General features: G+C 40.4%; 1 protein-coding gene and 1 long non-coding RNA gene across 2 annotated transcripts; both read right to left on the bottom strand.

Annotated features, from left to right (window-relative positions):
- Positions 1-31,601: 31,601 nt before the first annotated feature.
- Positions 31,602-57,715, bottom strand: LOC131248701 (protein CURVATURE THYLAKOID 1B, chloroplastic-like). Its single transcript, XM_058249102.1, has 6 exons — positions 57,497-57,715; positions 53,544-53,668; positions 51,852-51,938; positions 51,117-51,179; positions 33,111-33,148; positions 31,602-31,907 (listed from the first exon to the last, which is right to left on the bottom strand). The coding sequence occupies exons 1-6, from the start codon at positions 57,660-57,662 to the stop codon at positions 31,850-31,852; spliced, it is 537 nt and encodes a 178-aa protein (XP_058105085.1). The 5' UTR covers positions 57,663-57,715; the 3' UTR covers positions 31,602-31,849.
- Positions 33,510-51,110, bottom strand: LOC131248702 (uncharacterized). Its single transcript, XR_009172354.1, has 3 exons — positions 49,373-51,110; positions 36,328-38,244; positions 33,510-36,092 (listed from the first exon to the last, which is right to left on the bottom strand). It is a non-coding gene; the product is annotated as an uncharacterized LOC131248702 (long non-coding RNA).
- Positions 57,716-72,089: the final 14,374 nt, after the last annotated feature.

Genomic DNA, 72,089 nt, shown 5'->3' with positions numbered 1-72,089 from the left:
GTCCATGGAGGATGGCCCCATCATGGAATGATCATGAGATTCAAGGTGGGTCATCGGCCACATCTAGGGTCCAAAGTGAGATCCATACCATCGATCTGTAGGCCTCACTTGGCCCATCATCAAAATAAGAAATCTAGACCTATAGAAATACCCACCTTTGATCTCCTCTTCCTTCTTCCACCTATAGCCTCTAGAGCTCCAAGGGAATGATTTCAATGGTTGAGATGATCTTTGGATGGTGGAGATGGGAGGTAGGAAGGTGGGCCACACTAGCTTCTCCATAGAACCCATGAACGTTGGACTCTCATGGAGTTGCTTGAAATGGAGAGAGAGAATGAGAGAGAGAGGGGTGATGGGAGAGAAGTGATGGGAGAGAGGGATGGTGAGTGATGGATGGATGTACTTGTGTAAGGGAGATAGTTGACTTTGGAGTACTTGTGTAAGAGAGAGGATGGTTGCTTGTACTTGACATGTAAAGTGATGGATGTGTACTTGATTGAGGGGATATATTGTAGAGATTCTCTTGAGATTGCAAACGCGCAGCGTTTTCTCAAACTGAACACGGTCCTACATCACCTGGCCCGGGTATCGCCTCGATGTGGGAGACGCGGCGTCGGAACTGTAGTGACGGTGCGGTCGCAATGATATAAGTCTCGGGTTGAGTCGACTTAGGTTAACAGAACTCGGCTTAGGATCGCGCGCAAACATCGGATAAAGGTCGAAGGTTGCCGGACTTCGATCGGGAGGACCGCGGGAACTTACGGAATGGTACGGACTAAGATACGGGTCTTATAATTAAAGCTCAAAAGAATGATCAATGGAGAATTAGAATTTGGAAGACATTAATTAAAATTTTAAGTGCCAAATATCCAAGAAAACCAAGTACAAAAGATAGAGAAAAGACTAAAAAAAATTACACAGTCCATCAACAGAAATAATAGACTGTTCGATCTCACCTGAGGTTGGTTCGGTACGACCGAATGTGCCCAGAATAGTTTAAAAAGAAACAATGATTTTTATATGTAATTCAGCTTGATACTTAGGTCCAACCAAAGCTAGGTTCGATGCCATCGAAAGTGGATTTGGTGCGGCCTAAGAGAAAAAAAACTTCAAAAAAATATTGAAGAAATTTCGCTACAACCGAGCGACCTAGTAAGTACGACCAAAGTGATGTTCGATGTGACCAAAGGCTATCATTGGTGGAACTAAAGTGTAATAAAAGTTCACAAATTTAAGTTGGTTTCAAGTCAGTGTAGTTTTCTCTATTTAAATGGGTGTTTTAGGCTCTATAAAGTATGAATTAGGACTTAGGTAAAAGACCTAGGGATGACGGAGCTTCCACGAAGTCGTCATTCTTCTTTAATCCTTTAATTCTAATTTATCTTTTTAGTTTTTTTCTAAGATATTATCCATGCTAGGTTAATCTCTTAGCTAAGGCTAAGGGATGAAACTTGTAGTTTAATTATAGGATTTAGTTTATTTGATTCAATAACATTGGTTTGAATAATGATAGTAGATTGAAATATATTTGGATTCACTTTAAAGTCTTTGAGTTATTTATTTTTTAGATTTATTATGCACTACAGGTATAATGAATGCTTTGATTTAACAATTGTTTAGCTTACATTAGAGAATGATTCAATCTGTATAATTGATTGATCTATTGTCACCTAAGGGTGCTTTAAACACTTTTGATTCCCTTCAATTGAAATTTGAGTGCTTCATGAAAGAATTGTTCAACATAATTCATACTTTTATTGGTGTTTATTATTGATTTAATAAAATTATCTTTAGATTGGATAGAATAGGATTTCGATTCCAATTGAGTTATACATTGAATTGGTGAATGAGATATTGCGATTGCTATAAGTGGATTCCTATATCCTTAGTATTTTATTTATTGTTTTAAAACTCTTTTCTACTTCCTTGGATTAAAAATCCAGACCAACCATTAGCTTTAAATTAGTTTTAAGTCATGTTCCCCATTCCTTGAGGATTCAACCTCGGTTTTATCAAGTTATTACTACATCGCAGTCCTGTACTTGGAGTTGTCAACCCTTGGGTTTGATCAGGTTTTTGGCGCTATTGTCGTGGAGTGGTGTGAACACAATTAGGTTTATATCTTCTAAATTGATTTACGTTTTAGGTTAGATTTTTCTATTTTTTTTATTTTCTCTAACCTAAGGTTCTTAAGTCTTCTAATTTTGAAAATTTTCTTGGGTTTGTACTATTTCAAATTTTCTAACATTACTAACATGGGCTGCTTGTCTTTATTTGTAGGATCTTCAAGTCTAGTTCTTCTTACTGATAACATCCTTCCTTACTTCATTTACTAATTAATGTAAGACTTAGGACTTAAAGTTAGAATTAGGGTTTCGTGTGGTTCATGCCCAAGTAGGTAAGGAACCATACATTGAGACTTTTGAGTGAATGAGGTTTGGTCGACGAGATTGCAATTTATCAATGAGTTAGAAAACACCTAAATACTTCTAAAACATCATATGAAAATATGGTCAAAACTAAACAACATGTTGACGAGAATCTCCTGCGTAACATACCACCGATTAGGACGATGCATGACAAGAATGAGGTACACCAAGTTCCACTGGTTTGGATCTTATGTGATTATTTACAAACGGCGAGAACAAGTACACCTTCTTGCATTATTTTCCCAACCGATGCAGGAAACGTTGACTTAAAACCAGTGGTGATTCAATTACTTCCTAAATTCCTGGACTTGATTCAAAAAGTCCATACTTGCACATAAAAGAATTCTAAGAGATTGTCGCAATCATACACTTTAACAATGTCCCTCCTTACGTGATTAGACTAAATCTATTTCTATTATCTCTTAAGGAAAAGAGCAAAGCATGAATTCACTCCTTAAGGCTGAGATCTATTGGCACATAGGCTGAGATGACTCGGGAGTTTCTTAAAAAGTTCTTCCCATCTTATAAAACCAACACTCTCAGGTGTGACATCATGAACTTCTCCAAAAAATGTGATGGAACTTTTTTCCAGTGTTGAGAATAGTTCAAGGACTCACTTTTCGCTTACTCACACCATGGCTATGAGATTTGGGGGGTGATTAGATTTTTTTTATGAAGGACTGAGCTTAAACATGCGCCAATTCGTAGAGATGATGTGTAACAACGAATTTATGAGCAAGGATCCAAAAAATGCTTGGGATTACCTTGACATGCTAGCTGAAAATGCCTAATCATGGGACACATCCAACCAAGCTAGTAATCCTTAGGCAATGCCAAAATAGAGAAGAGTACATGTACTAAAAGAGGATGATGATATTAATGGAAAGTTGGTAGATCTCACAAGGAAGATTGAGGCCATAGAACTAAGGAAAGAAGCAATCCAACCCATTGAGGTCATTGAAACTATGTGTGGTATTTGTGAGAGCGATGTTCACCTAACTAAAGATTGTCCTATAATCCTCACTTTTCAGGGAGTGTTGCATGCTCAAGTGAATATTATGAATGTGTATCAATGCCCTTTAGTGCACCAAATTTTATCACGTACACTCTTGAATCGCAGAATCATCCAAATTTCAGTTGGAAGCACAGACTGACTGCGAATGCACCCAATAATCCCAAGGGCCACCTACTGGACTCCCACTAAAGAGAACCCTTGAGGATACGTTGAATGCATTCATGCAAAGGCAAATGCAAGCCATAAATGAACTTAAAACTTTGGTTGCAAGAATTAAGAAACTGCCAAGTGTTAGGGAGAAAATGACCTTTCTAGCCCAACCTCAGCCTAACCCGAAGTGACAATTTAAGATAAGTGATCTCAATTCTTCAACCCAACATGTTAAATCCATCACCACCCTGATAAGTGACAAATAAATTAATAAGGAGATTCCCAAGAAAGTTGAGAAATCTAAAGATTCAAATGATGATAGTGAATCTAGCTATGGTCCACATGACAAAGAGCTAGAGCATGAGCCTAAGCCCATGGCACCGTTTCCCCAATGTCTTGCCTCATCAAAATGGCCAAGTGAAAATCAAAACATTTTATAGGTTTTTCAACAAGTCAAGATCAACATCCCATTGTTGATGCAATTAGATAGTTCTCATCTAATCCACGTTCTTAAAGAATTTATGTGCGGTAAAGCGTAAGTTGAACGTATATAAGAAAGCCTTCTTGACGGAACAAGTGAGTGCAATCACTAATCAAAATACTCCCGTAAAATACAAGGATCCTAAAAGTCATACGATCTCATTTATAATAGGAAACTTCCGGGTTAATAAAGCACTTCTAGATCTTGGAGCAAGTATTAATATGATATCATACTTGGTATACAAGTAATTGAGCCTTGGTGAGTTGAAACCCACCAAGATAATGTTATAATTGGCTGACCACTTGATTAAAATACAAAGATGGTGGAGGATGCGTTGGTTTAAGTTCATAGGTTCTACTATCCGCTAGACTTCATTGTCTTGTATACATTCTAGGTCGACGATTCCCGGCTACTGCTAATGCTATAATCAATTACTAGAATGGGATCGTGAAAATATCCTTTAGGAATATGACCTTAAAGCTGAATGTGTCTAATTTGCAGAAGTCATAAGAGGATAAGGATGTGATCCATGAAGTGAATTTAATTGATACATTTGAGGATAATGAACCTCTTCCAACCGAATTTCCCAAACCTCTTAAAGTATGCTTTCATACTTTGCAGATTCAAGCAATCATATGATTAGAAACATAGTGAATGCCTTCATGGATTGTACCCCGATGTCTGACACTGACCAGGAAGAAAAGTGTTCTAAAAAGCTTCATTCCACCTATTCTAAATATTTACCATTAAGGGTGGAGATGGAATCTGAACTAAAGTCTGAAACTTTGAATTTTATGGAGACTATGCTAGTTAAGAACTTTACTGAAATTCAACTATTTGCAATCTCTTATTCACCATGGTCCACTAATATTGAAAATTTTTCTACCATGGATGAATTATATATTCTTTGGACAACTCACGATAAAAGGAAAAGAAAATTTTTAATGAGAGGTTCACAAATTTTTCTTAACGATCATGTTCTAGGACATCCAAACTTACTATAAAGTAGGTTTATGGATGATCTTATTGAAAATTCTACTGAGAAAGTTATCGAGATACTTACTAAAGCAAGAACTGTTGCCTTTGGATGATTGATAGTTTACGATTAGGAGTTTATTTACTTTTTTAGGACTTGTTTGATTTATTAGTTTAGTTTAGTTGCTGAAACACCAATTAATAGAAAGTTTGCACTAGCTTATTGTCTGCCACCTTTCAGGTACTTTTCATCTACTCCTATTTATTTTTGTTGCTCTGAATATTACTCTTATTTCATATATTTATACATTGAGGACAATATATAATTTAGGTTAGGGGTATGTTTCCTTTTAAAATTTTTTAATTGTGCTGAATTTTTTATTTTTTGAGTAAAATTTTCTGAGAATTTAAGTAATTTTAAAGATAATCCAAGTATTAAAATGATAAAACATTAATGTTGAGAATTTTTGAAACCTGGATTTTAGTTATTTGATAGATTCCAAAGTTGTGTTCGAAGTTTATAATTTTTTTAATTAGAAGTTTTAAAACATTGATTAAGCAATGTAATTCACATGTCACATCTAGCTTACACATTAAAGTTTTAGTTTATTGTTAACTTGATGATTATTGAGAGTGATAAGAACCAAACCTGAGGAACTTGTCCATCATGATCAATGAAAAGTGAAAAAAAGAAAAGAAAAAGAAAAAGTAATTCCTAGATAAAAAAATAGTTGTCATTGAGAATGACTACCTATTGAAATTCCATGAAATAAGAAAAAATGATGTTTGAATGAACATAAAAAAAAAGGTTTGAAAATAGTGTGAAAGCAGTCAATGAAAAAATAAAAATAAAAATAGATGAATAAAGTGTTAAACTGTAAGGCAAATTTTGGTTTAGGTTATCCTGAATACTTTTTTTAAGTATTAATGTTATCATGAAAGTAGAGAGTTAAATATTTAATCGTGTCAAGTCTAGTTTTTACTATGCACCCATGGAACTCAATGTTTAGAATTTTTGTAATTATAGTATTAAGGCTTTGAACTTGATTAAGATATTTTCCGAAGTACTAGAGGTTAGGTGGAAGTATGCTCTCCATTAATGAATTTTGAATTTCTATAATTTGGATTATTTTTAGAATTTCTTAAGTCTGTAGGAAATTATTCATTTGGTTTTGAAATATCTTTCACATATTTTGCTTGGGACTAGTAAAATGCTTTTTTTTTATATATATATATATATATATATATATATATATATATATATATATATATATATATGGGGGGTTTAAAGGTTCTAAATATCGCATATTTATCTCCTCAACTGTATTAGCTTTTCTAATCTTTAAGTGCTTATTTGATCTAATTATATATTTTCTACATGCAAGTAGATTTTGGATTTAAAGATGAATACATGCTTAAAATGATAGATTAAAGGTCAAAAGAATGATCAATGAAAAATTGGATATTTGAAAAAAATTAATGAAGATTTCAAGCGTCAAAGATCCAAGAAAACCAAGTACAAAGGATAGAAAAGATTGAAAAAATCACATAGTCCATCGACAGAAATAATAGACCTTTCGGTCCCACCCGAGGTTAGCTCAATCTGATCGAATGTGCCTAGAACAGTCCATCAAGAAACTATGATTTTTAGATGTAATTTGGTTTGACACTTAGGTCTGACCGAAGCTGGGTTTGGTGTTACATGAGGGAGACAAAGACTTCAAAAGAATATTGAAGAAATTCAGCTACAATCGAGAGATCTAGTCAGCGCGACCGAAGTGATGTTTGGTGTGGCCGAAGGCTACCATTAGTGTGACTAAAGCGTAATAAAAGTGCAAAAATTGAAGTTGGTTCCAAGCCGATGCGAGTTTTTCTTATTTAAAGGGGTGTTTTAGGCTTTTCAAAGTATGAATTAGGGCTTGGAAAAAGACTTAGGGGTGGCAGAGCTTCCACAAAGCTGTCATTCTTCTTCAATCCTTTAATTGTAGTTTATCTTTTTAATTTTTTTCTAGTTTTTTCTTTCTAAGATGTTATCCATGCCAGGTTAATCTTTTAGATAAGGCTAAGGGATGAAGCTTGTAGTTTAATTTTAGTATTACCTTATTTGATTCAATAACATTAGTTTGAATGATGATAGTAGATTAAAATATATTTAGATTTACTTTAAAGTCTTTTGAGTTGTTTATTTCTAAATTTGTTGTGCACTACGAGTACAATGAATGCTTTGATTTAACAATTGTTTAGGCTGAATTAGAGAATTATTCAATCTGTATAATTGATTGATCTATTGTCGCCTGAGGGTGCTTTAAATGCTTTTGATTCATTGCGATTGAGATCCAAGTGCTTTATGAGAGAATCGTTCAACCGAATTCATACTGTTATTAGTATTTATGATTGGTTTAACAAAATTATCTTCCAATTGGATATAATAGGATTTTGATTCCAATCGATTTATACATTGAATCAGTGAATGAGATATTGTGATTACTATGAGTGGATTCTTGGATCCTTAGTCTTTTATTTATTATTTAAAACTCTTTTCTACTTCACTAGATTAAAAATCTAGACTAATCATTAGCTTTAGATTAGTTTTAAGTCATGTTCCCCATTCCTTTAGGATTCGACCTCGGTCTTACCAAGTTATTACTATATCGTAGCCTTGCACATGGGGTTGTCAACCATTGGGTTTGATCAACTTATGACGACTTCTCATTGCGTAACATGGACTGTGACATGCTAGGTATAAACAAATACAAAAGTATATTTTAATTGTAAGTAAATCTTCATTTTTCTTTTTATAAAGGAGGATATTTAAGTCAAACAACTATTAAACGATGACTTTAATTAGTTTACTAAAGCCATCGCATCGACATATTTTTTCAGCTCGGTGGTAAAAAAATAATTCATTTCCTCAGGATTCTCGTAAGTATAAATAGGGAACGAAGTAATTAGAAAGGTTTGCTAGAATCCCTCTCTTTCATGGATATGGATTGTGTCTCACCCCTGCCTTTCTTTAGCCACGAATGGGCAGATCTATACGCCCCCCCCTTGATGTATTTATTTATCCACACTGTCAATTCCTTTTCTCAGATCATTTTAAGATGTGAGCCTAAAAAATGAGGCAAATCCAATGTTCAAGTGGGACACACCAAATAATAAACTTTGGTTGCATTAAATGCAAGAGTCATCTGTGGTGTGGTCCACTTGACTGTTGGATTTGCCTTGGGCTCATACCTTAAAATGATCTGACAAAAGGAATGGACAATGTGGATAAACGGATACATCATGGTGCTCCCCTCCTCATATGCTCGTTCGTGGCCGGAGGCAAGTGGGGTAGGACTCAATCCGCGTCCCTCTTTCATTATCTCTTTCATGACTCGTTTAAGAATAAACAATTCATAGAGTGGTTGGAGTATAACGGGAGTAATTGTAACAAATTTAGGTATTTTGAGTTACAAATGTGTGGTCGGGGCATATATTGTGTTTTCCAACTTGTGCTTCTTAACGGCTATCTAGCATTGGGTGTATTGGGATCTAGAAATAGTCTATGATGAACGTCCCAAAAAAAAAACCTCTTCGGATTTGCCCATGATCTTTGAAATTCATTTATTTCTCTTAGGGGTGGCTTGAAATTAGCTAGAATAGCTTATATCTTATTAACTAATAGTGAGAAAATGAAATCATGATAAGTACCAATACTTATTACGGGCATAAAGATGCATATCGAAACAAATAGTTCTCATGGTACAAAATCCAAAAAATTAGAGTTTGGAACATTAAATAGCTTGTATCCATAAAATAACTTACGTAACATATATAATAAATAAATAGGAGTTAATATCATTCCAATTACCATTACAAAAGTAATTAGTATTTTTGGCATTGAAAGATATTTCTGGCCAGTAATTATTCTTTAAAAAGAAATTACTAATTCTACAATAAAACTATCCATTTATGGTAATTTAAAAGACGTCATCGAGAAGCTATTCAATATGGTAAATATTTTTGACAATGGAATAGCTATTACTTCCATTTCGTGGAGATAAATAAGATGTATCCTATTGTAACTTATTTCTACCAAGAAAAAAAGTGCATTACCAATGGGAGATTACTTGTAAAATGACTTCATTAAGTCCTGTATCACTTATGGAATCAATTCCTATAATTGTGAAACCTATATGAGATATGGAGGAATAGGTTATTCTCCTTTTTAAATTGTTTTGATCAAAAGAAGTTGAAGTTGCATGGATTATTTGAATTGTTCTTACTATGATCAATCAAGTGGTCAATTCATTTTTTTTTATATCATTTTAGGGCATGAGCTAAAAAATAAAGCAAATTCAAATCTCAAGTGAAACATGTAATTTACATGTTAGATGACAAATAAACATTACATTGGGCTCTAGGAAGTTTTTAATGGTGTGCGTTCAATGAACACTGTTTTCAGGTGTGTGGTCCACCCGAGATTCCTTGAATTTTGTGTCCATGCCCTAAAATGAGCTGGAAAAATGGATGGTTAACCTTGATAAGACACATACATCATGGTGAGGTCTATAGATCTTTTCTAGTATTGACCATCATCGAGTTAAGTACTGGAGGGGTCATTACTATGGGGAACGAATTGGCTACTCTCCCCCACAAGCCCAGTGGCTGGTAGTCGGTGCTCTGTGGGCCCCACCATGATGTATGTGTTTCATCCATGCCGTTCATCCATTTTTACAGATCATTTTATGGCTTAATCCCAAAATTGAGAGGGATATGAATCTCAGGTGGACCACACCATAGGAAAACAATAGTGATTGGATATTTATCATTAAAATCCTCCTAAGGTCCACTGTAATGTTTATTTGACATCCAATACGTTGATTAGGTCATACAGACCTAGATGAAGGGAAAAAACAAATATCAGCTTGATCCAAAACTTTTATGGCCCTCAAAAAGTTTTTAATGGTCCGCGTTCATTCGACACTGTTTCCTGTAATTTGGTCCACTTGATAGTGGTATATATCTCATTTTTGGTCTCATTTCCTAAAATGATCTAGAAAAATAGATGGATGGCATGGATGAAACACATACATCATGGAGGGGCCCACAGAGCACCGAACACCAGCCATTGGCTAGTGGCGGGGGAGTAGCTAATCTGTTTCCCTACGGAGGCCGGGTCTAAAAAATACGTAAAGAGTGTGGTCCACTTGATGGAGGTTGCCATATTAGCAAGTGTGTTGATGGGCATCATCATAACCGTTTGATTAATCCCAGTGAAATTGGATCTCTAACCATTTCCCTTTTTTGCTATGAATCAATCAAACATCCAATGACGGTTATCGTTCTTAGAGTTGGGCATGTCTGACCCGATCCGGTGGATCCAACCCGATCTGACTTGATCCAAATTGAACTGACGGCCTGGATCGGTGCAGATTGAGTTGGGCCATTCAGATCCGAATGTTTTTCAGATCGAGTTTGGATCGTGGTCAATCTGGACTGAATCGATCTGAATGGATCCGGACCAATCCGATCTGACCTGATCTGGAGCGGATAAACCACATGCATTCACAAGGATGATGATATCATAGTCATACTATCATTTTCAGTAAGAGAGAGAGAGCTTTCATGAGAGAGAGAGAGAGAGATGTGTGGTGGCCCACTCGTCCATTATTTATTAGCCGTCCATCAGTAATTTAGGTTGCTTCCAGATGGGACAAGGGAGATCGTTGACAAAAGCCTGCTTGGCTCATTCTCCCAACAACTCTCAAATCACTACCATTTCTTTACATTTCATGTCCTTACATGGGTACAAAATCTTTAGAAAATCTATGTGATACTCTGCTAGAGATGTAATGGTTCATACTCCTGCAATTCTAACTTCCACACACCCGCACGCAAATGAATTACAACCGTTCAATTCATGGGACTGACTATAGATAGATTGCCCCCCCAAATTCTTACAGATTAAAAATATTATTTTGTTATTTTTTTTAATTTTAACCATCCATTAGATGTTCATCGATCGTCAAGGAAGTATGCTTGTTCGGTGTTATTTTCTGTTTATATAAAATGGGGGCAGAATTGGACGATTTAATGTATGCCATGTGGGCAATTGTGAGTACGTGGCTATGAACCACGTGGCATGCTTCATTGCTCTTTTATAAAGGAGAAAAAGGAAAAAGCTAGATTGGATGTGTTGTGCGAAGACAGGTACTGACGCTCCTCAAGCTCCGAGTTGTACGAACGGTTCAAAGGAGATCAAAGTTATATGGGCCCCATAGTGATGTATTTATTATATCTACACCATTCATTTATTTTTAGAGATCATTGTAGAGCATTATCCAAAAAATGAATAATATCCAAAGATCATCTGGACCACACCACAAATAGAAGCAGAGATAATGATTTTCACCGTTAAACAATTCGTGTGGTCCACTTGATAGTTAGATCTTTCTTATTTTTTATCTCAAGCCTTAAGACGATCTTGCCAAATGAATGGACGGTTTGGATATAACACATACCCCATGATCAGACCCACAGAACTTGCTAACGTCAATACAGCAAAGTGCACGTCAAGTGTCAACACAGCTACGCCTACGTGCCTCGGGCTTCGAGTTGTACGAACAACTCAAATGAGATCAAAATTACATGGGCCCCACAATGATGTATTTATTATATCCATACCGTTTATCCATTTTTCTGATCATTTTAGAGCATTTGAAAAAAAAATCACATCTAAAGCTCAAATGGACCACACCGAAAATAGCAGCGAGGATATCCAAACCTTGCCCAATCCGATCCGACTTAGTTTTCCTGACTGAGTTGGAATCGGATCGGAGCAGGCCATGTACAGTTTGGATCGGTTTGAGTCAGGTGACCCGGACTCGGTCCCGGATCGGATCAAGTTCGGGTCAGGCCGTTGAGATTTCGGATCGGATCGAGTTGGATCCAATCCGATCCGACTCGGTCCGATGCCCAGCTCTAATCGTTTTGTCCATTTTCTGCATTCATGGTGGGATTTGTGTATATAGTCTGGGTTAGTATAAACATAATATCATTAGCCTTTTGGAAGATATATATATATATATATATATATATATATATATATATATATATATATATATATATATATATATATATATATATATATATATATATTCTCCTAAAATACATACTATCGTTATGGTTCCAGGCCAACCATAGTTGTGGACATGTTTTTGTTCTCAATTTAAGTCACGTGTGGTACAGGTGTTCCATGTCAAGGCCGTCTATTTCATGGGCCCACTTCAGAGAAACCATAATCCAAAAATTACTCAGGTCATTTGATGTCACGCCCCAGACTCGGTAACCGGACTCACAAGGAACCCGATAGCTGGTTCTGGCTGCAACAACCTCCGTAGTACCCCATTCTCGGCTCCTGAGGCAGGTTCTGATCCTAGGATCCTACAAGGAGGATTTCCATAATAGTATAAACATTTTCAATATGAGCATACCCAAGATCACAACAAGTATATCTGAGAATAACAAAGGCTCACATCACAAAATCCACTAAGAATTTGAACTTTTACAAGTTTTCATAAGGTACAGAAGGACATACATAAGATAATGGAAGAAGGAAAGAAAAGTTTGCAACACCGAGGTCCTCAAGCTCAACTCTAATCCAAGCTCTGCCGCTATGACGCCTGCCTAGGATCTCCTGCACGGATCAATCGTGCATAAGCTTATAAAAGCTTAGAGGGTGGTAAAAGTGTGTGACAATGGTGCGCAGAAGAGTAATAGGAGGTACAGGAAGGGAAACATGCCCAATGACAATATCACTAGCCTTACTAAGGCTTATCTGGAATATGATGCAATGAGTACTGGGCGCCTCACCAAGGTGATGCATAAGGGGGCTTATTCAGCCAATGTAAATGCAATGCGAAGTGATGCCAGTGCTCATATCTGAATCCATATATCAAGTACATTTTCCAATCATAAGGAAATCATCGGGGTCTATTACACTGATGGATGACTGCCACTCTACAGACCCCTCATAGTCAAACGATCGTAAGAGACCTTACTACCCGCCTGTGGACAACCAATCATGAGCAAGGTCTGACGGTAGCAGACCCATTTACGAGCTGGTCAAACTCATCCTAGTAATGCCTTCTTACATCTGGCGAGTAAGGCCACACCCCTACTCAACCGACTACACGACAGTGGGAGTCATGGCATAACGGTATAAGGCCCTCGTGCGCTCATAGTTTCCACTCGATCACGGCATTGGGGTAGATCATTGGTACCATAAAAGTTTTAGAAATTTCACCCATAAGCATCCTATGCACCCGGTATGCTCAAGTAATATTTTCGGTGTCCACACATACGGCCATCCATGAACGTCCCTGTGGAGGTAAGGCCCTGGTGAAGCAAGGGCGGTATCATCATGAAATACGATGTCAATGTATGAGTCACACATACAGATCATGCACAAGCTTCAGGCACTCAATGTGCATAAGGGGAGAAACTTCATCCCTCTATGACCACTACACAATGCAATCAATTCACACAGATAATACATATGGGTCACAATGATGTAAGTGCGCTACTTGTAGAATATATTCCTCATTCCCAAGGAGGGACAAGGTCTAGATACATAAACAGGTACTCTAAGGAGAAATGAAGTCCTCTAGTGGGGGCCCAATACTTTGGGATGACCCACAAGTTAAGAGAGTCATAAAGCCTCAATGAGGAAACAGTCCTAATAAGGTCCAAGGTGGGCCTTCAACCACCTATGAGGACCCTATGGGCCTACCTTAGGGCCATCAAGGAGGACATCCAACCTCAACTGGGTCTCAAAAGGTAGCCTGATATGCATATAAAGTAAAGTCCAAGGCCCAAGCAATCCATGACTTGGTGGGCTATACACTAAGCCCAATACTTAGGTATCATGGTGGGCCCTTAAATAAGGTTTGGGCCCAACCATAAAGGTCATGAGTCCACTCATTGTGGTGGGCCTAATGACAGCCCATTATTTCAAACATATGAGTAATCCTTACATTTAAAACAAGTAAGTTGGGCCTCACATCTCGGCCCAAGCATAGATTTATTTTAATGGGCAAACAAGGACCTAACTACTTGAGTATTTGACCCATAAAACCCATCACAATAATGTGCTATTTATAAGCTCAAGGGCCAGGGGTTCATCAAGAAAATTTTAAGTCAATGGGCCTAAGAAACCCAACATGCAAATATGAATATTATTCCAATAAAATTCCAATTGAAGTGGGCCTTAAGTATGCACTAATTAAGCCCAAAATCTAATTAAAAATAGGACAAGATACGTATAACAATATCCCCAAATTTGGTGGACCATGCTGCCCAAAACATCCATTTATGGGCAGCAACCATGGGCCTACTGCTGAAATTCCAGCCCACCCACAATTTGGCATTGCTGGAAATTCAAAAATTAATTAAATTATATGTTTATTTTAGTTTCTGGTGACCCATACATGTCATAGGGGGGGTCCACCAGATGAAGGGAGTGGATTTAACACATAAATCAGATGGGTCATGCTGCTGGACTGGACGTCCAGTAGCAGCCCAATGGGCTGAGCGTCCCATGTGTAGGCAGCCTTATGGGCCTGGGTAATTGGCCCAAAACTCACCCGAATGGACCCAAAAAATGGAAACTACAAAGGGAGGTGGCTATGTCCCACATGGACCAAGATTGGGTGGAAGGTGGGACAACAAAACTCATCAAGGTGGGCCCATAAGGTGGCCTGGACGGCCAGCCAAGGCTGGACGTCCTAGCCTAGACATCCCAGCCTGGTGGGCCACTCCAGGCCGTACCCCCGTCGGTACAAGAGCCCGATGGCCTTGAAAATTTGTAGGGTGGTCCACACCTTTACAAAATTTTGTAATTTGTGGATAACTAAAAGTATTTTAATTAATTTAAATAAAACAGTCTGTCCATAAAATCTGTCTGACCTGGATGTCCCAACGTGGTGGGCCGGTCCAGCCCTTGTCACAGTGTGCACAGGGGTTCGTTGCCCCAAAAATTGGTAGGTGGGTCCTACCATGGGTGGGCCACCTCTCTGTAATTTTTTATAATTTTTGGATACTCAAAAGTATTTTAATTAAATTCAGAATTACAACCTATCCAGAGTGAAATGTTGTTGTCCTTGCATTATTTGTCCAATAAAGTGGGCCCAAACTTCACCTAGGAGGGGGGAAATAGATGGTTTGCATTTTTTCCATAAAACACAGCAAGGTGGGGTCCACAAAAGTGGCCCACCACTTAGAAAATCATGCTAGAAATTATGTTTTCCCACCAATTCATAAGGCTAGATGATCTAGCAAGGTGGACCGCCCACCCCCTTTTGGGCCTCATTTTTGGGTGCCTTCGCATGGACATTCTGAGGTGTGTTCTGCCACACTTTAAGGTGGGGTCTACACCGTAGAAAATCTTAAAAGAAAATAGGGAGAAAAGCCTTGCAAACAGGCCTAAAATAATGCCCAAAATCATACATCCAATGGGTCTGAAATTTGGAAAACAACATATGCTGTCCATTTTCAGCCCATAGAAAAAAATACCCAAGGGGATTAATGCTCAAATAATACAAGTGGGATCCACCTAGATAGACCATAAAAATTTTAGACCCATTCTGTGAGGCCCGTATCCTAGCCCGTACTATTTCGTAGGCTTCCACGGTCCTCCCGGTCGAATTTCGGCAACTCGCAATCTGTAATAAGCAGTTGCGTGCGACCCTGAGTTATATCCCATATTCTAGAGTTGGCTCAACCCAAGACTTATACCCTAGCGACCGCGCCGTCGCCGTGGTTCCGATGCCGCGTATTAGGCGCTGAGGTGATACCCAGACCAAGAGATGTGGGCCAGCGTTCAGTTCGAGGAAAACGCCGCATGTTGTGAATTTTGAGAGAATCTCTATGACATGTCCCATCAATCACATCTCATGTCAAGTACACATCACCCCATCCCCAAGTACAACCACCCCTCCCCCAAAGTCAACTCTCTCTTATAACCAAGTACACCCATCCATCACTCACCATCCCTCTCTCTCATCACTTCTCTCCCATCACCTCTCTCTCTCTCATTCTCTCTCTCATTCTCCAAGCTCCATAAGAGCAACCCACGTCCAAGATCCATGGGAGAGAGCTAGTGTGACCCACCTTCCTACCACCTGATCCCACCATCGTAAACCCATCTCAACCGTTGAAATTGTCCTTTTGGAGCTCTATCATGCATTGACTGAAGAAGGAAGAAGAGATCAAAGATGGGTGTTTCTATAGGCCTAGATTTCATATTTTGACGATGGGCCAAGTGAGGCCTACCGATTGATGGTACGGATCCCACTTTGGACCCTAGGTGTGGCCGATGGCCTACCATGATTCACATGATCATTTCATGATGGGGCCATTCTCTATGGACCCCATCATTAGTTTAATTTTCTTATATGATTAAGGGTCATCTAAGCCTTCTTTTTTTGGTGGAGAAGGGATCTTCACCGTTGATTTTTATCGGTGGGCCCACATGTAATGAGATCCACTTGATGTATGTTGTAAAGCATGGAAGGGAGGGCCCATAGTGCCGGGGCCCTCCATCGCTCGTCTCTCTCTCTCTCTCTCTCTTCCCTTGTTGATGGCCCCCATGATGTATGTAACTTATCCATGTCGTCCACCTTCGTGGGACCCAATTGATGGACGTGTTGGATCTACACCGTCTAGGCCATGTGGGCCCTACCTTAATAGGGATGGGAAAACATAAATATAAGCTTGATCCCAACACGTGGGCCACACTGAGGTGGACCCACCATGATGAGGTGGCACAACCACACATGGGACCCACCAGCCGTGGTCCCCATACGTGGGACCCACCTTATTCACCGTCCACACCACTGGACGTGGCTAACAACGTAGTGTGATCTAGCAAAGAAGTGTGAACTGACAGTGGGGTGTACTAACCAGCTACAAAGTAAAAATAATATTATAATATTATAATATATATAATATAATATTATTATAAGGATGGTGGCCCAGCACGTGGGACCCACCTCATGTACTATATCCACACCGTCCAGAACATGGATGGTGGGTCCCACCATGATGTATGTGTGATGCCTGCACTATCCAGACCCCTGGACGGTGGGGCCAATTTGATGTATGTGTTTTATCCACATCGTCCTTGGACGGTGGGACCCACCCCACGTGTGGGGCTAAACCTTGATGTATGTATCCGTCCATGGCCTGGACGTTGATCTAATATTTTATATTATAATATATATATTATATATAATATAAATGATATGGTGGGCCCTACGTGGGACCCACCTGCGTTGCGTGGAGCAGCAGTAGCTGCATCATACGCAGCTGCATAGCTGCTATACTGACGACAGCAAGTTCTGTGGGCCCCACCTGTTTCATCCACGTCGTCCATCTATGGGACCCACCATGATGCATGTGATGTATCCATACCGTTCAACCATTTCAGAGATCATTTCATGGCTCGAGAGAAAGAATGAGTCAGATCTCAAGTTCAAGTGGACCCCACCATTTGCAATAGTGGGGGACAGTGACATCCACTGTTCAAACTTCTAAGGGCCATAATAGTTTCCCAACAAGCTGATATTTGTTTTCACTTCATTTATCTCTATGTTAATTTATGAATTGGTTGGATCTCAAAATACATCACGGCGGGCCACACCATGTTGTGTCCAGCCCTTGATCAGGTGGACCACATCGTAAAAACTAGTGGGATTTAAACGTCTACCATTGAAACCTGTTTGGGGTTAGAAGTTTTGGATGGATATGAAATTTGTTTTCCTCTTAGTTCAGGTCTTTGTGACCTTATGAACATACTGGATGGAAAATAAATGTTATGGTGGGCCCCCGGAATTTTAAACGGTGAAAATCATTATCTCTGCTGCTATTTGTGGTATGGTCCAGATGATCTTTCCACCTTGGTGTATGTGTTATACATCCATGTTGTTCATCTGGTGGGCCCATTTGGGAGGTGCAGGCCCACCTGCTGGTTGTGTAGGGCCCACATGCTGTGTGGCTCATTGTGATATATGTGAGGCCCAGATGGAGAGGCCCATGTGATGTATTTATGGCCTTTGAATCAGGCCCATGTGATGTATTTATGGCCCATAGATGCGGCCTACTTGATGTATATTTGAGGCCCATATGTGAGGGCCATATGTGGTGTATATCAGGCCCAAGTGGTGAAGCTCGATGTGATGTATGAGGCCCATTGGTGCGGCCCATTGATGCGACCCACTTGATGTGTATATAGGCCCATTGATGTGGCTCATTGTGATGTGTATTAGGCCAATGGGACGTGGCCCATTGTGATACATGTGAGGCCCTTGAGTGAGGCCCATGGCGATGTATATTAGGCCCTTGTGTGAGGCCATGGGCCCACTGTACGTATGGCTCTACGTGGGCCAATCCTTAGGAGCAATGTTGGTTAAATGTCCACATTGATGAGCGATGATGGTTGAATGTCCACATTGTGACCTGCCCTTAGGCCTTGATAGTCTCATTCTCATCATTCTCAGTGGACCCCATTCACCCTAGACGGATGGCTCCGTGCTATCAAATTTGATATGACCACGGTCGAGGGCCGATCTTTATATTATTGTTGATCAGCTGTTCATCTATGGACCCCGCCTTGTTTATATGTCAATTGTCATGGCCAATTTCGATTGTCATGGCCGATTCCGATTATTGAGGCCGATTTCGATTGTCAAGGCCGATTCTGATTGTCAAGGCCGATTTCGATTGTCGAAGCCGATTTTGATTGTCGATTTCGATTATTGAGGCCAATTATCGAGGCCAATTCCGATTGTCGAGGCCGATTGTCGAGACCCATATGATGTATATGTGGCTTGTAATTGAGGCCCATTGTGATGTGTATTCAGCCCGTGTTGAAGGCCCAATATGATGTATATGAGACCTATGTGATGAGGCCCATCGTGGTGCATTTGAGAGTCAGGTGATGGAGCCCATTGTGATGTATATTAGGCCCATGTGAGAGGCCCATCGTGATGTGTATTAAGCTCTTGAGTAAGGCCCATGGTGTTGTATATTAGGCCCTTGTATGAGGCCATGGGTCCACTATATGTTGGCTCTATGTGGGTCATTCCTTGGGGGCAATGTTGGTTAGATGTCCACATTGTCGAGGCCAATTGTTGATGCCGGTTATTGATACCGATTATGAGTATGAGATAGCATAGCATCATGATACATGCCCATACGCATCATCTGCATGTTTATTATGAGATGTGATTGACCATTGCATATGTCATAGTACAGATGGTTTATGGGACTCCTTGATAGGTGGAGTTATCCCACATGAGCGCACGGTATGCGCAGGATTGATGCATGATTGGACTACATGACTCATGCATTTTGCATTGTGTGATTATGATTATTGTACGCCCTAGCGACATCAGGGCTGTGACCTCCACAGGCATGTCGTGGTTAACCAGATGGGACACCGAAAATGTTTGGGTTCGAGCATCTGGGCACTTTGGATGTCCGTGGGTAAAAGTCCCTAAACCTCCGAGGCCAGGAGACGCCCCAACGTTTAGACCAAGTAGATACATGAGTGCCCGAGTGCAGAATACCAGTAGGCCGCATCTCCCACTGTGTCGTGGTCGATTGGGAGGGGGTGTGGCCTCATTTGCCCGAGTGAGGGGGCTGTAAGCTAGGCTGAGTTTGACCAGCTCCTAAATGGGTCCACTATCGACGATCCGGGTAGGCATTGGTATACTACTGGCAGGCGGGTAATGAAGTCTTTTTCACTCGCTGGGCTACGCGGCCGGCTGGGGCGGTAGCCAGCTTGGAGTGTACTAGACCCCGGTGATGATCCCAGAGATGTACAGTACTGATATGTGGAATTATTGAGCAGGAGTTGCATACTCATTCATTCACTATCCACTCGGGCTGGTGGTACGTAACTATTTGTCACAGGTACTTTCGTAATGGCCAGGATTTCGGTTAGGGCGCGTAACTAACCTGCGATCAGGAGTTTACCACGTTGAGTCTGACTATCTGAATTTAGGTATGGGACTGGTTTGGATATAAGTCCCTTGTGATGGACCCCATAGCCTGTGATATTACGTATCATCCTGACTTCACACTGCAGCTTGGTCATTCCATTCGCACCACATATTGCATATTTCATTTCATCTTCGACATATGGCAATTTGGGTTGCTACGTTTCTGCATTTATATGACATAGATACAGTTGACAGTATTCGTGGACTCATTAGGATTTACATATTGCATTGCATCATCGGCATCTGATAGTTGGCTTACTGTCTCCACATTGCATAGCTGATCTACATTACTTCATCAGTATATGATAATGTTTTTATTATATTTCTGCATCGCATAGCCGGGATAAGGCCGATGGTATTTATAGGTCTATCAGTATGTTTTCGCATTACTCTGATATCGTATGATTTATGAACTTGCTGGTATTTCTGATATTGTATGATTTATGAGCTTGTCAGTATTTCCGCTTACTCTGATTATTCTGATATTGCTTACTTAGCACTTACCTTGTGCACACACTTTCACCACCCACTAAACTTTCTATAAGCTTATGCACGATAGATGCGTGCAGGTGGTGTTAGGTTGCAGCAGCGTTGAGCTTAGAGCATGCAGCGGACGTCTGAAGCTTTGATTTTCGATTTATGTATTTCCCTTTCAGCACTGTATTCAAATGTATTATATTAGTGGATATGTGATGATGATGTTACTTTTATGATTTTGGTAAACTCGTGGTTATGCTTGTTACGAGTTAAATGTACATTGAAAAAAAATCCTCCTTGTAGGATCCCAGGATCGAAATCTGGCGTATGGACCCTGAGAGCCGAGAATGGGGTACTATGAAGGCTGTCAGCACTGGATTCGGCGATGAAAAATTTTGTGAGCCTAATTTCCTAGTTCGGGGCGTGACACATTCCCAACCAAAGTTCTCCAAGGAAATCAAGCATTTAGGGTCATCCAACCCATGCATGCAACATGCATAGGAACAACCAACCTAGTGGACCTGGACGTCCTAAAAATCCAAGGGTCTGGGATGTTTGTGGCACATTCATGGGCCACCAATCATCAGGAGAAAAATAGAGGAAGGAAATAGAGAGAAAGAGAGAGAGGGAGAGAGATCAACGGTCATAAGGGAGGATTCCGGTACTATGAATCCTCCACCATTACAATCACGCATACAACCTTCATAGATCATGCATGCATGTGAACTTACAATGCAAAGAAGTTGCTGATGTTATCCCTAACATGCAAGCTATGACCTAGATAACCAAACAAGATCCAAGATTAAATAAATCCATCATGGTGGGTCCATGGAGAATGGCCCACCATGGAAATGTGCATGAATGGAATAAGGGCCTTTGGCCTCTCATCATGGAGTGATGTAGGACCTCCACCATTGATTGGTAGGGCTTACATCCTACCAAATGTCCTAGAAAGGAAATGCAAGAAGAAAAGAGGGAAGAAGCACACTCACTTTTAAGATTTTCTTCCTTTCTTCACCATAATAATCTACTAGCTCCAAGGAATAGCTTTTAATGGTTGAGATAGGATTGAGATGAATGGATTGAGAGGGATTAGAGAGAAAAAGGGCTGGAGAAAAGGGTTCTCATGGACGTCTAAGCTCCTCTGGCTAGAGAGAAAGAGAGAAATGAAGAAGAGAAGATGTGAAAAAAATGAGAGGAAAGTTGCTAGGATAGAGGGTTTTTAGGAGAGTAATCATGAAATTGATAGAAACTAAAAGTAATGATGGCTCTTCTCTCATTGAGAAGAGGAAATTTCAGACTTTTCTAGCCTAGGATAGAGAAAAAGGCATGATTGCCATGGGAGAGAGGGAAAAGTGGTAGCCTAGAGAAGAGAACTCATCATAAGATGCTAGCTATGGGCCTATGTCATAGGCTAGCTAGGCAATTATGAAACATAGGATGATGTCATGCATGGGAAAATGTGTACACCCTAGGTGGGCCCTACAAAACACAATCAACGATCCACAAGAAATGCGGCCTACGTTTTTTGATTTACAACTCGGATTGCTGCATGAAACGCGACGTTGGAACTGCGGCAATAATGCGGTCGCTATTGCACTAAATTTGGGTCGATCCGGTCAGTCTACGTGACCGGACTTGAGGATGACAGCAAACACTAATCGAAGGTCGTGGGTCGCCGGGATTTAACCAGTAGGACCGCGAGACCTAGAGGAACGAAATGCACACACTCGGGTAGGGTCTTACATTTGATCTCAACGTCCAATTAACTACCTACGAAATGAACGACTAAAATTGAAATGAACATTTCTTGTGCAAAAGCACTCTTACTAGAAATTTAGAATTTACCGATCGATTTAATTTTTAAGCTATGGTCTTAAGGTGAGAACTGCGAGATGAAAGGGTTGTAGCCTTTTGTACGGTTCTGGGTTGAGAGAACAGCTTTTTGCTAGATTCAGGGCCACAAGTCCATGAATGGTGCAGAACGCCCAATGAATCAGACCGTGGAACCCAATAACACTCATCCCCATCAATTTGGATTCAGATTCGGATTCGGATTCGGATTCGCTGGTACCCAATCTGAATCGATACCTAGAGACAGAGTCCCCCTCTTCAGCCCCCAACTTGGGGGAGTCATGACTAGAATCAGGGCCGAACGAGTTGATGTGGGTATCCGAGTCTTAAAACCATGAAATCAACTTTCCAAATGTTGCTCAAAAGTGGCAATAGGATGGCGTCAGGCTCAGACTCGGGCTACTCAAAATCATCTTGGACCAGGTTTGAGCCTGTCTTTTAGCCCATCAAGGGCTTGGCCCTAGGTTTTACATTGCTGGCTGGGAGTGAACAGATCTCAGCCAACCTAGGCCTGGCCCATTTACACCCCTAGTCATGTGGGACTCCACGTGGGTTTAAAACTAAGATCATGGCCCAGCCCATTTGTAAATCGGGTCGAAGAATTATCACTAGGGGTCTGGACTGACCAATCCCCAAGCAAAATGGACGGTCCAATTGACTGCTCAATCGTTGGGACCATATTCAATTGTCCAAACCTCAAAAGAATCACTTTGATCATATAATTATCTCCCTTTGTGACGCAAGGAGGGACGTGATGAGGAAAATTGAAATTACAATCCTTTTAAATAGTAAACTCAAACTTACCGTGAAGTTTTAGATTCTTAACTCCCAAAAAATGTGACTTACTATAAATAGTAAACTTACTATTTATAGAAGGTCACCATTTCTACTAGACTTCATGGTTTTCGGCAAAAAATAATAAGTGTCCAATTTAGCCTAACCACGTTATTCTCTTAATTTTTCTAAGACCTTTTCATGTTGGGCACAACTCTTAAAAGGATTAAAAGTTATGATTGAACTAAAACTTAGACCTGATGAAATCTCATAAATTTGGCATGGGCAACCTGACATAACCTAATTAGTTGGCTAAAGTAGCTTCTCCTACCCCAAAATCATATATGATGTGTTGAAAAATTCATTTCAATTTGCAAGATACAATTATTTTAATGTACTAATAGTCCTGATTATTTCTGTCTCTGATCAAGCCTTCTTGGTCCATCTTTGCCATGAAAGTGTACGTCCACGACCCACTTACATCACTTTGATAAATGATCGTGAAAATGGACACCTCGGATTGCTTATACTTTAAAGGTCTGACCATCCATCATGTGGCCCCACCTTTGGTTACCTGTAATGATCAGTAATCACTACAATCATTGGGTCCATATTAGTGTTGTGGGCCTTAAGCCTACCAACAATCACTTTGATGGGACAGTTTTGAACATCTGATCTTTGACCAGGCAGCTGGATATTGCAAAATGATTATACTTAAAAGGTTCGGTAATCAATCTGCACCATCCATCATGTCGACCCACCTTCGTTTGCTCATAACTTTCAATAATCACTTTGACCTTACAATCAATGTCCGAAAATGGATGTTTCATATTGACTATTTTGGAGAAGGCCCATCATCTATCTAGATTGTTCATCATGAAGGCCCTTGAATAATTGTCTCTCAAGAATAACTTTTTATCAAGCTATAATAACCATTTGATCAACGGCCATTAAATTAACGGTCAATATCAAATATAGTCGAAGTAGTATTTGAATCATCCATCATTTGGGCCACATGTCCCATTGCCGGTGTCTCTTACGAATCATTCTGATGAAGCCATCCGAACCATTTGACCAATGGCTAGGAAAATGGAAGGTATATGTCAATCATTCAAAAAAGTTTGATCATTGATTAAACATCCATGTGGGCCCCACATTTATTAGCCCCGACGCTCAAGAATCACTGCAGTCAAACGATTAATGGCCTACAAAATGGATGATTCAAATGGATAATGTGTGAGGCATTACCAGTGTTCATTTTTTTTTTTCAAATAAATAGATATTGCTCATTCCCGCCCATAAGAACAATTTCCATGCGAATGTACAATCATTCCTACCATGAAGAACTGAGAAAACAAATATTAGTCTGATTCAAAACTTATATGCCCTCAAAAATATTGTTCATTCATTTTTTTATTTTTTTTCAAATAAATAGTTATTGCTCATTCCCGCCCATAAGAACAATTTCCACAAGAATGTACAGTCATTCCTGCCAAGAACTGAGAAAATAAATATTAGCCTGATTCAAAACTTATGAACCTCGAAATATTTCAACTATAGAAATTCAGGTCTCACATTTTCAGCCCATATAAGTATTGGATCCGGATCATACTACTCAGGTTTCGAGTACAGAAACTTCCTAGGAAAGGCTTTAGCTGAAAATCTGTATCCCGATTTTCTCACATTCCTGAAAGTTAAAAACTCTCTCATGCAACGAACTGACTTCCAAGGTACTAATTGTCAAATTCTATAATGTTCCTTACCTCCAACCCGCGCGCAGATCTCGTTGAACTCATCCCAATGATTATCTAGCCAAAAAATTAAGCCGATCCACCACTCATCAGGTGGGCAACATATATAATTGGATTGGCTGGTGTACTGTACACCAGGATCTGGCTGGTGTGGGTATGTGTCGTGGGAAGATGACAGCAGCTCCTCGAGTTCGAGTGGTACAGAACGGTTCAAAGGAGATCAAAGTTACATGGCCCCAAAATGATGTATTTATTATACCCACACCGTTAATCCATTTTTTGAGATCATTTTAGAGTATGATGCCAAAAACGATTCATGTCCAAAATTTAAGTGGACCACACCAGAAATAAGCAGTGGGTACAATGATTCTCATCATTAAAACATGAGTAGAGCACAGAATAGAGTTTATTTTCTATCCAATCTGTTAATAAGGTAACAAAGACCTGCATGAAGAGGAAAAAAAAATATTGTATTGATCCAAAACCTATGTGACCCCAAAAAAAGTTTCAATGGCAGGCGTTCAATTCCCCACAGCTTTTTGCTGTGTGGTCCACTTGATCTTTCGATCTGTCTTATTTTTCAGTTCAAGACTTAGACGAGCTCCTCAAATGAAAGGACGGTTGAGATATAACATATACTTCATGATGGACCCACATAATGGTGACGTCAACGCACCAGCCGGTGGTGCGTGGTACACCACCCACTCCGAAGCGGATCGCACTCGGCTTAGCGCACTGAGTAAACTCCGAGAGGTACACCATGATCTATGGATTTTATCCGCTCCGTCCACCCATTTTCCCATATAATTTTAGAGCTTTATTGAAAAAAATGAAGCATATGCAATGTTCAAATGGACCACACCACAAGAAACAGTTCTTATGAATAGGTTGGATGACAAATAAACATCACTGTAGGGGCCTAACAAGGTTTCAACGGTGGAAATCATTATCCACTTTTTTTCCTTGGCATGATCCACTCTATTGGTGGATATGCTTCAATTTTAGGCTCAATCCTTTAAACTAGATGGAAAAAGGGATGAACGGCGTGGACAGACCACATACATTAAATGTGAGCCAACTCAGTTTACTTGGTACAATAGTAGGAGCCTACTGAGTAACTCAGCTCGTAATCCGATTTCCGGCTATTCCAGTTATGCAACGTATGCCCTTTGTACACCAGCGGACGCGGATTGCGTCCTTCCTCCGCCAGTCTCCAGCTACGACCGGACAGGAGCTTTGAGTGGCCACCGTGATGTATGGGTTTTATCCACACCGTCCATCCATTTTTTCTTATCATTTGAGGGTCATTATTCTCAGTTTTGATCCAAAGCTCAAGTGGACCACACCACAGGAAGCAGTGTTGATAATGATTCTCGCTGTTGAAAATTTTTTAGGGCCCATCGTGATGTTTATTTGCTATCCAACCCATTTATAAATTTACATGGACCTGGATTAAGAGAAAGCACAAATATTAGCTCGATCAAAAATTTCTGTGGCCCCCGGGAGGTTTTCAACGGTAAGAATTTAATACCCATTGTAGTCCACCTTTGTCTTGTATTTGCCTAATTTTTAGGAGTATATTGTATGACATCACGGTGGTCACCTTAAAGCTCCTGCCCGTTCCCCAGCTGGAGACGGCCAGGTAGCACGCAATCCGCATTAATGCGGGAGCCAATTCCATATGGCTGACGAACCTAGCGAGGTGGCTATCGGAATGTTACCTGGGGTCCACTGTGATGTTTGTAGAAATCCACCCCATCCATCTGTTTTGGGAGATCATTTTAGGATATAGAATAAAAAATGGGGCAATTAAAAACTCGAGTGACCCATATAAGATGTAAAATTAGAAAATAACTTTCTTACTATTGAAACCTTCCTAGGCTCCAGGTTGATGTGTATATGTCATCCAAACCATTTATAGGATCATTCGTAATGAGATGAAATAAAATCACAAAAAAGTTAGCCTGATAATAAACTTTGGTGGCTGAATGAATGTTTCAACGGTAGTAACTGAATCCCTATTGTTTCCTCTCGTGTAGCACACTCGAGTTTTGGATCTACTCCATTTTTGATCTATTATACAAAAATGATATCGCAAATCGGATGGGCGTGGTAAATATAAAACATTATCTAAAAGTACCTTGATTTGCCAATACGCGTGAGTGTTGAGTTAGTCTATCAAGTGAGTTCCAAATTGAAGACCACAAGATCAAAAACTCATCAACTGAAGAAGTTCGAACACTCCACATAGGTAAACAAAGCCTCACTTCCGTAACCAAACCTTCTAAGTATATGACCTCACTCATAAGATCATACTCTTACCCACAAATGTTTTTGAAAAATCCTTGGTAAGGTTAATTTAGGATATTTTAAGTATGGAAGGAATTATGAACTATAAAGGTAAACTTTATGTCCTGTTGATTGCATCGAAGCGCAATCAATGACAGTTTCGATGGCATCGAATCTAGTTCAATTACACTAAAATCATGGCCAAATAGTCCAGCAACAAAGTGAATGTGTGCTGGAAATTGTTGATTACATCAAGTGATGTTTGATGGCATCAGAACATAAGTTTTGATGACATTGAGCCTACTTCGATAGCATTGACCTTGGCCTCTTCCTTCCACTACACATGAAATACTCTAAGTGTTCTCCGATGTAATCAAACTTCTGTCAATGATATCAAGGTAAGTTATCGATGGCATCGAAGACTGTTCAATAGCATCGAAATATGGACCAGTTTATCCAGCAAGTTTTACAGGAAAACCATATATGTTCGATTGCATCAACGGACGTTCGATGGCATCGAAATTCAAATTCCAATGGTATCGAAGTTTGATTGATGGCATCGAAATAGGGGATAAGCAGTCTAGAGAGTTTTTATAGGAAAATCATATTTTTCTCGATGGCATTGAAACAATGATTGATGCATCGAAAAAGGCCTCAAACGTTCCAACAACCAAAGTGTATTTTTTAAGGGAATCCCGATGTCATCGAAACATTCTTTAATGACATCGAAGTGCACGTTGATGACATCGAAGGTTGCTTGATAAGATCGGACAAAATCTGTCTTGCACCCAACTGAATATCCTGGTGCAGAAAGTCGCTGCAATCGGAGAAGGTTCGATTACATTGAAGGAAACTTCAATAGCATCGAATACCCTTCGATGACATCGATAATGTCAGAATTTCTGCCCATTTTTTACCATTGGGATTTGTCTTTATGTACCACATGGGTTGCTTCTTGGACTTTAGAGCTTAGATTGAAGAGAGCTTTGAGAGATTAATTGCCATAGTTAATACCCTCATCCTCAAGCTCTCTTTCCCATAGGAGTTCATCATTCAATCCATTGCTCAAGCATTCATTGATCTATTCAATTGCTTAGATTAAACTATGAACTCCAACATTCATTGATATTCCAATAGCACTCCTTATGGGCAAATCATTGTGCTAGGACCCTTGAATGCTAAGCTTATGAGAATCTTCTCTAAATCTTTAATGCATATAATTTATTAGAGAAGATCAGACCAAACCTTAAACCTAACAACCTCGCAGCGATGATTGGAGCATTTACAAATGATTGCAATTCAATGGAGCTGAAGACTCTTCATCAACAAGAAGATCTTTAAAGTGCTACAATGGGGCTTACTTACTTATCTATAAGTACTTAGAGTCCATTGAGTCGGAAGCCCTTTCCTAGTATAGGATTGAGATTTAGATTTTGTGTTGAAAACTTGCCAAAGTCCTTTCGGAGGCCTCTGATAGGAGTGTACGTGTAGGCCCTTGTGTGGGACCTCGGCCTGTGTGCTTAAACCTTATACCATGGGTGGGACCTTGGCCCGTGTGCCTAAACCTTAGGCCCTTGTGTGGGACCTTGGCTTGTGTGCCTAAATCTTAGGCCCTTGTGTGGGACCTTGGCTTGTGTGCTTAAAACTTAGGTTCGTGTGCAGGACATAAATCTAGAGTCCTTGTATAGGGTTGCGAAGGTTCATGGTTAACCTGATTTAAAATCATTGGATAGTGAAATTCGGTACACTCTAGGAAAGAGTGCGTCCGCTGAGAGTGGAGTAGGCAAGTAGCCGAACCACTATATATCACTGTATTTGTGATGCTTGCCTTTGTCTCATGTATGTTGATTTATAATATGATTGCATCATATACACTACATGCTTGACACAACACAACACATTTATATATTTTCCTATACGTATGTTAGAGGGTGAATGATCTTATATTAATCCTCCTTTATTTTGTATAACTCAATTGGATTAATTTATAAGTTAGTTTAAAAGTTTAAAAGTCATATTCACCCCCCTCTAAGACACTTGGACATAACCCCGTACTTCTACAATAGCGGTTTACCGCAATTTCATCACAATGCAATCACCATTCATATCACTACAATCAGTTTGTATTTAGCACGAGTCTTACTGAGTGTTTTGAGGCACGCCCACCAAACATTTTTTTAATCTCAACCATCTGCCATATCCAATCACAGCGCATGAAACTAACCATGAACCGGTGCGCAAGTGATCATTCCTCCCTCTCTCTCTCTATACATGTGTGTATGCGTGCGTGCGTGCTTGCTGGACTTGAATCTCCGAATTTCAGTGATGTAGGGGAATGATCAAGATCAGAGTCAGAGGAAGGTGAGAAGACAGTTATGTTCCTCCTGACTGAACAATTTCCCATTTCAATACCATCTTTTTAGAGTGAGGAAATATTCGTCATTTCATGTGAGTGCTATCTGGAGGCATGCTCTTGATGGAACCATATATTTCTTCCATTGATGGCCATTTTGTAAGCATTTGATTATCCTCCTCCAATACAAGGATTCTTTCGACGAAGAATACCATGATTTTTTTGTCTATCAATAACTGCATGCATTGCACGATGGATTTGAAGAAGTAGACCGTTGTCTCGACAATAATGAGACAAACTACCAGTTCGCACGAAACTCATACGAACTTTTTTGGGAACTCATCATACGTGATGTGACTCCAAAATCTGAAAGGTCCACGTGAAGCAGCTCCTCATGAAACCCCCCGGGCTCAATTTTTTACTTTGATCGAAAAATTTGGTGGGCCATGAAAAATGAAAATAGTTTCTTCCCTTGATTTGCATTTCTCTTTGATATGGCCCACCAGAATTTTAGATCATGGTGAAAATTTGTCCCTTGGAGTTTCATGGGATTCTGCATCACATGGACCATTCAGATTAGAGGCCCATGACACGTGTGCAAAGGTGCGCACATGCATAAGTGCGTAGGTGAGCATGACTATATATATATATATATATATATAGCCATTTTTTATTGCCATTCTAGTTCTTACTTGAAATACAACAATGTCATTTTCTCAAATGCCATTTGATGGAAAGGCATCTTGCTGGTTGCATGGAAGTTGTAATTTTGAATCACATCCAAATGATCCGCCAAGGTTGAATACACAAGGAAAACTAAGAGCTTGTTTGGTTTTCCAATTTCTTATAAAATTCAATGTAAATAATTTATCACTATTATTTTCAAGTGTTTGTTTAAATGGAATTATGGTCTGTGAATCGAGAGTCAAATAAATTGGTAAAGAAAATATCTAAAGTAAATTGTAATCATTACTTATTTACAGGCTATTGTAATTGGAAACCAAACAGGCCCTAAAACCTTCCATCAAAGTGAGTGTAGAAATTGAAAGCGGAAGAGCTATTTAGGAAACATCTTTAAGTGTTGCCATTTCATCTGATTTGATCATAGTTAGCAAAACTTCATTTTAAACTCTTTATTTTTCAAAAAAGTAAAAAGAAAAAAAAAACCTTGTATAATTTACTGAACATTTTAAAAACAAATCATATTTCACAAGATAGGAACAACATTCATTTCGTTGGGCAAACAGAGCTAAACTCTTTTTTTTTTTCAAAAAGAGAAAAAAATCATTTAATTTAAGAACGACATTTGCGAGTGATTTAAAAGATAGAGATAGGTGGCCATCGCGGTTGGCACAATTGAGTAAATGGTGGAAGATTTTAGTAGAGATTGATGGGTTTATATGGAAAAGAAAAAAAAATAAAAATCGAGGACTAAAAGAGGCAACGAGTAGTGTGTTAACCCACAGTCTGATTACCTGCCAACATATTTGCTTATGCATATAGAAATATTAATTGTTTTAATTGAAGTTTATTATTTTAACCTAAGGTATATGTAACATGACACAATTATGTGCATATATAGCTGGCTTTTTTTTTTTTCCTCTTTTGGTTTTATTGAATTGAAAGATTGGGTCCTTGCTCTTGCTCCGGTGGTAGACTCTTAGGAGTTTCAACACCTGGTCAAGGGTTTGAATACCTATAGGTGGTGAAATCCCACTACGGCGTGAGTGTGTGCGCGTGTTTAAAAAACTAAAAAAAAAAAAAAACAGAATTGAAAGATTATTAAACCCAAACTTTTTATTTTCTGAATTTTTAGCATTTTTGGCTGAATGTTTTAATGTTTTCTAGTGATCAAGACTGAATTAAATCTGACCATTTACCATAAATTTTTCTTCTCCATATGATGTTTTGCTACGGATTTGGCTGAATATATGCAATTTAATTCACTTGTTCATCCAAACATAGATTAAATAAAGGCCAAAAAGAAAACGCAACAACAACGTCGATCCCCACCAACAGGTTAGGATAAGGTCCATCAAAGGGAAAATGTACAACTAATCTGCCTTTCAACTTTATATCTACAGCATACTTCCATAAATTTTAACTAATGACAACAATAATAAATTTATTTTTATTTTGAATTATTGTGCGAAAAACATGCAAACATTTGCGAAATAGCTACTCCCTATCCTCAAGAGTTTTTGCTCTGTCATAACAACTTCCCTTGCTGATGATAATCATATCGAATTCTCGATTAATCGCTCCCGATCACATTGCTGTAGGTGTCTTTGATTTTGTTTATCAAAGTTTCCCTGAAAATTTCCTCACAATAGATACAATTAAAATCATGAGAATTACAAAAATGAGTATGATGTGCAAATGTTAGACAAGCTCTGGCTCGTGCAAGGGCGACGAAACAGGAGCCAATCACAGCTCATGCCTTGTGGTGCATGTGTAGACCCGGTTCAGGGAAATCACTCCTTTTCTGGGTTCATGTGATTGTGGTGGGATGGTGAAGGGGAGATATGCTAGAATCGATTTGAGATGGTTGCATGGCCACTGATCAGCTTCCATGTCCCCTTAAAGGGCCACTGTTTTTATAAGTTGAATTGTTTCCTTGTTATCTACATGTTTCTAAATAGGGGCCCACCTATTTTATGGATCTGCATGAGCTTTTTTTTTAGCAAGGCATCTATGCTATGAGACCTGCCCTAGGAATGATAAAGATTTTTCCACATGTGCTACTGTGCCACATGTACAACCATTCATCTTCTCTAGCACCCCATATGTGTTAATGTGCCAAATGTACCAACATCCATCTTCTCTTGTGCCCCATGTGTGCCAATGTACTAATGTGCCTTTGTCTATCTTCAATCATTCCGAACATGTGACAAGTGCCACCCTCTAGCTTCAAGGGCCCACATGTTTCAACTATGCTAATGTGTCTTTTATGCTACATGTGCCACCATACAACTTCAAGCACCTTACATGTGCATCATGTGACAACTTAACTTCAAGAGCCCCACATATGTTGCGTCTTTCAAATGTGCTAATCTAGTTCATGGCAATAACTAGAATTTTTAAAAGAAAATTTTGTTTTGTTAAATAGCAAATTTGAAAACAAGTTTAAGATTTTTAGAAAAATCTTGTTGAAAAATAAATAACAAAAACTATGCTTTCTTGTGTCCTTACTCGCACCTTGGTGGTAGACTCACAAGAGTTTCAACAAAGATCATCGGTTCGAGTAGCCATTGTGGTGAAATCCCATTGTGGTGTGAGTGTGTGTGTTAAAAAAAAAAAGGAAAAAAGAAAAAAGAAAACTATGCTTTCTTTTCCCCAATGTCTTGGAAATGAAGTTTTCTGCGAAATACTATTTTCTTTCCCATGCTTTTCACAAATCAAAACAGGCCATTAAGTGAAACCTAAAAATCTGAAAATCTCATGAGAAATTCGTAAATTTAAGAAATTTTGGAGAATGAGATTTGTCAGTAGCTAGCATGCTTACAACTGCATACCTTTCTGGCGTAAATACGAGGTTCCGATAAACAAACCACTGCAAAACATAAAGCAAATGCATCAATTACCAAGAGCTGTTGATGCAGGTAGGACCCATTTCATATCATTGGATAAAGCAAACGCATCAATTACCAAGAACTGTTGAAGCAGGTGGGACCCATTTCATATCATGGTCCAATCTTGATTTGATGGTAATAAGGTTCTTTTTTTTTTTTGGTAGAAATACTGTTTACTTGCTAGCATAAGTAAGAAAAAAGTGGACATGCATGGCATCCACTCTATCCATTAGTTGTTCACCTCATTGTCACCGTAGATGACAAAGATCAGTTCAATCCAAAACTCATGTGGGCTACACCACCAAAACAATATAAAATCACACCTAAAACTCTAAATTTGCATGATGCTAATAGAGATTAGATTTGATTAAGTAGATTTAATTGAGTGTATCATATTGTGTAAATTTGATTGAGTGTAAATAGGATTTGACTAGGCTGATTGAATGTAATTAGGATTTGATTAGGCTGTAATTAGGATTGTAATTGATCATAAATCTATTTTTAGATCCATATCTCTTGTATATACTCATGGCCACTTATCAATGAAACACAAGAAAGAATAGGTACATAAACACTAGTTTACAAAACTCTTCTTGATATCAGAGCTAGCCATCTTCTGGGTGAATCAAAGAGATTTCCAACTCCTTAGCTGCAATTCAACATCCATTCTCAGTATTGATCTTGCTTACTACACACTCTTATGAGGCATTTGTAACTGCTATCATCACTAGGTCAGATGCTCCAACTTTTCCTCTCTTGTCAATATGCTGTTGAGCAAAGAAGCAAGAATTGAACAATTTCTTCACAAAAATATCAACCATACCACTCTTCTCACCTCTAGAGGTCATGGTCATGGACATGGCTCATTTAATTCACATCAGCGTGGTCTACTACTCCATGGACCATGCAATCATAGCCATGTAAATTATAAAGGTTGTGGTAGAGGTGGCCATGGCGAATATGGTGGTGGTTGTATATGAAATTCCTCTACTAACCATCTACGTTATTCTAACACTTGTGAAATTTGTGGAAAGGTGAATCACACTGCTCTCGACTGTTTCCAAAGATAAAATCAAAATTACTAGTCAGATTATCTGCTATAATCATTCTCTACTATGAATGTTTCATCTCCTTCCGATGATAATTGGTATCCAAATATCTGAGCCACAAATTATTTAACCCCTGATGATGCTAGTCTCTTTAATCACCTAGAATACACAGGAGATGAGAAAATCATGGTTGGAAACAGGACTGGATTGCCTATTGGAAATGTTGGTATAGTCTAACTAACGACTCCCTCCTATGATTTTTCAGTTGAGGATTGTTACATGTCCCTTCTATTAAAAGAATTTATATTCTGTGGGTCAGTTCACTGATGACCATGATTGCTGCTTTATATTCACCTCTTCTGATTTTTGTATCAAGGATCCACAGACATGGAAGGTATTGCTCCAAGGACCTAGCAGAGGAGGACTATCCAATTTCTCGAAGTTATGGAAACATTTGGACTCGGACTTGCAACTTTTATGGTGAGAAAGCCTCGTCGGATATGATACATGCACCTTGGAAATCCAAATAATAAGAAATTAAACCTTTAAATAACACAAAGGAATTGCTTGTTTCTGGGAATAAGAAAGCACCAACTATTTATTCTAGTTACTTGGTTGGCAAGAGTAGCTGACTGCTCTTTTCTTCATCTGAATCTATTGTTGATGTACCTCTACATTTGATTCATGCAGATCTATGGGGACCAACTCCTTTCTTGCCAACTGGAGGTTACAGATATTATTTGTTTCTTGTGGATGATTACTCATGTTTTACTTGGTTATTTCTGCTAGTTTGCAAAACTCATGCTCTTCATTGCTTTATTTCATTTAAGAAGTTGATCGAATATTTATTTAAGAAAAAATTAAAAATTTTAGAAGTGATGGAGGTGGTGAATTTTCTACTCCTTTAACCAACTTTCTGAAGCAAGAAGGCATCCTACATCATCTTTCATGTCCTCACATTTCTCAGGAAAATGGCACTGCTGAACAAAAACACTGACATGGTGTATCAGGCATTGCCTTATTAGATCAAGCTCATATGTGCAGAACCTTTTGGGTTGAAGCCTTTTAAATCAGAAGGTTTCTAATAAACATGCCATCAAATGTCCTCTGAAAGCAGCCTTTGTATGAGAAACTATTAAAAAAAAACCCAAATATTCTATACTTTTAGAAGCTTTCCTTACCTTCTTCCATAAAAATCAAGTTAACTCCTTGGACAATACCATGCATTTTTTTATGGATACAGTCAACAACACAAAGGCTACTGATTTCTTGACTGGACTCTAGGCACATCTATATTTCTCTTCATGTCATCTTTGATGGGACACTTTTTTCTTCTGTAGACTCCTTAAAACATGATTCCACTCAGAGTGATTCCAACAACAAGTGGATTATTCTTCCATGGTGTGAGAAATCCTCTCCAGCTCCTTCAACTAGTAGTAATTTTGAGCCTCCTCTCACTGTATGTAGACTTAGGACAGATTCTGCTCCTACTGTTTAAGCTCCCTCAATTGCACCATTCTTACATGTTGATCTTCCACAGTCTGGTAGTTCACACAATTGTTAGGGTCAAATACATCCAATGGTCACTCATTCTCGAGATGGGACCTGAAAAATAAAAGCCTATCATGTTGTAGACACCCCACCCATTACAGGGTGACTGGCTGCACAAGATCTGGACTGCAAACCAAAACCTTAACCTGAAAACCCTCGAAGTCAATCTCAGAATCCTAAAAGCCTAAACCCTAGGAAGCCCAACAACCAAAATCCTAAAGCTTCGAATCCTTAAGCCCCAATTCCTGAAAATCCTTGAACCTGGAATCCAAAACTTCACAATTGACCGAACTTGACACCTTAGGAAACATGTGCCCCTAAAACCCTGTTTAGGTCCATACCAGCCCATAAAAGGTCAGTAAAAACTCCCCTAACCGCATCCAAACTAAGCAAGAGCCTCATTGGGACCATTCAAACACCAAAAGAAGGCTAAAATAACTCCTTTTACAAGTGGGAATTAGCTTTCCGCCAGTACTTTTTTTTTTTTGCCAAAATATGACGCCTAGCACAAGGACAATCCTAAACCAGTTTCTGGGTAGTAGAAATTAATTTTCTGCCACCCTAGTTAATCCCATCTGACCTGCATGGTAACCCAGGAATGTATGCCTCAACATTTGAGCCAACATAGCAATGGCAGTAATCTGATTGCCACTGGTAGCTCTATAAAATGGGACTTCCTCCCCCACTTAAAGGGGTGATAAAGAGGGGGATAGAAGTGGTCCAACACATCCAACCTTCCTCCCAGCAATTCAAGTTACCCATCCTTGGGCTACGTGCAATCCAACCCATCCAACTAGCAATCCAAGCCACCCAAACACAGCATTACATTGATTTAATTACTTTCAGCAGTCTAAACCTTACGGAACGGAGTTAGGATCTAAGATATGCAACCATTTCTTCCTTGATGAGTATCGGGTCTCTTTCTTCTCTCTCATATTTCCACATGTGCAAGGTCACCCTGCTACGTCATTTCATTTCTCATATACCCCCTTGCTATATCTTCTTTCTTAGTTTTTGAATAATTGTCTCCTTGGTCATGATTAATAACGAGCTCTCCATCTCAATGGTCAATATTATAGTCGAGCTGTTTTAATTTTGTCTTTTTGAAACTAAATATTCCTCCAAATTTCCTAAATTCTGCAAAGTAAAGACTGCATGTCAGTGCGGGCGGAGAAGGGTGATTGACCCCTTCTCTATCACCGAGGCCCTTACTCAAAATCTCAAAAGCACACCAAACTGCCAGAGTCATTCAAGTTGGGGAATCTTCGATTCCCTAACTTGTAGCGATTCTATGGTGTCTAGCTGACCATATATTCTGAACTTCATCGCCTAATGGCAATTCCAAGTCGATATACCTTTTCTTGTGTCAATAGCACCCCCTATTCCACCAATAGACGAAAAGATGAGCAAGCATGGAGTGTATCGCACATGTATCCAAATATCTTGATCCCATGGGTCTTGTTTCCCCCTTGGATCCTTTGGAACCTATGTCCTATACCATGGCCTGCAAGGATCCCAATTGGTGGTGGTCTTTCATGGATGGAGAATTCTATGCTCCTTAAAGGAAAAAAAAATGGACCCTTGTTCCTTCTCATTCTTCTCAAAATGTTGTAGCATGCAGATGGCTTTTCAAACTTAAACAGAAATCTGATGGAACCATTAAGCATTACAAAGATTGGCTTGTCGCAAAAATATATAATTAAGAATATGGTATTGATTTGGATGAAACTTTCAGTCACATAGTAAAGCCTACTACTGAATTAGATTGTTCTTGCTATCACCACTTCTTGTGATTGGAATATTCAGCAATTGGATGCTAAGAATGCCTTAATTCATGGTGTTCTTCAGAAGGAAATTTACATGCGACAATCTCCAGGCTATGTGGATCCCCCTCGACCCACTCATGTTTGTCATTTGTGTAAAGCTATTTATACTCTTGAATAGGTATTGAGCTTGGTTTTCTTCATTCAGCACTTTCTTACTGGAATTAGGGTTCTTTTTTAGCAAAACCAACAACTCAATTTTATTTTTTTTACAATGACTCACAAGGAATGCTAGTCATTCCTCTTTATGTTGATAACATCATTCTCACAAGATCTTATATTATAGCTATGGATGAACTCATCCATACTTAGAACAATCAATTTGATATGAAGAACTTAGGGTCCGCACATTACTTTCTGGGAATTGAAATCTCCCAGTCCTCTTCCACTGTAACTCTTACTCAGAGTAAGTATGCCCTTGATCTTCTTAAATGAGCAAATATGGTTGATGCTAAACCAGTTTCTACTCCTACCATTGCTAACTCTAAGATTTTTGCTCATAGCTTGGTGGGCACTCTCCAGTATTTGACAATGACACAGCTTAGCATTGCGTATGCTGTTAATCAAGCATGTCAATTTATGGATGCTCCATCCACTAATTTAGCAGGAGTTAAATGGATATGTTTCTACGTAAAGCGCACCCTCAGTTACTACCTGATGTAGAGCAGGTCGCGTACAGTTACATGGCCAAGATGGATCAGAAAAGGCCCGGTCGACGACAGAAGTGATCCGGACCATCGAACCTTACATCGGGCGTATCTTGCAATCCGGAATGAGTTATCTGACGTAAAATATATGATTTTGGGGTAGAACGAGCTACTGAAGCCAACCAACCCCGCTACGCCGGGTTGCGCAGCCCGGAATTGCGAAAAACCCCTGGATCGATGGTCGTTTCCCCGTTTTAATTTCGCTTTTACTATAAATAGTAAGTTTTAGTTTGATTATAACTCTTCATCCGTCGGGCTTTAGGAGTTGCGCCCAACGTGAAAAGAGCTTAGAATAATTAGGAGAACGGTTTGGTGAAGCCAAATAGGACACTTACTATTTTTGGCCGAAAACCTTGCGCATTAGTAGACATCACGACTGTCTATAAATAGTAAGTTTACTATTTATAGTAAGTCGCGGATTCTAAGAGTTTGAGTTGTAGTTTGATTCTGATTTCTTTCCCATTGCTTGGTACCCCTATTTAAAGGGTTGTGAACTCGTTTTTATTCATCAATTAATCAATTTCGAATTTATTAGAATTTATTTCTATTTTCTGCTTTCTTTCCTCGTGGATTCGAGAAGTCTCTGTGAGGAGTCCAGAGAAGCTCCGTGGATTCGGAGTAGTTATCCTCATCACGTTCATCCCTGCGTCAATTGGTATCAGAGCGAGGATTCCCCTCGGGCCGATGGCAAACAACGAAGGTATGAATCAAAATCCTGTGGACGGTGATCCAGGGATTCGTTATCTTTCGGAAAGAATGGAAGCTTTCCATCGGGAGAGTCAGTTGACCATGCAAGGGCTGCAGGCAACTCTCGACCGTCTTGCGGATGCGCTACTTCCGCCCCGAGCCCTAGGCGGTGCTCCACCACCCGTGGTGGCTCCACCACCCATGGTTGCTGTACGACACCACCCCGATTTTCGTAGAGCACTACCAGTGGCAAACCGCAGGGCTACACCAGATGATTCAAGTTCTAGCGACGAGGATCTTAATGAGGGTTTTGCGCGACGACCAATCCATGGAGGTGATCATCTAGATCGTGCTGAAAGAGACTATCGAGGTAAGGCTGAACTTCCTAGTTTTAACGGTTTATTACGTATAGAAGATTTTCTCGATTGGCTAGCCGAAGTAGAGAGATATTTTGATTATATGGACGTGCCAGATCATAAAAGGGTAAAATTGGTAGCGTTTAAATTAAAATCTGGTGCTTCTGCATGGTGGGAACAATTACAACTCTCACGAGCTCGCCAGAACAAGGCGCCTATCTCATCATGGCCACGGATGAGACGTCTTCTTCGATCTCGATTTCTCCCCAGTGATTATGAGCAGATATTATTCCAGCAATATTAAAATTACAGACAAGGAAATCGAACCATCACAGATTACACTGAAGAATTCCAACGGTGGCTACACGAAATAATCTGTCAGAATCTGAGTTACAGAAGGTGGCACGATTTATAGGTGGGTTGCGACCAACAATTCAGGACCGAGTTCAGATGTACCCAGTCGGGACCATGGATGAAGCAGTTCAATTGGCGGGTAGGGCAGAAACATAACTTGCAAGAGCTCCTGCTCGTCCATATCCTTCAACTCGACCCCCCATGACGGGTCCCACGCAGGATCCAGTGCTGCCACGAGGAAAAGACCCGCCTCAACTTCCTACAACCATAAACTGTGATACGGGGAGCAGCTCATCCAGACCTCAGCACCCACAATAGCGGGTCCGGGTAGGATTCCAAATCCTTATGCTCGGCCAAGGTCAAACAATTGTTATCGCTGTGGCCAACCAGGCCACTTATCAAACACTTGTCCTCAACGTCCCGCAGCACACTTGACTATAAACGAAGGGGGCACTGAAGATGAGGTCGTAGAGGAAGGCCATCGCTTTGATGAACATGAACAAATCACTGAAGAAATAGCAGGTGGCGATGAAATGACGGGCGAGGATCGTGGCGAATTTCTAGTTGTGAGGCGATTGTTGTATGCCCCACGAAAGGAATTACATCCACAACGACACAATATATTTCGTACTCGGTGCACCGTCAATGGAAAGGTCTGTGATGTGATCATAGACAGTGGTAGTAGCGAGAACATCGTTTCAAGAGTGATGGTGGACAAGTTGCGGCTACCAACGATGAAACATCCTTCCCCGTACTCAATTGGCTGGATAAAAAAGGTGAATGAGACCAAGGTAACTGAACAATGTACTATCTCGTTTTCAATTGGCAAAAATTATAAAGATCAAATACTTTGTGACGTGGTCGATATGGAAGCTTGTCATATGTTACTCGGTCGACCCTGGCAGTCAGACCGTGATGCGACCCATCGGGGACGAGATAATGTTTACGTATTTGTCAAGGATAGTCGAAAAATAATCCTTGCCCCTATGGCACCAGAGAACCACCCTGAAGCCTCTAAAGTGGAGGGAAGTTCCCTCTTGACCATTCGGGATTTTATGGAGGAATCCAAGGAAACCAGCGAGGTATACGCCGTAGTGGTGAAGGGCGAGGAAGAGGAACCCTCAAACATCCTTCCAAGTTTAAGACTGTTGCTAAATGAATTTAAAAAAGTCTGGCCTAGGAATTTACCTGATGGATTACTCCCCATGAGGGACATCTAACATCACATAAACCTCGCCCCTGGGGCTAGCCTGCCGAACCACCCTCATTATCGGATGAGTCCGAAGGAGTGTGAGATACTTCAGGGGCAAGTGGAGGAATTGATCCGTAAGGGTCTCTTGAGAGAGAGCATGAGCCCATGTGCCGTACCAGCATTATTAACACCAAAAAAAGATGGAAGCTGGCGCATGTGTGTCGACAGCCGAGCAATCAACAAAATTACCATCAAATATCGGTTCCCAATACCACGGTTGGACGACATGCTCGATATGTTAGAAGGGGCCAAGGTGTTCTCTAAACTAGATCTAAGGAGCGGGTACCATCAGATTCGTATTCGACCCGGTGATGAGTGGAAAACGGCATTCAAGACCAAGGAAGGGTTGTATGAGTGGCTGGTCATGCCCTTCGGCCTATCGAACGCACCAAGTACTTTTATGCGTTTGATGAATCAAGTTCTAAAACCGTTCACTGGCCGATTTGTGGTAGTATATTTTGATGACATATTGATATATAGCCAGGATGAGGCGGAGCACAAGAAACATCTCAGGCAGGTGCTACAGGTCCTACAACTTAACAAGTTGTACCTCAACTTGAAGAAGTGTAGTTTTTTAACTGACAGCCTATTGTTTCTAGGATTTGTTGTAACATCCACAGGCATTCGTGTGGACGATGAAAAGGTGCGAGCTATTAGGGAATGGCCGATCCCGACAAACATTCATGAGGTGAGGAGTTTTCACGGGTTGGCGACTTTCTATCGTCGATTTGTGCGAGATTTTAGCACCATAGTCGCGCCTATAACAGATTGCATGAAAAAAGGACCGTTCCAGTGGACCGATAAAGCTGATAAGAGCTTTCATGAGATCAAGCAGCGTTTGTCTACAACACCGGTCTTGGTGCTTCCTAATTTCGAGAAATTGTTTGAGGTTGAGTGTGACGCTTCATATGTCGGAATTGGAGGAGTATTATCACAGGAAGGCAGGCCGGTAGCCTTCTACAGCGAGAAGCTCAGCGAAGCCCGAAAGAAGTGGTCGACTTATGAGCTTGAGTTGTATGCAGTTGTTCAGGCGCTACGACATTGGCGACATTATCTGATTCAAAGAGAGTTTGTTTTGTACACTGACCATCAAGCATTAAAGTTTATTAATAGTCAGACTAACGTGAATCGTGTGCATGCTAGATGGGTTGCGTTTTTACAGGAATTCACGTTCGTTCTGAAGCACAAGTCAGGGCAGCAGAACAAGGTGGCTGATGCACTTAGCCGTCGTGCATCACTACTAGTAACAATGAGCAACGAGGTAGTCGGCTTCGACTGTCTCAAGGAGCTGTATGCCGAGGATGAGGACTTCAAAGATTCTTGGATGAAGTGTCAAGAAGGTCACCCCAGTGACCTTCATATACAGGACGATTTTCTCTTCAAAGGGAATCGATTGTGCATCCCCCAAAGTTCTCTGAGGGAGCAGATTATTCAGGAGCTACATGGAGGTGGCCTTGGTGGACACCTGGGGCGAGACAAGACGCGAGCTCTTGTGGAAGAGCGGTATTACTGGCCGCAGTTAGTACGCGATGTGGGAAAAGCCGTACAACGTTGTCATGTTTGTCAGACCTCCAAGGGGCAATCTCAGAATACGGGCCTCTACACTCCGTTACCTGTGCCTAACGGCCCTTGGGAGGATTTATCAATGGACTTCGTACTTGGTCTCCCACGAACACAACGCGGCATGGATTCGGTGTTCGTGGTGGTAGATCGTTTCTCAAAGATGGCGCACTTTATCCCATGCAAGAAGACCCTCGATGCAACACACGTGGCGAATTTATTTTTCAGGGAGGTCGTTCGGCTACACGGGGTTCCCAAGACCATTACTTCTGATCGTGACACGAAGTTCATTAGCCACTTTTGGCGGACTTTATGGAATCGATTCGATACACGACTTCAATTTAGTAGTGCTTACCACCCACAGACTGATGGGCAGACCGAAGTTGTGAATCGCACGTTGGGAAACCTCCTTCGCTGTATTTCAGGAGAAAAACCGAAGCAGTGGGATTTGGCCTTGTCTCAAGCAGAGTTTGCATTCAACAATATGGTGAACCGCTCGACAGGGAGATCACCGTTCCAGATTATTTACGGACGAGTGCCTCGCCACACACTTGACTTGGTTCCTCTGCCCAAGCACCCAGGCACGAGCATTGCAGCAGAACATATGGCAGACAAGATCATGGGCATCCATGCAGAAGTGCAGACCAAGCTACATGCCTCGAACGAGAAGTACAAGGAACAAGCGGACAAGCATCGGCGACAAAAAGTGTTCGAGGTAGGCGACCGCGTTATGGTCCATTTGCGCAAAGAGAGATTTCCGACCGGGACGTACAACAAGTTGAAAAATAAGAAGATTGGACCGGTACCAATCATCCGAAAGATCAATGACAATGCTTATGTTGTTGATCTCCCAGATGACATGGCCATCTCACGGACTTTCAATGTCACGGACCTAACCGAGTATCATGAACCAGAGCATGACGAGAACTCGAGGACGAGTTCTTTTGAAGTGGAGGAGACTGATGTAGAGCAGGTCGCGGACAGTTACATGGCCAAGATGGATCAGAAAAGGCCCGGTCGACGACAGAAGTGATCCGGACCATCGAACCTTAAATCGGGCGTATCTTGCAATCCGGAATGAGTTATCTGACGTAAAATATATGATTTTGGGGTAGAACGAGCTACTGAAGCCAACCAACCCAGCTACGCCGGGTTGCGCAGCCCGGAATTGCGAAAAACCCCTGGATCGATGGTCGTTTCCCCGTTTTAATTTCGCTTTTACTATAAATAGTAAGTTTTAGTTTGATTATAACTCTTCATCCGTCGGGCTTTAAGAGTTGCGCCAGTGTGAAAAGAGCTTAGAATAATTAGGAGAACGGTTTGGTGAAGCCAAATAGGACACTTACTATTTTTGGCCGAAAACCTTGCGCATTAGTAGACATCACGACCGTCTATAAATAGTAAGTTTACTATTTATAGTAAGTCGCGGATTCTAAGAGTTTGAGTTGTAGTTTGATTCTGATTTCTTTCCCATTGCTTGGTACCCCTATTTAAAGGGTTGTGAACTCGTTTTTATTCATCAATTAATCAATTTCGAATTTATTAGAATTTATTTCTATTTTCTGCTTTCTTTACTTGTGGATTTGAGAAGTCTCTGTGAGGAGTCCAGAGAAGCTCCGTGGATTCGGAGTAGTTATCCTCATCATGTTCATCCCTGTGTCACAGTTTCACCCCAGAATCGGACCGAACCGATGGCAAACAATGAAGGTTTGAATCAAAATTCTATGGATGATAATCTAGGGATTCGTTATCTTTCAGAAAGAATGGAAGCTTTCTATCGGGAGAGTCAGTTGACCATGCAAGGGCTGCAGGTAACCCTCGACCATCTTGCGAATGCGCTACTTCCGCCCTGAGCCCTAGGCGATGCACCACCACCTATGGTTGCTGTACGACACCACCCCGATTTTCGTAAAGCACTACCAGTGGCAAACCGCAGGGCTACACCAGATGATTCAAGTTCTAGCGACGAGGATCTTAATGAGGGTTTTGCGCGACGACCAATCCATGGAGGTGATCATCTAGATCGTGCTGAAAGAGACTATCGAGGTAAGGCTGAACTTCCTAGTTTTAACGGTTTATTACGTATAGAAGATTTTCTCGATTGGCTAGCCGAAGTAGAGAGATATTTTGATTATATGGACGTGCCAGATCATAAAAGGGTAAAATTGGTAGCGTTTAAATTAAAATCTGGTGCTTCTGCATGGTGGGAACAATTACAACTCTCACGAGCTCGCCAGAACAAGGCGCCCATCTCATCATGGCCACGGATGAGACGTCTTCTTCGATCTCGATTTCTCCCCAGTGATTATGAGCAGATATTATTCCAGCAATATCAAAATTATCGACAAGAAAATCGAACCGTCACAGATTATACTGAAGAATTCCAACGGCTGGCTACACGAAACGATCTGTCAGAATCTGAGTCACAGAAGGTGGCGCGATTTATAGGTGGGTTGCGACCGATAATTCAGGACCGAGTTCAGATGTACCCAGTCGGGACTGTGGATGAAGCAGTTCAATTGGCGAGTAGGGCAGAAACACAACTTGCAAGAGCTCCTGCTCGTCCATATCCTTCAACTCGACCCCCCATGACGGGTCCCACGCAGGATCCAGTGCTGCCACGAGGAAAAGACCCAGTACCTCAACTTCCTACAACCGCAAACCGTGATACGGGGAGCGGCTCATCCAGGCCTCAACGTGCAGCACCTACAACAGCGAGTCCGAGTAGGATTCCAAATCCTTATGCTCGGCCAAGGTCGAACAATTGTTACCGCTGTGGCCAACCAGGCCACTTATCAAACACTTGTCCTCAACGTCCCGCAGCACACTTGACTATAAACGAAGGGGGCACTGAAGATGAGGTCGTAGAGGAAGGCCATCGCTTTGATGAACATGAACAAATCACTGAAGAAATAGCAGGTGGCGATGAAATGACGGGCGAGGATCGTGGCGAATTTCTAGTTGTGAGGCGATTGCTGTATGCCCCACGAAAGGAATTACATCCACAACGACACAATATATTTCGTACTCGGTGCACCGTCAATGGAAAGGTCTGTGATGTGATCATAGACAGTGGTAGTAGCGAGAACATCGTTTCAAGAGTGATGGTGGACAAGTTGCGGCTACCAACGATGAAACATCCTTCCCCGTACTCAATTGGCTGGATAAAAAAGGTGAATGAGACCAAGGTAACTGAACAATGCACTATCTCGTTTTCAATTGGCAAAAATTATAAAGATCAAATACTTTGTGACGTGGTCGATATGGAAGCTTGTCATATGTTACTCGGTCGACCCTGGCAGTCGGACCGTGATGCGACCCATCGGGGACGAGATAATGTTTACGTATTTGTCAAGGATAGTCGAAAAATAATCCTTGCCCCTATGGCACCAGAGAACCACCCCGAAGCCTCTAAAGTGGAGGGGAGTTCCCTCTTGACCATTCGGGATTTTATGGAAGAATCCAAGGAAACCGGCGAGGTATACGCTGTAGTGGTGAAGGGCGAGGAAGAGGAACCCTCAAACATCCCTCCAAGTTTAAGACTGTTGCTAAACGAATTCAAAGAAGTCTGGCCTGAAGATTTACCTGATGGATTGCCCCCCATGAGGGACATCCAACATCACATAGACCTCGTCCCTGGGGCTAGCCTGCCCAATCGCCCTCATTATCGGATGAGTCCGAAGGAGTGTGAGATACTTCAGGGGCAAGTGGAGGAATTGATCCGTAAGGGTCTCTTGAGAGAGAGCATGAGCCCATGTGCCGTACCAGCATTATTAACGTCAAAAAATGATGAAAGCTGGCGCATGTGTGTCGACAGCCGAGCAATCAACAAAATTACCATCAAATATCGGTTCCCAATACCACGGTTGGACGACATGCTCGATATGTTAGAAGGGGCCAAGGTGTTCTCTAAACTAGATCTAAGGAGCGGGTACCATCAGATTCGTATTCGACCCGGTGATGAGTGGAAAACGGCATTCAAGACCAAGGAAGGGTTGTATGAGTGGCTGGTCATGCCCTTCGGCCTATCGAACGCACCAAGTACTTTTATGCGTTTAATGAATCAAGTTCTAAAACCGTTCACTGGCCGATTTGTGGTAGTATATTTTGATGACATATTGATATATAGCCAGGATGAGGCGGAGCACAGGAAACATCTCAGGCAGGTGCTACAGGTCCTACAAATTAACAAGTTGTACCTCAACTTGAAGAAGTGTAGTTTTTTAACTGACAGCCTGTTATTTGTAGGATTTGTTGTAATGTTCACAGGCATTCGTGTGGACGATGAAAAGGTGCGAGCTATTAGGGAATGGCCGATCCCGACAAACATTCATGAGGTGAGGAGTTTTCACGGGTTGGCGACTTTCTATCGTCGATTTGTGCGAGATTTTAGCACCATAGTCGCGCCTATAACAGATTGCATGAAAAAAGGACCGTTCCAGTGGACCGATAAAGCTGATAAGAGCTTTCATGAGATCAAGCATCGTTTGTCTACAACACCGGTCTTGGTGCTTCCTAATTTCGATAAATTGTTTGAGGTTGAGTGTGACGCTTCATATGTCGGAATTGGAGGAGTATTATCATAGGAAGGCAGGCCGGTAGCCTTCTACAGTGAGAAGCTCAGCGAAGCCCGAAAGAAGTGGTCGACTTATGAGCTTGAGTTGTATGCAGTTGTTCAGGCGCTACGACATTGGCGGCATTATCTGATTCAAAGAGAGTTTGTTTTGTACACTGACCATCAAGCATTAAAGTTTATTAATAGTCAGACTAACGTGAATCGTGTGCATGCTAGATGGGTTGCGTTTTTACAGGAATTCACGTTCGTTCTGAAGCACAAGTCAGCAGAACAAGGTGGCTGATGCACTTAGCCGTCGTGCATCACTACTAGTAACAATGAGCAACGAGGTAGTCGGCTTCGACTGTCTCAAGGAGCTGTATGCCGAGGATGAGGACTTCAAAGATTCTTGGATGAAGTGTCAAGAAGGTCACCCCAGTGACCTTCATATACAAGACGATTTTCTCTTCAAAGGGAATCGATTGTGCATCCCCCAAAGTTCTCTGAGGGAGCAGATTATTCAGGAGCTACATGGAGGTGGCCTTGGTGGACACCTGGGGCGAGACAAGACACGAGCTCTTGTGGAAGAGCGGTATTACTGGCCGCAGTTAGTACGCGATGTGGGAAAAGCCGTACAACGTTGTCATGTTTGTCAGACCTCTAAGGGGCAATCTCAGAATACGGGCCTCTACACCCCGTTACCTGTGCCTAACGGCCCTTGGGAGGATTTATCAATGGACTTCGTACTTGGTCTCCCACGAACACAACGCGGCATGGATTCGGTGTTCGTGGTGGTAGATCGTTTCTCAAAGATGGCGCACTTTATCCCATGCAAGAAGACCCTCGATGCAACACACGTGGCGAATTTATTTTTCAGGGAGGTCGTTCGGCTACACGGGGTTCCCAAGACCATTACTTCTGATCGTGACACGAAGTTCATTAGCCACTTTTGGCGGACTTTATGGAATCGATTCGATACACGACTTCAATTTAGTAGTGCTTACCACCCACAGACTGATGGGCAGACCGAAGTTGTGAATCACACATTGGGAAACCTCCTTCGCTGTATTTCAGGAGAAAAATTGAAGTAGTGGGATTTGTCCTTGTCCCCAGTAGAGTTTGCATTCAACAATATGGTGAACCGCTCGACAGGGAGATCACCGTTTCAGATTATCTACGGACGAGTGCCTCGCCACACACTTGACTTGGTTCCTCTACCCAAGAACCTGGGCACGAGCATTGCAGCAGAACATATGGCAGACAAGATCATGGGCATCCATGCGTCCGACCAAGCTACATGCTTCGAACGAGAAGTACAAGGAACAAGCGGACAAGCATCGGCGACAAAAAGTGTTCGAGGTAGGCGACCGCGTTATGGTCCATTTGCGCAAAGAGAGATTTCCGACCGAGACGTACAACAAGTTGAAAAATAAGAAGATTGGACCAGTACCAATCATCCGAAAGATCAATGACAATGCTTATGTTGTTGATCTCCCAGATGACATGGCCATCTCACGGACTTTCAATGTCACGGACCTAACCGAGTATCATGAACCAGAGCATGACGAGAACTCGAGGACGAGTTCTTTTGAAGTGGAGGAGACTGATGTAGAGCAGGTCGCGGACAGTTACATGGCCAAGATGGATCAGAAAAGGCCCGGTCGACGACAGAAGTGATCCGGACCATCGAACCTTAAATCGGGCGTATCTTGCAATCCGGAATGAGTTATCTGACGTAAAATATATGATTTTGGGGTAGAACGAGCTACTGAAGCCAACCAACCCAGCTACGCCGGGTTGCGCAGCCCGGAATTGCGAAAAACCCCTGGATCGATGGTCGTTTCCCCGTTTTAATTTCGCTTTTACTATAAATAGTAAGTTTTAGTTTGATTATAACTCTTCATCCGTCGGGCTTTAGGAGTTGCGCCCAACGTGAAAAGAGCTTAGAATAATTAGGAGAACGGTTTGGTGAAGCCAAATAGGACACTTACTATTTTTGGCCGAAAACCTTGCGCATTAGTAGACATCACGACTGTCTATAAATAGTAAGTTTACTATTTATAGTAAGTCGCGGATTCTAAGAGTTTGAGTTGTAGTTTGATTCTGATTTCTTTCCCATTGCTTGGTACCCCTATTTAAAGGGTTGTGAACTCGTTTTTATTCATCAATTAATCAATTTCGAATTTATTAGAATTTATTTCTATTTTCTGCTTTCTTTCCTCGTGGATTCGAGAAGTCTCTGTGAGGAGTCCAGAGAAGCTCCGTGGATTCGGAGTAGTTATCCTCATCACGTTCATCCCTGCGTCACTACCCTTCACCAAATCCTCCAATTTAACTCTTCATGGCTATTCAAATGTTGATTGAGCTGGCTGCATTGGCGATGGTAGATCCACATCTAGTGGCTATCTATTTCTTGGCCCTAATCTTATTACATTGTGTCCTAAGAAGCAACCTAATGTTTCCTGGTCTACCATAGTAGCTGAACACCACTCTGTAGCTGTTTCCATCATAGAAATTTCCTGGGTTCAATATGTAGTACACGATCATTTTGTGTTTCTATCTTCTGTTCCAGTCTTGCTGTGTGACAATGTTATTGCAATTCAATGGTGGTCAATCCTGTCTTTCATGCTAGAATTCATCACATAGAGATGGATTATCATTTTGTTCGTGAGTGGGTTGCCCAAGGATTGCTTTTTGCTCTTTATATATTCAATTTGAATCAATTGGCTAATGTTTTCACCAAATGCCTATCTTCTACACATTGTTGTTCTCTTCAAGTCAAGCTCATCAAGGATTAGCTTGTCCGCAGAAGCGGGTTGGGTGCATAATAGATAGATATTAGATTTGATTTATTTGATTGAGTGTATCATATCATGTAGATTTGACTGAATGTAATTAGGATTTGTTTAGTCTGTGATTATGATTGTAATTGATAGTAAATCTATTTTTAGATCTATACCTCCTATACATATTTATGGCTACCTATCAATGAAAACAAGGAAGAATTCGTACAAAAACACCAGTTTAAAAAACTCTTTTAATGTGGCCCACCTGAGTTTTGGGTCATGCCTCACCTGATGAACAGATTGGATGGTGTATAACTAATTTCTTTGCACCTACGTATCATCCATCACACTGCCACAATATTAAATCTCTCTGTGTAGGCTCCTATGATCCATAGGGGTTCAACAGTCTGGGTATGGGCCAATTCATCCCAGACTTATGTTTAAGAGCTAGATGGGCCTTCAAGAATGGGCTCGTGCACTGATTCATGCTAGAAGAATAGACCCAAATCCAGTCCATGAGCCTCATAAACTAGCTTAAAAGGGGAAAACATTGCTGGGCTATTAGTTGGAGAAGGCTACTCAGCCCATTCCTAGGTCCCAGCTAAGGGCTGTTTGTGTGCTTGATCTCTAACCATACAAATAGCTGTGATTTTTTTTTTTTGGTTTTTCTTTCTTCTTTTCTTCTTCTTTTTTTCTTTTCACTCGAATGTGAGCCATTGTTGTGTTTTCTTCCATAACCATTTATTATTATTATTTTGTTACAACATCTTAGAGGGTTAGGATTTTTCCATCTGGGAAATTTTGGTGGATGACCCAATGGTGGGACACAAGTCGTTCAGCCTAAGTCAGTGATAGTCCTACATATTTATATATGAGTTCATTTCGCCTATGTCCTACCACTCAGGATCACCAGCATGTGTCACCTGATGAGGCCCACATGCTGATCTGGTCTAATGATCAGAACCGTTCATGTTTTGGGTGCTACTCTTCTGATCATCAATATGTATAGATCAATGTGGAGTAGGAAATATATATATATATATTCCGAGAGCTCACATCTAGCTCCAAAGGGTGAGAATCATTCTTGAAGCATAGTTATTGTATCATAGCTCATTACTGTGGCACCAAGAAGATGGAGAGTTCCATTGGGCGGGCCGCAAGAGGTGACCATATGGGCAACGTAGGCAATATGAACTCTCTATGTATTTTTCATCCTCCCAATTTAATTGTAGTACATGATTCGGGAGAAAAGAGTACATTACAACATACCCCTGTATAACCAATTCCTATGAGTTCAAGAATGGCAGGTACTAAAGGAAGCCTATCGATTGCCTGCATTAGAAAGTAACATCTATCAGGAAAACTACATTTAGAATATAAAGAGATGCTCTAATGCTTTCTTAGCACAACAAGTCATAGTGTTCTTAGTTGCATGGGGACACTAACATAGGTCGATTCATTGATCTAGTCTGTTCATTAGGTCCAACTCTTTTTTTATGGGAAAAGATCGCGTAATTCGACCAATACCAACCATTTAATCGATGGCCTTTAATATGGACAGTCAACATCATTTGCACAAAAATAGGCCTAATCAGTGATGATCATCATTGCTGATTGCTTATGATTCATGGGTTGGACATCATTTGATCAAAATCATCCATAGCTTGGAAAAAAGGATGGTTATATAAAATAAGGTCAAATCAAGGATTGATTGGATCATCCCATTTTAGTAGCCTGTAAAAAAATGTCATGGACTTAATGGACAGTTCATTTGATCACTGTCAACCACTGCAAGTAGAAGCACTTATAATTTGTAGGGCTCTCTGCAAGCACTGAAGCATTTCTCTAAAAAATGAAATGAGAAGGATTTAGATATGAACCCATACTAATAAATTACAGGCTTTGTCAGTAATAAAAAGAGATTTTTTTTTTCTTTTATAATTTTTTTGCAATAGGAGAAAACAAACCGTGACATTGAACAAGGGCATTGACACATGTCCTCACCGAGATCAAACCTGCCGAGCCCCACAACGCGATGGCTACAGCCAATGCAAGTACAGTCACTGCGTACTTGTCTTCAATCTTGTCCCACTACATGAACATGATTAAATAGCAAAAAATAAAAAATAAAAAATGCTAGAATCAATACTGCCTCCAAATTAGAACAACAAAATTGTCACATGGCTATAGTTGCTGCTGTTGTTAGAGAAATGTCATATCAACTTAACATTTAATGTTTCTATTTTCCTCTTATGTGTCACTTCTGTGGAAGATGTGAGTCCTCAAAAGGGTGAACTCTACCGTGAAATCACAAGAAATGACATCACATGCATATGATGAGTCAGACAATCAGCCATACATTGATTTTTGCAGAAATCACACAAGCAAGAACATTTATTTCTGTAGAAAATCAGATGAGGAAGGCTATGAAGGAAGAAAAAGACAAACAGAGTGGAGAGAGAGAGAGAGAGAGAGAGAGCGGGGGGGGGGGGGGTAGATTTTTTTACACTTCCTGTATAAGTTTTAGCTATCGCTTGTATCCATGGGGACTTCTTATTTCCTAATCCTATTAACCCACAACTCTAAAAAGGAAATTTACAAACTAATCACTTTTTTAATTTAACTTAATAAAAGCTTGTTTAATAATTATCTTAATTAAATTAGGACTAGGCAATGATTTTCAATACTCTTTTTCATTGTCAAGTTTCACTTGTATCTTTATTCCCAAACTTCTTTTGAAGAATTAAATTTATCTGTGCTAATTTCTTTGATTAAAATATCCGCCGCTTGGTCATTTCCAAAGACATGAGTCAACTATACAGCTTTGCTTCTAACCATATGATGAATAAAGTTGTAATAAACCTCTACTTGCTCCATAAGGGCATGAAATATTGGATTCAATGCTAGCATAGTCGAGTTAACATGTCACACATGATTAAATACTTGACATTTTCTCCAAAGTCTCTTGGTAGCTGTGTTAACCACACACTTCCACAAGTACTAGCATTACAATTCAATATTCAGCTGCTGTAGCAAAAAAATGAAATAGTAGGTTGCTTCTTAGTTCCTCATGACATGCTTCCCCGATGAAAGACTAAAACAGAAACTTGATGTTGAATGACTTGTAGATGGGGTAGCTTGTTAGTGCTAGTTATGATACTAATACTACACACTACCATGTAACAGTGCTCTCAGTTGCATCGGGGCACTTAGGACGGTCCAATTGACCTAGTGGCACTGTCGGCTCAGGATACATTTCAAAAGCTACAACTAGAAAAATATGCTGATTGCTAAATATCTAATCTATCTGAAAATTCATTTGACTCATACTTCAACTGAGTCAACTCAAATTGAGGAGATTTCAAGCTGAGTCATGAGGAAACTCCCTCATATCACTGACTTGGATCCAACCCGGTAAGACTTGACTCTAAATCACTTGCCAGTGAGGTTATGTTTTTTAATAAAAATATTGAGGGGAGTGGTGTTCAAACTCACACCTGTTTATTTTTCCAATTTTAATACTTGTATCATTTTAAATATTTTTCATTATCTCAAATATTTTTTAATTTATTTATTAAATTTGAGTTGAGTCGAATAAAGACTCAGTCAAGCATTTAAGTCCACCTGATCTGGCTGCATGTCGTGTCGAGTCTCTCGCTGTATCATTCAACAACAATAACAGAGATAAATCCTTACTACTTCTTGTACTGTTTTCATGATTTCTGGAATCTCTGACTCTTCTTCAGCTGGTGATTCTCCGGTGGCTATGATCTGAGTCTCTCCAGTAGCCATGCTGATGACGTTCCGGGCAATTCCACGACCTGAAACAGAGAAGACAGGCCCATCAGATCCTTGTAAAACATATCATGTGTGCAGGACATCTGAGCTATTGTAAAAGTTGGGTCACACCATGAAGATCACCTCGAGCAAATGTAGGCTAGTCCACTCGTCAGGTGGGCCACAAGTGTACGGTCAAGGGAGATTATTCCTTTTATTTTAATCCAAGGGAGCTTTTATTTTTCTTGGAATGTAATGTATATCTTGTATTCAGCTTTGCCAGGCCTATGCACGACTACAAGGAATACCATTTTTGTGGCACCGCATGTTAGGCTGGAACTATCCAAGCCATCCATCATATGGCCCCAATCATATAGATGTTGTCCCAACAATAAAGTTGGTCCACTCATGACGCAGGGATGGTGGACATGATGAGGTCAATCACTGTCTTCCTCAAGGGGATTATTACTCCTGAGTCCACTGAGCTTTTTTGGACTCCTCAGAGAGATTCCTCGGGTTCATGAGGAGAGAGAAAATAGAAATAAATTCTAATAAATTCAAAAATAGATTGATTGATGATATAAACGAATTTACAACCCTTTAAATAATGATACCAAACCTAAGAAGAAGTTTCAGAATCAAACTCCAACTCAAAACTCCCTAAAATTCGTGACTTACTATAAATACTAAACTTACTATTTATATACTGTCATGATTTCTACTACACTTCATGTTTTTGGCCAAAAATAGTAAGTGTCCAATTTGGCCTAATCACGTTATTCTCCTAAATTTTCTAAACCATTTTCATGTTGGGAACGAATCCTAAAACTCAAAGGATCAAGAGTTATGATCAAACCAAAACTTAGTATAAATAGTAAAAACAAAATTAAAAAGGATTTTTGATTGTCGATCTGATGAAATCTCGCAAATTTGGCATGGGCAACCCAGCATAGTAGGTTGGGTAGCTAAAGTAACTTCTCCTACCCCAAAATCATATATGGTACAGAACTCATTCTGGTTTGCTGAGATATGCCTGTTTTACGGTTCTAACAGTCCTATCACTTCCACCTCCGGTCAGGCTTTCTCTAGGCCATCTTGGACATAAAAGTGTCCATGACCCTTTCTACATCAACTCAGCAGGTGGATACCATTTTAAAAATAAATGGGCGGCTTAGAAAACTTTGGCCAAGTTATGAATGTACAGCTGAGAAAAACTTGTGCTCACAGCATTGCCCGGCATGGACCACGAATAAAATTGTCGGGCTCGAGTTGGGCCTTTCATGTAGGCGTATGCTGGGCTCGGGCCATGGCCCCATAGTGGGCTGGCCCATTGCCACCCCTAATGGAAGCAAGTCCAAATGCAACTGGGTGTAAGAGAAGGTCCCCGCACTTCCTGCTAAATCATTTCTAAAACGTTTTGTATAGGGCTTTCACGGGCCGGGCCTGAGTTGGCTTTGGCCCAGATTTTGAACTGTTCAATGGGCCGGCGGGTTCCTTGATAGGCCTAGTTGTGAATTTGGGATTTTTTTTTTTTTTAAATAAAAATAATACGGCAGTATGTGATGCTTGATGCTCATGCACTTAAAAATAGTACAAGTGATGTTCATTATCTCACTTAAACCGTTCTAACCGTGTGACCAACTTTAGATAGTAATTTTCTCGGAATCGGATTGATTGAACTATTTGAATTCTGATTCGTGGAGACTTCTTTGCTGAAATTGGACAATTGTCTATTTTTCAATTATATCTTCTAATAAATGAACACAAATCCGCTGTTTGTATTATTGATTTAGTGCAGAACTTTTTTGTACTCTATTAAAATTTGGGCCCACAACTTAGAGAGTTTATTGTGAGTTAATCGTGTTCCAAGAGTAGAAGTTATTAGTGCCTGAGTACCACACATCACATTTTCCAGAGTACAAAGTTTCCTCTTTGTAATCATGCCATCAACCCATTGGTGGTTCAGTGAGGGGACACCCATGGGAGGGGGATTAAGGTGGATGCCACACGTGTAAGAGATCCAGGTCATTCATGAGATAGTGCAGGCTATGAAGATATGCCATATATAAGAAATCAGGGCAGTACACATTTTAGTGGGCCACATGTGTAAGACTTTTGTTTAGGTGGACCCATGTGATTAGCGGTTTGGATGATCTGACCATTGGATATTTAGGTTGAGCATACTGGTGGGCCTCACTATAATGGTGATCGATTCAAATACATAATGGGGTGATATGGTTGGACTGTATCATGTATCAACAATATTTCAGTTGGACATGAACTCTATCACCATAGATACTTATAGGAAAATATTTGTTGTGATGGGTTACGCCTTATATATATATATATATATAAAATCCCCAACACACGTGCAAAAAGCTTATTTATCATTGAAATGGGTTTTTAGAAGAGTGTGAGGTGCAGAGGGCCAAATTCAAAACGGTAAGTTCTTTAATGCATATCTATAATCTTAGACCATTTAGGTATGTGTTTAAGATTCAGTTATTTGTTTTAAGATTTTTATTATTTATGTGTAGACCATCTAAACTATGGTTAGATCCTTACTCTTGCTCCAGTGGTAGACTCCAAGGAGTTTTAACACCCAAGTCAAGGGTTCGAGTATCCATAGGTGGTGAAATCCTACTACAATGCGAGCAACCCATGATGTGCATGTAGAATCCACAAGATGCATCTGGTGCAGCTCTTCTTCACATACATTCCAAAAATCATCTCAATCCAAAACTTAGGTGGGACACACAGCTGGGAGCAATGTACAATCACACCTAAATTATGTGTATTGTCTTGGTGTGGCCCACCTGACTTTTCTGTATTCCTTTATCCTGATAGGGTGCACTAGATGAATGGGTTTATAGCATACATACACGGACCGGAGGACCCCATATTCCAGAATGATTCTATAGTATGTTCCTTTTTACCTTTGGTGTGGCCCACCAGAGTCATGGATAAGGCTGAAGTTTAAGATCTGAAAGTAACATGTGGGGCCAAATCTAATGGACCGATTGGATGGAAATTAACTAATATACATTCTAATGAATGTGATCATTCCCCATTATAAGTTACATTGGTTTTCTCGCAGGCCTTCACGTAGGGTCGTCTTCGAGTGGCATTGGCACTAGTTATCTAAAACGTGTAACATGGCTACAATTTTCAAAGAGAAATGATAATGTACTGCCCCTTTGTACGCTTACGTGACTGCTTATTTTTTCTGTTAATGCGTCACATTTTAAAAACAAAATCTGATCCGTCCAGATGGTTGGCCCTGACATTAAGATCATCTAACCTCAAAATAAGCCAGATCCGTTCTCGATTGAGGTTAAACCTATACATTGGCTCAAGTCATAGGCTTATTCATTTTACTAGCGTGGCCCACCTACTAGGATTAGCCTGATTTTCATGACAGATGATATTCATGATAAGGTCCACCATCTTCACGGCTCGGATGTAAGCTTATGGCACCGGAGCAGTACCTGATGATCGAAGGCAGCTGACCCAATGCCTTGGGAGGCCCTGAATTTCATGCATCCACATCGTTTACAGCACACATGTTAGACATGGAATCAATCTGGACCGCTCATCCAATGGTCTCTACCTTTAATTGGCCACCAAATAAAAATTGCTTTCTTAGACCAATCCTAACCATCCAATGAATGAACTTTTTCTCTGATGGAACTTGACCTTCCAGTTCTATACTGCTGAGTATACCATTAGGATCTTCTAATCAATCTGATGTTTTGTTTCTGGTCCATCCAATATGAAACCGAGTGTATGGTTCGGATCAAACCCGTGTAAGCCATGTGGACGGTAAATGATGTGGAGGCATGTTAATCCATACAACAACACCTACTACTTACAATGAGTGTTCGTCTTCCTAGCGTCACGATTTTGCAGGCGGTTCGTTGGGCCCACAGACGGGTGGAAGGTGATGGAATGCAGGGGCCCATGTTGCTGGCGAGGGGCTTTTCCATCAATAAGAGTCGACGGTGAGGATAGAGAGATAGTGGCAGAGGTTGAGGCCATGATGTTTCAGGTCCTTCAGACGTTATACTGAGGAGCGTTGGTTTCTCTCAACAACATTAGCATATGTTATAACGATCTTCGTACAGACGAGTCTAGTTGTGGACAACCACTCGTTCGTTTCAATGCGGATAGTGCTGACTTGGCAGCATTGGATAGGTTTTCTCAGGTATTTCATTGGACGGGCTGATCGACTTGGGGCCCGCTTCTTACAAGGAACCTGGCTTTCGTTATCTTTACAGGAGTTATTTAATAATACTCTGATTGTGATGGGCACTCAAAAATTGTACACCATGACTACATCAAATCAAATTAAATAATCAAATTGCGGGACCCACCGGAGATAATCGATGGTCCTTAAATCAGATACGTTGAACAGATCTAATCTTTGAATGGTGGTCGCTTGTTTAATCAAGTCGGACGGTTGGCTATTTTTAACTTTCAATGGTTGATTGCATGTAATAAATGAATTGGCTCGCTAGCTGCTACGCTAATAAATGTTTTCTCTTTGTTTGGTTTATTACCGCAACTTGGACGGTTCAATTGAGTTGCTTGGGTGTTAATTATGCAATTTGGTAGTGCCCGCGTATCAACCATCACGCGCCGTCAGAGTATCAGTTTTTCTCTGTACATGATCGTGAGAAATCTCCAACTGTACGACCCATATATGGCCCACCAACCTTTTTAAGCCCACTTGCTTTTTACCTCCCAAGAAAAAGCCCCAGCTGTACGGCCCCATTTCTCAGGTCGAAAATGCCCCTGCTTTCCTTCCTGAGCCGGGTCGCCTGGTGCTCGAAGACGAGCGCTGACTCTCCTCGAACTCCGAGTTGTACGAACGGTTCAAAAGATATCAAAGTTACATGGTCCCCACCGTTATGTATTTATTATATCCACAACGTTCATCCATATTTCGAGATCATTTCGGAGCATTATCAAAAACAGAAAAATCATACCCAAAGATCAGCTGGACCACACCACAAAGAGCAGCGGGGAAATTGATTTTCACCGTTAAAAATTTTGTAGGGCCCACCATAACATTTATTTTCCATCCAATCTATTCATAAGGTCACAAAGACCTGGATGAAGAGGAAAAACAAATTTCATAATGATCCAAAACTTCTGTAACCCCTAAAAAGATTTCAATGGTAGACGTTCAATTCCCCACTGCCTTTTACAGTGTGGTCCACTTGATAGTTAGATCTATCTTATTTTTCTTCTCAAGCCTTAATATGAGCTTGCCAAATAGATGGACGGTTTGGATATAACACAGACCTCATGATGGGACCCACAAAAATAATACAGCAGAAAGAAGAAAAAAAAAAACACATACTGCCTGCCGCCGCAGTCTGGCAGACATATATATATATATATATATATATATAAAAGTATATATATATATATATATATATATATATATATATATATATATATATATATATATATATATATATATAGAGGGAGGACTTTTTCTCCCTTACATTTTTCTCTAATACATAATTATGTAAATATGTATATATAAGTATATAAAAATATTTTTCTATCTCTTAATTCATTTCTTTGTCCATTTATTTAACAAGCATATCTCCTAAACTAGAATGAGTTACTTAACGTACCATATATGATTTTGGGTAGGAGAAGCTAATTTAGCAACCAACACAGTAATTTTCCAAGATTCCATCGGGTCGATGGTCAAAAATCCATTTCATTCACCTCGGGGTCAATTTCATTCATTTTATTCACTTCACGGTCAATTCGCTTCCTTTCATGGTCATTTCCATGCATTTCATGGTCATTTCCGACGATTCCGTTTAGATTCACGGTCATTTTCACGCATTTCATGGTCAATTTTCACGCATTTCACGGTCATTTCCATGCATTTCACGGTCGATTCGCTTCACTTCACGGTCATTTGCATGCATTTCACGGTCATTCCCGGCGATTCCGTGTTGATTCACGGTCAATTCCACACATTTCACGGTCAATTTCCTTCACTTCACGGTCATTTCCATGCATTTCGCGGTCAATTCACTTCACTTCACGACCATTTCCATGCATTTCATGGTCATTCTCGGCGATTCCGTGTTGATTCACGATCAATTCCACACATTTCCCGGTCAATTTCCTTCACTTCACGGTCCCATGCATTTCGCGGTCAATTCGCTTCACTTCACGGTCATTTCATGCATTTCACAGTCATTCCTGGCGATTCCGTGTTGATTCACGGTCAATTCCACGCATTTCGCAGTCAATTACCTTCACTTCACGGTCATTTCCATGCATCTCGTGGTCAATTCGCTTCACTTCACCATCATTTCCATGCATTTCACGGTCATTCCCAGCGATTCCGTGTTGATTCATAGTCAATTCCACGCATTTCACGGTCAATTTCCTTCACTTCATGGTCATTTCTATGCATTTCACGGTTAATTCGCTTCACTTCATGGTCATTTCCATGCATTTCACGATCATTCCCAGCGATTCCGTGTTGATTCACGGTCAATTGCACGCATTTCACGGTCAATTCCCTTCACTTCACGGTCATTTCCATGCATTTCATGGTCAATTTGCTTCACTTCACGGTCATTTCCATGCATTTCATGGTCATTCCCGGCGATTTCGTGTTGATTCACGGTCAATTCCACGCATTTCACGGTCAATTCCCTTCACTTCACGGTCATTTCCATGCATTTCACGGTCAATTCGCTTCACTTCACGGTCATTTCCATGCATTTCACGGTCATTTTTGACGATTCCGTGTTGATTCACGGTCAATTCCACGCATTTCACTGTCAATTTCCTTCACTTCACAGTCATTTCCATGCATTTCACGATCATTCCCGGCGATTCCGTGTTGATTCATGGTCAATTCCATGCATTTCACGGTCAATTTCCTTCACTTCACGGTCATTTCCATGCATTTCATGGTCAATTCGCTTCACTTCACGGTCATTTCCAGCATTTCACGGTCATTCCCGGTGATTCCGTGTTGATTCATAGTCAATTCCACGCATGTCACGGTCAATTCACTTCACTTCACGGTCATTTCCATGCATTTTGCGGTCAATTCGCTTCGCTTCACTTCACCGTCATTTCCATGCATTTCACGGTCAATTCGGATTCACTTCACGGTCATTTCCATTCATTTCACGGTCATTTTCGACAAATTCTATTTAGATTCATGGTCATTTCCATATTGATTCACGGTCAATTCACTTCACTTCACGGTCATTTCCACGCATTTCATGGTCAATTCGCTTTACTTCAGGGTCATTTCCATTCATTTCACGGTCATTTCCGGCGATATGACTCGTACTCCATTTTGGTGGGCCCTACGTTTAGATTCACGAGTCATGACCACGAAATGCATGGAAATGACTGTGAAGTGAAGGGAATTGACCGTGAAATGCGTGGAATTGACTATGAATCAACACGGAATCGCCGGGAATGACCGTGAAATGCATGGAAATGTCCGTGAAGTGAAGAGAATTGATCGGGAAATGAGTGGAAGTGACCGTGAAGTGAAGTGAATTGACTGTGAAGTGCATGGAAATGACCGTGAATCAACATGGAATTGCCGGATATGATCGTGAAATGCATGGAAATGACGGTGAAGTGAAGCGAATTGACCGCGAAATGCATGGAAATGACTGTGAAGTGAAGGGAATTGACCGTGAAATGCGTGGAATTGACCGTGAATCAACACGGAATCGCCGGGAATGACCGTGAAATGCATGGAAATATCTGTGAAGTGAAGAGAATTGACTAGGAAATGAGTGGAAGTGACCATGAAGTGAAGTGAATTGACTGTGAAGTGCATGGAAATGACCGTGAATCAACACGGAATTGCCGGATATGATCGTGAAATGCATGGAAATGACGGTGAAGTGAAGGGAATTGACCGTGAAATGCATGGAATTGACCGTGAATCAACACGGAATCGCCGGGAATGACCGTGAAATGCATGGAAATGTCCGTGAAGTGAAGAGAATTGACCGGGAAATGAGTGGAAGTGACCATGAAGTGAAGTGAATTGACCGTGAAGTGCATGGAAATGACCGTGAATCAACACGGAATTGCCGGATATGATTGTGAAATGCATGGAAATGACGGTGAAGTGAAGCGAATTGACCGCGAAATGCATGGAAATGACCGTGAAGTGAAGGGAATTGACTGTGAAATGCATGGAATTGACCGTGAATTAACACGGAATCATCGGGAATGACCGTGAACTGCATGGAAATGATCGTGAAGTGAAGCGAATTGATCGAGAAATGCATGGAAATGACTGTGAAGTGAAGGAAATTGACCGTGAAATGCGTGGAATTGACCGTGAATCAACACGGAATTGCCGGGAATGACTGTAAAATGCATGGAAATGACGGTGAAGTGAAGCGAATTGACTGCGAATGCATGGAAATGACCGTGAAGTAAAGGGAATTGACCATGAAATGCATGGAATTGATCGTGAGGAAAATGAAATGAATGAAATTGACTGTGAATTGATTGAAATTTATCACGAAGTGAATGAAATGGATTTTTGACCATCAACCTGATGGAATCTTGGAAAATAAAGAGTTTGGTTGGCTAAAGTAGCTTCTCCTACCCCAAAAATCATATAGGGTACATCAAGTAACTAATTTTGGTTTAGAAGATATTCTTGTTAAATGAATAAAGAAATAAATGGAAAAAAGAGAGAATTTTTTTTTATATGCTTATATATACATGTTTATATAAATATGTATTAGATAAAAATGTAGGTAGAATAAAGTTATCTATGTTAAAAAAAAAGTGCACATGTGGATGTAGGGCCCACCAAAATCATGATCATTAAGTGTGGGGCCCATTCAAAATTATGTAGGGCCCATGATGGGACCCACCCAATTTTTTAACAAAAAACTGGGTGGAACTACCACACCCAGGCGGCATTACCGCATAGATGTCCAGAGGTCGGTGGCATTACCGTTGGATCGGCGATATTGCTGCCCGTATTTTTTTTCAATGGCTATGGCTATTGCTACGGTTATAATCCATAACAATAGGAACCCCAGCCTTCAACCACCAACCGATCCGGTTGAAGGAAAAAGCAGGGGCATTTTCGACCTTTGGGAAGGTGTCCGTACAACTTGGGCTTATTCTTGGAAGGTAAAATGAGGTGGGCTTCGTCTCGGAAATGGGCCATAAATGGGTCGTACAGTCAGAAATTTCTCATGATCCGGCTGAGGAAAGAAATGCAAATGCATCCGGGAGCGGTGATTTGCTTCGCACGTGCTAATGGGACGCGAATTTGAGACTTGGGTCATTCACCAGATGGAGTTCGCCAGAGCGTGGCAGTGCTCCACATTGGCCGGTCACTTATCTGGTGGCCACACGTGTGTAGTCTCTTTCTCCGTAGATTTTTTATTATTATTATTATTATTATTATTATTATTATTATTATTTATTTTAAATATCCACTGCCATTCATTTTGGTTTGCTTAGGTAACTAAGGCCTGGCGGGTTGCGGCAGCCCAGGCGGAAGGTTAGGGCATCGGCTCCTAAACTTGGGCCCGAAGGCTGGGCTCGGTTGGAAATAGTTGCTAAAAACAATATATAGAAATTTAAAAATAGAAAATTAAATTAAGGTAAAACTTACTATTTCGAGTTGAGGCATGTCTGAGTCACTCGGTTTGAAATTAAATTTGCCCTTCTTCGATCACCTCCCAAGTGAAAGAAGAATCATGGATAATTGGTATCCAAAAGATGACTATAACCTGTTCCTAATGGTGAACTCATCACACACAGGCATGAATTGGCATGAGAACGTAGAGTGAAGTGAGTTGTTAGAGACCGTTTTAAAAGAATAAAGAGAAAAATTTGTTTATTTTCAAATGAAAAACCAAATTCGTAAGTGTAAAGGATTATCAATTATATATGTCAAGTCCAATATGAGCTCCGTCGATAAAGAAGACTTGAAGACATGAAAAAATTGAAGTGCAAAGAAAGGTAAGATATGTGTGTCATGCTACTGACACTCAAAAACTTAAAAAGCCTCAAAACCCTATAGGAAAACTTTAGGAACCTATCTCCAAACAACCAAGGATGGAATGAATGGAATGACTGCAATTCAGGTGTATTCGGTCGCACCAAACCTACTTTAAGTGCCATCGAAGTGAGCTTTCGGCTACAACCGAATGCCAAATTCAATCCCACTGAGTGCAACTTTGGTGCCACTAAACTAAGCCATAACGAGACAAAAAGCAAATTGCCAAATTTAGCTGCAACTGAATGCCAAATTCGGTGCCACCAAAGTTAACACTCAATGCCATTGAACTTCGCGAAAACAATATAGAGTGGAAACAATTAAATTTGACTACAACTGAACTCTAATTTTGTCTGACCAAAAGGAACCTTCGGTGTGACCGAATGTGCCAAAAACTATCCAGTGGGTAGAGTTGATTTTCATGCCTAATTCTGTGCCACTGAAGAATGATTCGGTCCAACCGACAACTAGCCTTTTTTGATTGTTTTTCGTTCGTCGCAATCATATATAAATTTGATTCTTAGGTTTCAAAATAAAGGGGTGAGAAATAGAAAGAGAGCCTTGTGAGGGTGTGATTCCTTAGCTAAAAACCTCATCCCAAGTTCTTTTCCTCATGAAGTCTATCATTCAATCCTTGTGATAAAGCACATTTATTAAAAGCTTGGATTGAAATTTGAACTCTAGCATTCATTAATGCCCTAGCTCTCATCGTTAATGGCAAATCTTTTGTGCCAAAGGGCATTAAATGTTAGTCCTTGGGAATCCTAACCCTATCCTTAAAGATCTCTCATCTTGAGTTAGGACTAGCCTACCCATCATTCGTACCTCAACGTTAGTAAATGCGTTTCAAGGTTGTGGTTCAAGGGAGCTAAAGAAGGTGCTTTCGTGATTGAGGAAAGTTATTTATGAGTCCATTTTACTTTAGATACTTCAAAGGGGCTCGTTCACTTTAGGTAAGAAAGTTATTTATGAGTTTATTTTATCTGAAAACTGATTCTTGTGTAGGATTGAGTTTCAGATTTTGACCAACCAAACTCGCCAAGTCATTATGTAGGCCTCTGACGGGAGCATGCATTTATCGACTTTGTGTAAGGAATCTTGATTGAGTTTGAGATCCAAACTCTCTAAGACCTTGTGTAGGCCATCAATTGATGCAAAAAGTATAAACCTCGTATAGGCTATGAAGGTTTATGATAAACCTGATTTAAAACCATTTTGATAGTGGAATCTGGTACACTCTAGGAGAGAGTGAGTCAGCCGGGAGTGGAGTAATCACATAGCCGAACCACTATACAAGTGTGAAATGGGATGAATGATTCTTTGTTGCAGTTACTTAATCTTGCTGAATGATTTGGATGCTTATCCTTACTGCAATTAATATGTTTGATAAAATGCACACATGATATTTCACTGTTATTTTTTTATATATCCACTTCATCTTGTTTTTATTGTCTTGTTTAAGCAATTAGAAGTAGGTAATTGTTGTATATCTAGCTAAAATTTTAAAAGTCCTATTTGCCCCCTCTAGGACATTAGTCATATATCCAAGCTTCATTTGTTGCGGTGAAACCGCAATTTTAGGATTGAGATAAGGTCTATTTAAAGACCACAATTAGGTGCTTAAAAAACCATTTCAAATGTGTTATTAAACCCAACTGGTGCTACCACCCAAAGAGATGCCAGTTTGGTTTAAAAATTCATGCAAAAATGATAGTGTCAGTATACTTGCGGAGAAATGCCGTTAATGCGAGTGTACTCTCAGTCTGCACCTCGATCTAGACCCAAACCTAGACTAGGCTTGGCGCATGCACGCACGTCCACGTCTCGGCCCCGGCTTGGCTTGACGCGCTTGTGTGGTCAAAGGCATAAGTTCGGGCTAATGACGTAACACACCACAAGACCAAATTCACATGCCTCTTGAAATGAGGCTCAAGCCCTATGCAAAAGTACTCTCTTATACTCTTGAATTTTTCCTTGGTCATTTCTGATGTGGGACAAAGATAGTTATTAAAAGAAAATTGTTTTTTCAAAGCAAAAAAGAAACAATGGGGAAATTTGAAACACCTATTTTATTTAAAATTTCTTTTAAATGTAACAATTCTCCACATGTTTCAAATTCAGAAAACTTCATTTTAAGAAAAAAAGATTTGTGTAATAATGTTGATGTCTATTAGACTTTAATCGGCATTTACAGTAAGCAAGACGTGTTTAGAGGAATGAGGTGACTATTGGTCTTTAACCTGACTCTTGAAGTGTAAACAAATATACATGCCACTCACACAACTTTTTCACTATAGCTGGTTCTGCAGTTTGGTGCATTTTGGCCATACACCTATGAATGCCGGACGAGGACGGCCGAGGGGCATTCACGGCCAAGGGCCACACAACTTTTCCGCTATAGCTAGTTCTATAGTGCACAATCTCTAATTTTCCAGGTTGTATGTTTTTAATAGAAGATTCAAGGATCTTCCAACAAACTAAATGAATTAAAATATTATAGTAGCTTATTAAATTCTATGTAAACAGAGAAAGGAACTCAAGTAGAGTAAATACATGAATTGATAGAAAATAAGCTGAAAAAGGGTGACAATAAACTAAGCCACCTTTTTTTATACAGAAGATCCCCAAAAGTGACAACTGTAAAGCATACTAAAAGTGGCATTAGGATAGGGCCTACTAGTAATAGCATATGAAAATGAAAATGAAAATAAAATAAGATGCTAGTGCATGTAACCACTTTGGATTTGTCAGGAATATACAAATAGGAATAGGGATTAGAGTCAAATCTAAGTCATTAACACTAGACTTGTTGATGTAGGGATGAACGTGATGAGGTCGATCATTGTCTTCCTCAAGCACAACTACTTCGAATCCATGGAGCTTCTCTAGACTCCTCATAGAGACTTCTCGAATCCACAAGGAAAAAACAAGAAAATAGAAATAGTATTCATGAAAATTCGTAAATCGATTGATAGATGAATGAAATAAACAAGTTTACAACCCTTTAAATAGGGATACCAAGACTATGAAGAAGTTTAAGAATTAAACTATAACTAAAACTCCATAAAATTCGTAACTTACTATAAATAATAAATTTTCTATTTATAGTAAGTGTCCTATATGGCTTGCCCACGTTATTCTCCAAATTTTTTCTAAACACTTTTCATGTTGGGCGCAACTCCTAAAGCCCAACGGATAAAGAGTTGTAATCAAACAAAAACTTAATATTTATAGTAAAAATAAAATTAAACATGGAATTCGGCCATCGATATGATGGAATCTCACAAATTCGGCAGGGGCAACTAGCAAAGCCGGGTTGGTTGGCTAAAGTAGCTCGTCCTACCCCAAAATTATATATGGTACGTCGAGTAACTCATTCCAATTTGCGAGATATGCCTGTTTTAAGGTTCTGACGGTCTTGATGACTTCTGCCTCTGATCAGGCCTTCTCTGATCCATCTTGGACATGAAAGTATCTGCGACCTGCTCTACATTAGTCCCCTCTATCACACACGACCGTTATATCTACCGGACCTGGCGTGCGACAAGCCGAACTTCGGGATTGGTACTCAATGCCTACACACTAAGTCCCAAGCTCGGTGTCCGGCATGGTAAAGGATAAATCTCACAATTCATTATTCACAAAAGAGGAACATTAGAGACAAGATAGGTAATATTTGTATACAAGTAAACTGGGTACTACAAAATTCTAAAAGTACATCATCTGCCTGCGCGATACATACATACATCATATACAATTCAAAATTTTAAAAGTCAAATCAGTCCCCCAATGTAATGCCTAACTCGTGGTCGCTACTTATTTTTCTTCTTTAGATCCTTTACTTAAGTGGTTAAAAGACAAGTAAGTTTTATAACTTAATAAGTGCAAAGTTCTCATGATAAGTACACAAGATAAATTAACATGAAAGACATAATGAAAAATCTGCCAAAAGTAATAATCTATGCAAAGAGATATCTTAATGAATGATGAAGGATGATCATGTGTGAGATGCATAAAATAACTGTATGCTAACTGTAGAAACATCTGCCAATAGTCCTCTCACCGCGGACTTAACCGCACTACTCCTGAATATTACCGTCTCGATTATGATCAATATACTGTTGAAACATAGGATCTACCAGGGTCGATGCCCATGCACTAGACACCAGCAATCGACCTTGCTACCTATCAGTGGGGTTACAACCTCCATTGTGTATACTAGTAGCAAACCTCGTTTGCGCTTTTTCTCGCCGGTGGGTCAAACCGGTCCCCATTTGCCACCTCAGCCCTAAGGCAGGTGGGACATACCTCTTTTCAACCTAACCTCGTCAGTGGGAGTCAAATCCATGACCCATGTGTCCACTCGGCCTAACGGTGAGGCATCCTTAGGTACCATTGGGGTTTAGGGCTTCTCAACCTAAGGGGCACATCATTCCCCACTATTTTCATATTTCCAGTATCCCATGATTCAATATCATCATCCTTATGACAATTCGACGATAGATTACATAATACGGTCAATACGTGGTGTTGTAAAGAATTAAGATACTAATTCTTATCATATATTATGTCATGGAATGTATGGTGATGCTACATGATAAGTAACTCAAAGATAACTAGAACTTAAGGTATGCTGCTATGAAGGGTATAAGATTACTAAAGAATTACGTACCTGGATAGCCAATCCTTATGTGGTGTTGTCAACTTGTGGCCTTGTAGCTTGGTACTTTCGACTACGAAGTACTTTTCTCTTCTTGCTTGATCATGGCTAATCGAATTATAGTCCTTGTAATTTCTAAACTAAGGTACTTGATTATAATTTTAGTTATTACTCATTTTTTAACAACCAACATCCCTTCTTATGTATGAATGCCCTACTAACAATCTAACTGCATACTGCATGATTTAATCATTGCATGGTATTGGGCGATTTAGATGCCTAGTATGACTATTTAAGATACCCATGAAATTGGGCCACAAATTCCTATCATATAGGGTGGCTTTAAGTCTAATACACACTGAAGTACTCATGGTGGACTTATATGGGTTTTGATTTGAGCACTTCCCATGAGGTCGAGTTGTGTGGGCCCACCGTAATGCGTGTCAAACATCTACCCCATCAATTAGATGCACCATTCCATGGTTGGCCTAGGGATTAAAAATCAAGTTAATCAGTGACTTATGTCAGCCACACCACATACAATAGTTGAGAGGGGTCACCCTCCATTAAAACATTCATAATCATTTCTTGGGCCCACCGAGAACTGTTTCAAAAATCTAGCCCATTCGTTATGTGTGTCCCATTTGGATTGGGGGGTAGACCAAGTTCCAGATGCATCCAAATTTCAGGTGGCCCCCACCAAGTGCTTTTATATGTTTTAACCATGTCTTCACATGATTTTACATGGTATGGGCCACCTGAGTTCCGTATACGGCTAATTTTTGGGATATCCCATTTTTTAAAGGGGACCTATCAAATGCACAGTGTTGACATTCGACATACATCATGGTGGGGCTTATAGTGGGTCCCACGGTTCTTGCCTTTCAAAAGCAGCAGGGACGCTGGCGGCAACAGCGTCCACCCCCCTCCCCCCATTTTTTTTTGTTTGATTTTGTTCTTAAGTGGGGGCCCACACTAGAATGATCCACTTCGTCTATCGGGTTCTCCAAGTCATGGAGGGTCTAATCCAAGTCATGGAGGGTCTAATAAGCCTAATATTTAGTAGGTTTAGGTGATAGACACATCACAGTGGGCCCTAAAAGGTTTCATTAGTAAATATCATTACTACCACTATTTTCTATGATGTGGCCCGCCAGAGATTTAGATTGGCTTCATTTTTCAGCCCAAGGCCTAAAATGATCTGAAAATCTGATGGACAGTGTGGGTTAAACATGTACATCATGGTGGGGCCTGATGTGGGTCCCACAGTCCCTCCCTTTCAAAAAGCAGCAGGGACGCTGCTTGCTGCAGTGTCCTTTGGACGTTGGTAGCAACAACGTCCAGTCATTTTCTCCTTTAAAAAAAATTATTATTTATTTATTTATTTTATCACTGTTTTCGATGGTGTGGGCCACCCAAGATTTGGATCGACTTCATTTTTCAACTTGAGGCCTAAAATGATCTGAAAAATCTGATGAATGGTGTGGATTAGACATGTACATCATGGTGGGGCCTGATGTGGGTCCCACACTCCATGTTTTCTTAAAAAGGTAACAGGGATGCTGCTTACTGTGCCCTCCTTTGGACGCTGGCAGCAATCAGCGTCCAACCCTTTTATTTATTTATTTATTATCATTTATTTTGTGTGTGCATGTGTGGGTATAAGGTGCAAATGTGTGAGTGTGAGGGACTGACCATCTTAACGGGCCCATCAATTTGATGCCTTAGATCATTCTATTGGGCTCACAAGTCTCGGATTAATCCAATATTTATGTGCTCCCTCCATCCAGGTGCTTGTGACCTTATGATCATGATGGATGGTTGATAAACATCATGGTGGAGCCCATGATTAATGGATCCCGCCCAAGCCTTGAATTGAGGCCGATTGTAGTGTTTTTCGGATCATCTAAACCATTGGGCTATTAGGATGACATATAATCATTAAGTGGGGCCTTCATCAATAGGTTCCACACTTATATCATTAAGGAAATGAAATTAACATAAAATGAGAAGAACTAATGAGATGAAGAGGGGAGCACTCACCTTGATAGAGGGATGATCTTCTTAGGATGGTTGGATGGCCTTGATTGTAAGAAGTGTTTTAACTTAGACTTTAGGGGTTAATTGGGGTTATTTGGAGAGTGTTTTAAAGACTTAAGGACGGCTGGAAAATAGCTAAGGGATGTAGGAATTTTGAGCACTAAGTGCTCAAAGTTTCATCCATGCCTACTTTATATAGATAAGAGCTTAATCATTTTGCTTAATCTTATCATCTATAATGTGTATGGCCCTCCTTGATTCATGAAAGATTGTCCCATAATAATCCCCTAATTAGGAACTTTTTAGCTCATCATAAATGGCCTCCATACCTTTTCTAGAAATGTCCTAGCCATGTGTATACATCTCCTTAAATTAAGGAATTGTGTTGTTGACTTTCTTCATGTGTACTTTATTAATTCAATTATTAGATACATATATCTTGTTAGTGCTTGATTAGGGGATCTTAATGACCTTCTAGACGAGGTTAGAGAATTCTACAACTAGGTGAGGTGGCATGATCTCCTTGAATCAAAAAAAACTTTTGACTTTTAGGGTCCTCACTTTATTAATGGCTAATTAAGCTAGTTTTATCTTCCCTAAGTAGGTTCCATGTAGTATTATAGTAAGTATTTATTTAATTAAAACATGCTAGGTGTCATGGCTCTCCTTGATTTAAGGAAGAGCCTTAACTTTTAGTTAATAAAGTTGCTTAGCTAATTAAATTGACTTTTATGAGGCATGGAGTAGGTTAGCTTACACTTAAGTCTATATTTAATTTAAACTAATCTTAATGGAATAGTTTCAAATATGACCTCATCATTACCTCATGATGGTGTCATTCATATATAATTTCATGGATATTTGCACATAAAAATTGTCGGTTCTTCACGCTATAGCATACATTCGGGGTCACGTACTCATGAGTGGAAGTTATTGTTGGATTTATCTCGTCGGGGTGGTCATCATGGTATCAGTTTCAGTTATTTACGGTCGCATTACGAGGGGTGTACCTCGTAGGTACTATTAGGGATTCTCTCAAATATTTGAATTGTACATGTAGGCATTAGTGGATTTTATTTCGGAAGGTGAGTCTCATTTACTAACCAATCAGTTGTACTTATAGGCAGAGTCAGGTATTACACCCTCCACTTCAAAAGAACTCATCCTCAAGTTCTTGTGTTGCTTCAGTTCTTGATACTTGGTTTGGTGCATCGTAATGATACCCGAATCAAAAGTTATGATCAATTTACGGTCCACCTTCTTTTGGTCTAACCATGCTAGGAATGTATCTGTGACACATTCTACATTAGATCCCTTAACTTGAAAAAAATTCGTCCTTGAGTTACTCAAGGAACTTGGCTCATGATTCTGAGATAACTTTTGACGCCAATGTTTATTAGCCCTTTCTTGTACTTCGCATTAGGCTCTTGAGCTGACACAATACATGTACTCATACCTTTAAGATCTAACATTCTTTCTGACTCACCTGATAGTAGGGCGGTTGGGCAAGCTAGCCTCAGGGACAAGGCCTATGTGATGTTGGATGTCCCTCATGGGGAGCAATCCATTGAGTAAATCTTCGAGCTAGACTTCTTTAAATTCGTTCTGAAAATGCCTTAAACTTAGAGGAATGTTTAAGGATTTCGATTCCTCACCCTTTACCACTATGGTGTATACCTTGTCGGCTTCCTTGGATTCCTCCATGAAACCT

This window comes from Magnolia sinica, chromosome 6, assembly GCF_029962835.1.
Source record: "Magnolia sinica isolate HGM2019 chromosome 6, MsV1, whole genome shotgun sequence".
Classification (NCBI taxonomy): domain Eukaryota; kingdom Viridiplantae; phylum Streptophyta; class Magnoliopsida; order Magnoliales; family Magnoliaceae; genus Magnolia; species Magnolia sinica.
This window is presented reverse-complemented; position numbering and strand designations above follow the sequence as displayed.

What these genes read in the sequence shown, in the direction of transcription:
- LOC131248701 (XM_058249102.1), bottom strand. Translation starts at nt 57,662, where the DNA reads ATGGCCTCAACCTCTGCCACTATCTCTCTATCCTCACCGTCGACTCTT. An exon ending in TAGGAAGACGAACACTCATT is followed by an intron (nt 53,669 to 57,496) that starts GTAAGTAGTAGG and finishes TCTCTGTTTCAG; the next exon opens with GTCGTGGAATTGCCCGGAAC. An exon ending in TAGGAATTGGTTATACAGGG is followed by an intron (nt 33,149 to 51,116) that starts GTATGTTGTAAT and finishes TATGTTTTGCAG; the next exon opens with TGGTTTGTTTATCGGAACCT.